This window comes from Thamnophis elegans, chromosome 13 (assembly GCF_009769535.1).
Source record: "Thamnophis elegans isolate rThaEle1 chromosome 13, rThaEle1.pri, whole genome shotgun sequence".
NCBI classification, from domain to species: domain Eukaryota; kingdom Metazoa; phylum Chordata; class Lepidosauria; order Squamata; family Colubridae; genus Thamnophis; species Thamnophis elegans.
The window spans coordinates 32,914,285-32,986,373 of NC_045553.1; positions in this window are offsets into that span (position 1 = coordinate 32,914,285).

Consider the following 72,089-nt stretch of genomic DNA (forward strand, 5'->3'; position numbering starts at 1 on the left):
CCTCTGAAAAGCATATTCCTGGAGACCTCCCAAAATTCTTACCAAATTGTAGATGTTAATGCGTCAGAAGAGACAAGGTAGTAAATACTTGATGGTACAATAGTCCAATTCATCATAATATTTAAAATTGTCAGTACTAAGGAAGAAATGTAGAATTATTTCTCAGCAGTTTTCTTTATGATTCCTCACCTAGAGACAGAATCGTGGCAGATGAAACAACTATTCATGTAGTTAAAGATATACTCTGAGAAGTTATAGGGTTGAGCTGTCTTGACCTACCAAAATATATAAATTTACTGCCTGTTGGCCTTCTGGAATGCAGACTCTCTCTCATTGCAGTTGTTAAGTTAGTGACATGGTTATTAAGTGGATCTGGCTTCCCTGTTGACTTTACTTGTCAGAAGGTCGCAAAAGGTGATCTTCAGTGGGACACTGAAGCCATTATAAACACATACCAGTTGCCAAATGTCCAAATTTTGATCATGTGACCCAGTGGTGGGTTTCAAAAATTTTTAGAACCTCTTCTGTTGGTGTGGTCTGCTTTGTGGGAGTGGCTTGCCAGCCATGTGACTGGGTGGGAGTGACTTGCTGACTATGTGACTGGGTGGGAGTGGCTTGCCAGCCATGTGACTGGGTGGGCGTTGACTTCAACTCCCAGAAATCCTCCTCCAGTCATGTTGGCTCAGGAACTCTGGCATTGAAATGTGCAAGTCTTAAAGCTGTCATGTTACAAGACCCTTGCACCCCCAATCCTTTAGAAAAAAACCCCAGAGGTGTTCAAACTTGACAGCTTTAAGACTTGTGTACTTCACTCCCAGAATTCCTCCTCTCGTTCTTCATCTTGATGATGTGCGGACGGGCAGGGGGAGGGAGCTGAAACTGGTTCTAAACGGCACTGTAGATTTGTGGAACCTCTTCTATAGAAGAGGTTAGAACTGGCAGGAACCCACCCCTGATGTGACCACAAGGATTGCTACAACAGTATAAGTGTGACAAATGGTCATAAGTCACTGTTGCACCAGTCATTAAATGAGTGATTTAAGTCACGGACTATCTGTAATTAGAACAAAAGTTACTCATCATTTCATATGAGTTGGTTTTCGCTCATCATCCTGAATTTTCAGTTACCCATTGAGACATTCATTGTTAATCGGGTAACAAATCTTCAAAATCCAGTATGGGTTGCATTGATCTGTTATTATATACTGTAGCAATGACCATGTAAGTGGCAAATAATTTGGTCTATATTTTCCGAAGCTTGTTGGAGACATCAAAAAGTCTCATCCTGATTAAAAATGTATCTGGCCCCAAAGGGATAAACTGGATATTTCAGATATATTTCAGGGCTGTCATATCCCTATGAAGTTATTACTGGTATGAGATCCCAGAAAATTCATCATTTGTATGGGAAGTGGTTTTTCTTTTTAGGTTGACTGGGGATGTATATAACATCTTTCTGAGTAGGTATTCTGGAGATTTTTCAGTAAGCACACCTTCATTTAAAAAACAGATTGACTAACATATTAATCAGTGATTAGAAGATTCATTAAATTGTAATCTTACCCCTCCCTATGGGCCTTGAACATATTGTTCAACTTTTATAGTTGTTCCATGTTCATTTATTAAATATGCTTTACTTTTTTTAATGAAGGAAATAAAATGAAGGAACCACAATAATATTAATACAATGCAGTTACAGTCCTCAACAAACTTGCATCCTACCACCATACAATGGAACTCATTTGTCCACATGCCCATTCATTAAGCAAGCAAGTTTTAAAGCTTTTTGGAATTTTGGGGTCAGAGCTATTCGAGTTATGGTGGGAATTGTGTCCCATTAGGCAGATGCCGCAACAGAGTATGCACCTTTCAAGTTCTCATAGTCTGACACTATTTCAAGTAGAGCTGTGGGGGTGCAGTGCTTATGGTTCAGTATCGAAGGCTAATTCTGCTGACTGCCAGCAGTTTGATCCTGGCTGGCTCAGCCTTGATTGACGCAGCCTTCCATCCTTTCCAGGTTGGTAAAATGAGAACTGAGATTGTTGGGCGGGGGGGGGGGGATATGCTGACTCTGTAAACCACTTAGAGAGGATTGTAATGCACTGTTGGCTAGTATATGCAGTAAGTCTAAGTGTTATTGCTATTATTATTTCAAGAAAGGGATCCAGAGTGTATCCCTCTCTCAGATTTGGTGGGACAAGCAGAAACAATTGGAGACAGACAATTGGGAGTCCCACAATAACTTGGACCTAGACCAAGTAAGGCTTTATAGATGACAGTCAATACAGTGATTGTATCCAGAAGACCATAAGGTGTCAGTGCAGCTTATGAAGCAGATGTATTGCATAGGGCTCCTAGAACTGCCTCTGCTATGGGGGTTTGCACCATCTGCACCTTCTGACCCCTCTTCAAGGGCAGCCCCATGTAGAGCAAATTGGAGTCGTCTAACTAGGAAGAAATTAAGCTGTCAAACTCAATGCCCATGGGGCTGGATCTGGCCCACAATGCAGTCAGATCCGGCCCGCGTGCCATTCTGGAAACTGCAAAGGGCTGGCCTGTGTCGCTTCAGCCTGGTCCATGCCATCCCAGCAGACATGCATATGCACACAGGATGAGTCAGGTGAAAGCCCACAGAGGCCCAGTTCACTGCCACCACATGCAGGGCAACAAAAGTAGGCTGTGGGACCATAGTAAAAAATAATAATAATAGTTGAGACCTTCCAACTTTGTGATATCTTTTGTTTTTCATGAGAAGTTGGAAGGTCTCAACTATTTTTTTTTTTTTACTATGGTCCCACAGACTACTTTTGTTTCCCTGCATGCAGCAGCAGTGAACAGAGGTGGCCCAATCTTCTTCGCCCACACTGGCATCTCCACCCAGTTGGTTCCCGTCAGGTGTAGAGGTGCAGAGACAAAAGATGACCTTGGGCTTCTAGAAAGGAATGACAACAACACATTCCCCAATTCTACTCCTTTCTAGTCCCCCCTCCCAACTACTACACTAATGAAACAGCATAGTGAAATAATAGAAAGTGTGGCAGGCCAAAGATCCTAAAAGGAACATAACTACAGGCCTGACACTAGTACTCATTTCTGTCTCCCTTAAGATATTTTTCCATTTCTCCTTTAGGAGAAATATTCTATACTGCCTTTTTAATACTCTCCAAAATATCTCATTCTTTTGGAGGGGGGCGCACTGGAATAAGATTAGATGACTTCAATTACAAGTTTGACTTGGCACCAAGTTTTTGTTGTTTTTAATATGTTTAGTTTTACAATTTTAATATGTTGTTTTAACTTTTGATTGGGAGCTATCCGGAATTGGTTAATAAGATGAGCAGCTGCATAAATGTTTTAAACGAAATGAAATGAAAATAAATAAATAAATAAATAAATAAATACATAAAAATGTTATTTTCCACAGTCAAACTTTAGTCCTGGTAATTTATCATGTTGGGTTATAACATCTAGTAGTTCTTGACATTGCATTTCTTGGGACTTTTTGAATTTTTCTTAAAATAGATTTTTCTGATTACAATTTAAACAGGTCAGCTAATGTTTCACAGGTCTTTTGGCTTCATCAGCACTAGGGCATCTGGCTTTAACACTTTATTCATTTTGACTTTGGAGACTTCGGCGATGATAGCTTTTTTTTCTATCATGCTTTGCTGTCAGATTTGCATCTGTTTCACATGCCTGCACCACATTTAATGCTATCTGCTAAATTGCTCTGTTACTATGTAGTGAACTAATGATGCAGCAATTAAAAACATTTTTGGGTTATTGCTAATAAGGCAGATCCATAAAGTAGATTAAAAACTTTCATTAAGTAAAATCACACAATTAAAGAAATGTGATAAACAAACAGGTGCAAAGAAGTATGGGGATCTCTAAATAAACAGATCCTTGCAGAGTAGAGGCAAAGTATTTAGTAGTATTGAAAGCTCTTTTCATTGTCTCTTATGAATAGCTGGACTCTGCAGGACTGATTCTATTAGTTGCAATTATGTATTGGAATGAGTTTAGGAACTGAAGACTTGTGTCCCTCTAGTTTCTGCTGAATGGTCATTCTCAGCATCCTCCAAAGGCATCCAAATTGGCTAGGGATACTGGGATTTGCAGTTTGGAATGTTTTGCAGGATCACTTCTTCCCTGTCCTTTAGAATAGGAGCTTGTTTCAAAGTGGAGTCCTTGTTGTTCTTACAGCTTGTTTGTTTGCTTGGAAATATAGCAATAGAACTGATGATATTACCTAGTTGGGTAATGTTATACCTGCAAACAAATACCCAAGCTCAGAAAGCACCAAGACTCTACAGTTCAACACTACTGCAATGCGCTCTACGTGGGGCAGCCCTTGAAGAGCATTCAGAGACTTCAGCTCGTCCAGAATGCAGCCGCGCGAGCGATTGTGGGTGCACCTTGGTTCACCAACGTTACACCTATCCTCCGCGAGCTGCACTGGTTACTGATTGGTCTCCAGATACGCTTCAAGGTGCTAGTCGTCACTTATAAAGCCCTTCATGGTATTGGACCTGGGTACTTGAGAGACCGCCTGCTGCCAATTACCTCCCAAAGACCCATTAGATTTCACAGAGTAGGCCTTTTCCGGGTTCCGTCTACCAGCCAATGTCATCTGGCCACTACCCGGGGGAGGGCCTTCTCTGTGGTGGCTCCGGCCCTTTGGAACGAACTCTCCGCAGAGATTCAGACCCTCACCTCTCTCCAGGCCTTCTGAAAAGCCGTTAAAACCTGGCTGTGTCTGCAGGCCTGGGGTCGATGAGTTCCCTTCCCCTCTCGAATCGTGTGGCTGTTGGTTGTTTTTAAATGCCCTGTACTTTTGTAGTTTTTGTGTCTTTCCCTTCCCCTCCTTGGGTTTGTGCGCCGCCCTGAGTCCTCCTAGGAAAATAGGGCGGCATATAAATAAAATGAAACTCAAACTCAAACCTAGTTATAGATATTTTTTTGTGTGGATCTGTTTCAAAGATTTTGTCAAAAAAGTGATCTAGAAAAGTATGGAATCTAATTTTACAGATGCATTTCTGGTAAGAAGATCCATTTCAGAGAAAAAGTCATTTCAGATAGCATAAGAGTTTCTCATAGCTAAGCTATTAATCTGCGTCTGTATCCATTTTTGTTATTTGATATTTCTGTTCCAAATCCAATAGCTAATAAATATAGCACACGATCAACAGAATTTGAAAGAATGAAAATAAACCACACAGCACTGCACAGGTTTCCTGGATTGAGTCCAAGAGCTCATCCTCTTAATGAAGATAAACCGAGTCAGATTTTAGATGAGGAAACTCTTGATTGTTAATATATTCACTATATTAATCCCCTTTGCCATACTTGGTGAAGATGTACGAGGTGTCGTTGAAGATATAAGAGTCGAAGTTCTGATCTCCTTAGATTTAAGGATTTCAGAGGTTCAGCACATAATGAGGTGATTTAGAGAAGAGAAACTGGATTCTTTCTTGGTAGATAATCCTTGGGCTTTGCCATTTGTCAGAAAGGAAAGACAGACTCTATGAATGTTGGCAACACAACACTTCTTGGCTGCTGCAACCAAACCTTCTTGAAAGGTTAATTTTGCTCTGGCACAAACATGAAATGCTTACTCATGGATAGGAAGCACATTTTCTTCCTCATGCAGATCATTGGGATTTTGCTAGATTTCGGAGAAAAACTTTTTGCCAGCAATATGTTTGCACTTGGGCATTTCCATCCCCAAGAGCAGCAGGACGATGGCAGAGAGGTGAAGGGGGGAAACTCCTATTATGTCAGAATAATGAGATCTGTGATTTCAGCACTAACTGGGTCAAAGGCACTCACAGTGTGTTATCTGTAATGATTTCCTTCTGACATTTGGGGAAATTGCATTTATGCAGAGAACACAAAGCAAAAAAGCACAATACTTCACTAGGGCACTATGAGATAGAGGAGTGTCTCTTCTGGCTAAGCCCAGTCCCCACCATGGTCACAATCCTTTATTTTATTTTTATTTTATTATTTATTTTATTTTATTATTTATTTTTTCATAGCTGTGATAACATAGAAGGAAGAACAAATATCCTGGGGACAAGATGGCAGTCCAAAATACAAAAAGTGAGTATTCTAGCTGCAATATTGGTTTGGATTCCTAAGAAATATTCCCTAAAGGAAGTTCATGAGTAGAACATTTCAATACATACATAACATAACATACACAATTAAGAAACCACATTTAAACATAAGTTAATAAAAATAAATTGATTATTAGGGGAAAATGTTATGATTCAGGATATAGTCAAATAAAGGATGGAATTTTCAAGTATATTGTCAACTGTAGGGAAAAAATTGTTATAAATACATATTATTAATAACAGTTATGAGATCATATAATTGTGAATGTATATATGAAATTGATAAAATAAAAAAATTAATTAAAAAAAATAAAGGATGGATAATGATGACAACCTATACACATATATATGAATATAATATAAGGAAAGTAGATGAAAATTGTCAACAGTGATTTGGAAAGGAGGATTAGAAAATTTTGTTATTAAATATTATGGATATTTAGCTAGAATAGGACATAAGGATTCAGTGTTATTGAAGGATTTTAGAAATATTAAATGAAATGCCAGTATGTGGTTATGTATTAAATCTTGGAATATTTTATGATGAAGGACGTTTAAATAATTACAGTCAAATAAAAATGGAGGTATAAGGGTAACATGTATAAATATTTGAATTAAAATACTTGAGTTAATATGAATTATGCTTGATGACTGTGGAAGAGATGCACAAAAACCTTTTGTAACCAACTGATACACTTTCTACAGTATGTAAAGAAGGAAGATTTTATGTGTTGTGTTTGTTTTGAAAATTAAAATAAATTCTATTTAAAAAAAATAATAAATAAATAAAACAAACTAAAACAGGAAGAAAGGGAAAAAAATAAAAAAATATTTACCAATCCATACTGGTTTGCTAATAAATGCTCTACTCTAAATGCACCTATAAATTTATAAATGAATTAAGAAACCAGGGAATCAGCAACTACAAGCGCATTTCATTAACCAGAATTGAATTTGGACAGACCCCTTTTGAGCTTGAAAATGCATTGTCATCTTGACTTCACACAAATGTGTCTACATCTGGTGACGAGTTCCATTTTGTACACCAGTTTCTTTCACACCGTGTGCTTCCTTCTCCACTTTTTTCCCAACAAAGGAAAAGAAATGGAATTTGTCACAAAGTAGATAATCATTTGGAACAGCTGAATGAAGCTTTGTTACAGCTATCCTTTCTTCTTCTCTGCTCCTCTGCTTCCCAGATATGCTTTGGCAGTGATGAAGTGACGGATTCTTCTACTTGCTCTATCTAACAAGGTTGGATACTTAATCCTGCCATGAAAGTGGCAATTCATGAGGGAATTCAGGCTTCAAGGAGGTAGAAATTCAGATTGACATGCTCCAATTTCCATCCTCCAAATTTCCACAGGCAGAGATGATACCCTGAGCAACACACAACAGCACAGATGAGAAATAGAGAAGCACCAAATAATATTACTTTGTCTTAGACCTAGCTGCATTGTTACCTTTGAATCACTGCTAATCCATAAAACATACTAGTATTTTTTTAATAACATCTGACCAATCACATTTAGCCAATGAAGTATTCTGCTCTGCTCTGCTCTGCTCCACTCCATTCTATTCCTACGACTATGTGCAGTAAAGAATTTCCAGACTCCTTGGGAACAGTTAACAAGTTTTCTTGGGAACAGTTAACAACAACTACAATGAGATGGATAAAACTTTACAAGCAAGTTGTAATACAACATGGCACATATATTATTTTGTTCACTGATGACAATCTCATTGCCTGCATTATCTGTGAACTTCAGATAAAGCTACAGGTGGTCTCTTGAAGTTGAATTTAAGTCTCAATATGTGTTGATAGTAGGAGCATTACAGAACGATCATTTGCATTCTTTATTCTTATTCTTTTTTAATTTAATTATTTCTTTTATTCTTTTATTCTATTTTTATATATGTAGTTACAAATGTTCTTTGTTTTAGATTCTATATCTTGATATAGTGGCTCATGGCTAATCAACAATAAATTATTGCTATTGCATTAAACAAATGTGGTAGACTTTCTTAGGAGGGCAATGAAAACATGGAATTTGCCTCTCATAACATTGTTAAACATTGCTAAAGGTAATGTTGTTTGAACACAAAGATTTAGATCTTATAAAACTACAATATGAATGAACAAATCTGTGAGCCGAGGTGGCGCAGTGGTTAGAGTGCAGTACTGCAGGCCACGTCAGCTGACTGCTATCTGCAGTTCGGCGGTTCAAATCTCACCAGCTCAAGGTTGACTCAGCCTTCCATCCTTCCGATGTGGGTAAAATGAGGACCCAGACTTTGGGGGCGATATGCTGACTCTGTAAACCGCTTAGAGAGGGCTGAAAGCCCTATGAAGCGGTATATAAGTCTAACTGCTATTGCTATTGCTATTCATATTTTTTTCTTTCTCCATTTATTGAGCCCAGGTCAGCCCTCCTGCTCCACCCACATCTCATTATATACAGTATATGTTAATCTTTTCAACTCTCTCCCTTGAAATTTCCCTATAGCGTATATAGGCACAACTCATAGCCCTGAGATGACTCGCAGCCTGCCAAGGTTCAAGTGTGGCCCTTCCCTTTCCCCCCAGGATCTGTGGCCCCTGGCAACAAACCTCCATAATCAGGGACATCGGCAGGGTAAGTAAATAATAATAATCAAGAGGATAACTGTAATCGTGTAATTGAAGCCCTGGACTGCCTTTAGTTATGTACGTATATTGAAATTTATGTGAATCTCTTGCACATGAATAAGGGCTGGGTTTCAGTTACAAAACTTATTTGCAAAGTTCAATGGCCTCCTGATTGGGTTTTTAACTCCTTCCTGTGAATCTCTCTATACTTTATCCTATTGTCTCTTTATCAATCTGAGCTTTAAACTAATCTAGTCTGCATCAATGCTCCAAGGGAGCCATCAGAAGCCTGTGGTCAACATCATGAAGAATTCAGGTGTATTTGATGATCTTGTTCTATAGCTTCAAGATGATCTTGTTTCTGGAGGCATACTATCAGAGGTGGGTTCCTACCAGTTCGTACCTATTCGGTAGAACCGGTTCGTCAAATCTACCGAACCGGTTAGAAGAGGTTCCACCAGTGGACCCGGACAGCAGGCCACACCTACAGAAGAGGTTCCAAAATTTTTTGAAACCCACCATTGGTCCTTGGATATGATTATTCTACACTATCATGCTCATATTTATAAAACTCAGTGCCTCTGTGAAAAGTAAGAATGACTACTGCGTTTGTGGTGCAATCAGAACATTGCGTGTGTTGAAGTTGTTTTAACGCAAACCAAAGATGCCTTTTAAAAAACAAGTTTACATCATATTCTTATGCATGCCAGTGCTGTGTGTGAGGTAATTTAAGGTGGTTCTGACAAGTGTCGTTGGCATCTTCATATCCCGTCACATGGGTGGCAAGCCACTCCCACAAAGGAGGCCACACCCATAGAGTAGGTTCGAATAATTTTTGAAACCCACCACTGCATACTATACATTGCAAAAGTTTATTTAAGCTCCAGAAAAAATGACCAAACTGAAGAATCACAAATCTATTTTAAAAAGACCAAATGTATGGTAAACAGTTATGAAAAACCATATAAAGAAACCTTAGGGAACATAATGTTAAGGAGGCAGTGACAAAACCATCAGGACTAACCAGGCTATGTAGATGGCTACCCTAGTGTCATCAGCTGCTCTTCGCCCTCTTGGTGGAAAATAGGAATTCTACCATCAAAGTACAGTTCCTTCTGATTCGTTTTGTAGAACTGCGATTGACTAACAATGATATACTGTGGACTTGCCTGTCTGGCTGCTGATCTTTTCAGCAATTATTTGGAAGTAATGAACATGAATGCATGACATTTAAAAACAGAAACTCTGCTGTCAGCAGGAAACTGGTGCAATTCCCTGGCCCCTGAGAGAATACACATAGCTTGAAATAATGTTCACTTTAGCACTGTTGTAAATTATGAGTGTGTTAAAGTCCAGAGGGGAATTATTACCATTTGCAAGGAGATTATAGGCCTTGAGTTCTTGCTGTTGCATCTGGTACATGCTACAAAGTGGCCGCACAGGCAAATTTGGGAAGTAGAAGGGAAACAAAATAGGCCGTTTATAGAGCTTCTCTTGTGGCTTATATTGCTGACATTCCACAGACACAGACAAATCACTTTCAGTGGGTTGAAAAATCTGCTTCCCCCAGTTGCTTTCAAGGTTTGATTCAATGTGGTTAATGAATGGTGACAAAGCCTTATAGGTGGGGGAAAACAGATTTCCCTGTTTAGCTCCTTTACCGCTCACTGAGTCTGTACTTGCCTATTTTTATGCTTCCCAAATTCCAATCAAAGGAGGAGAATTACCACCATTCATTCTGGAACCTGAGGAGGGGCCGCTGGCTGAAGCTTTTAGGTATTTTGATTCATTTGCACCCTGTGCTGCTAAAGTGCATCCCCACATTCATAAGACACAGGGGGGAAATAGATAATGATGAAACTGGAGATATGATTGGAAAAATTAAAACCTGTCTGTCTGTCTGTCTGTCTGTCTGTCTATCTATCTATCTATCTATCTATCTATCTATCTATCTATCTATCTATCTATCTAGTTTTCAATTTCTTCTGCTCTCTATCTAGAGACAGAGAGAATGCAAAATGTTCTAGATAAATCTTGTAGAATCTCCTCTAAATTCAGACAGTAAAACAAATGCAGGAGTATAGGGAGGGTTCAACTGGGTAAGAAAAATGTCTAAATCACAGTAGTTCTCCAAACTACTCAAAATTTCCACTACCGGTTCTCCAGAACCTGTCAGAAACTGCTGAATTTACCCCTGCACTGAAGGCTCTGCTCCCGAGACACCTCCCTCTACCTACCTATAGCCGTAGGCATTGAAAGCCTGGCTTTCTCACAGCAAGGCCCAATAGAGACACAGCGCTTGGATGCTGCCATCTTGTAAACACAGTGTTGGCCATCCCAACAAGCCCCCTGTGCCTTTGCTGCCTCGGTCAGAGCCTGACTCAGCAAGCAGCCAGGGGAAGCGTGGAGGTTGGGACTTGGTTGGCGAAGCTTGCGCTGCACAGGAGATGTAAGGCAAGGCAGTTAGCAGCTCTGCCTGCCCCTTCTCCAGATGACCCAGGCGGAGGGCAGTTGGCTTCTGCTTCTGGCCTAGGAGGAAAGAGGTGAATCTACAAAGAAGAAGAAGGAAGGTGCATGGCTCTATGATGTACAATGAGGAACCGGGGAGGAAAACATTTTCAGCTGGCAGTGGCAGTTTTGGCGTACAGAGAACAAAAAATCAATGTTCATTTTTGGCAATCCTCATCACCTGGAACAGCATTTTTCAGGCAGTTAGCCACTTTTTTGGCCTCCGCCAAAATTGGGGAGGAAAGTGTTTTTGGGTGGCAGCATTGTGATTCCCTCCCTGAATCAAAAAATGGGGTGTACAGCCGATGCTGCCACCTGAAAATGTTTTCCTCCCGTTTCCCATTTCCCATTGGAGAGCAACACATCCACTCTGATTTTTACCCTCTTTTTTGGGGGGAAAAGGTCCTTCTTATACTCCAAAAAATACAGTACTTCCTGGCCATCTTCTCTCTTTGTTGGACCTACTGTTTCCTTGACTTTTTTCTTGTTATTAATATGTTGAAAGAAACATTTTTTTTAAAAAAATATCTTTTGACTTTTGTAGCAAGTTTGTTCTGAGCCTTTGCTTTCCTGACTTCATCTTTGCATGTTCTGGCTATCTGCTGATATCCTACCTTAGTTATCTGTCCCTCTTTTCATTTTTTTTGTTCTTATATTTTTTGTCTTTCAGTTAGTCAGAAAGATCTTTATGTAGCCATACTGGTTTCCTCTTGAATTTCTTGTTTTCCTTTTTCAGTGGTATTGTGGTGGACTAGGCTTTTATGATCACAGTTTTCAGAGTTTCCAATGTTTCTTGAGTTGTTTCACCTTTAAAATTTTCATCCATGGAATCTTTCCTACGCTCTCGCTGAGTTTGTTAAAATCAGCTCTTTTAAAATTTAAAATACTTGATTATTTTCTATTGTTTGTGTTTGCATTATATTAAATTGCAGTATGACATGGTCATTCTCACCCAAGGTTCCAGCAACTTCAACTCCTTCTATCACTTCTTCTCTATTAGTGAGAATTAGGTCCAGTATAGTTTTTTTTTCTCTAGTTCCCTCCTCTACCTTTTCAGTGACAAAGGTGTCAGCTAAGCTGATTAGGAATCTGTTTGATCTCCCACTTGCTGCAGAGTTGGTCTCCCAGTTGATATCTGGATAGTTAAAGTCTCCCATTACTACTGTGGTATGCTCCCTACATACATTTGTTAACTGGTTGGCAAAGAGTTCATCTATTTCTTCTGCTTGGTTGGGTGGCTTGTAATATACACCTATGATGATATCACTCACCCCCTTTTATATTGAGCCATATACATTCTGGAGGGGTTTTATCTTTGATCATGTACATTTCTGTAGATATGTAATGATCTCTTACGTATAGTGCAACTCCACCTCCTCTTTTTTTTATCTGTTTCTTTTGAACAATTTGTATCCATCCATCAGTACATTTCACTCATGCATTTCATCTCACCAAATTTCTGTAATAGCAACTATGTTATACCTTACCTCATGTACTATTGCTTCTAGTTCACCCTGTTTGTTCCCCGAGCTTTGAGTATTTGTATATAAGTATTTAAGACTTTTATGTCTGTCAATGGGCATGGTTCCTGCATCTCCTAATTGTTGTTTGAGTTTTTCTTTTTTCCCATCACTCCCTACCTCATTGTTTGATTTGTTTTCTTGGGATTTTTGATTGGTTTTATGTTCTAGAGATTCTAAAGGTTGATCACCCTCCCCCTCTCAATTTTAGTTTAAGGCCTTCTGATGAGTTGGGCCAGTCTTTTTCTGAGTACATTCCCCTCTTTTTCATGAGGTGCAGCCCCTTGCCAAGAGTCCTTCTTTTAGGTAAAGATGTCTATGGTTGAGGCAACCAATGTTTTCTTGGCGACACCAATTCTTTAGCCAGTGGTTTATTTCTAGGATTCCTTTTTCCCTCAATGGATGTTGACATTTTGTTGGGAGTACTGATGAGAACACTACTAGCTCCTTAACTTTATTGCCTAGTTGCTTATAATCTCTCAATATTCTCAGGTTCTTTGTTGTGTCATTTGTCCCAATGTGAAGGAGGAGGAAAGGGTAGTAATCTGTGGGCCTAATTATTTTGGTGAGGTTCTGAGCCACATCCTTGATTTTATCTCCATGGCGACAACATACCTTCCTAGATTGTATGTCCAGTCTGAAGATGGCTGGTTCTGTCCCTTTGAGAATAGACTCTCCTATCACCAACACTCACCTTTCGTTTCTGGGTGTTTGTGTGTGCAGTCTGGAGTGTTTGTTAATGTGACTTTTTAAGGGATATTTGATGATATCTTTTTTCTAGATGTCTGCATGTTTTCTTTGAGGCAGAGGTTGTGGGCCTCCATATTTTCATTTAGGGGGAAAAATCAGTTGCTCATGGAACATATATTGCACGCCACAATAGTATCACTCACCTGTTCTATGAGTTTGTTTGTTTTGCTGGTTTTTTAAGGGAAATATTATATAAAAGTAAGATATTTTATTTCAATATATGTTTGAAGATTTTTTCCTATCTATCTTTAGTTCACAACATGTAAAACATAACCAGTGTTGTAAAACATACAACCTTACTTGGGCGTGTAAAATCATGCCTCTTGACAATGTTAGTGTTGATTTGTGAGTTCCACCATTCTTTCAAAAAAAAAATAATGCTGTGGTTTCCTTCTTATGATAAATGGGACAGGGTTGTTTTCCATCTGCTAGGATTTGTTTATTATAATCCAATCCCACCTTTTCTCCATATTGATGTTTGCAAAATTTATGCAGCTGCTAACAATTACAAAATAAAGCACTGCACAGAAATAAAAGAGATGGATCATACAAGGCTCCAACACAGGAAACAAAAAAACAGAATATGTCATTGAAATCTTGAGCAAAAGAAATATTTTTAATCTGGAGCTTTAAAAAAAGAAATAAAATGTAAGTATCTGCCAAAGTTAGATGGAGAAAATATTACCATGTAAATCACAGTTAAATGCAAACTTCGTTCCAGATTTGTTTTTAAAAATTGACAAATTATTGCAAAAATAATATTGGATGGAGTAAGTAAGTAAGTTTTATTGTTGTAACCATGGGCCAACAATGTAACATAATAAAGTATTGGATGGAATGGATTTAGGAATTTGTTTTAAAGATGCTAAAGAGTCATAGAAAGGAAATAGACTTATTGCCTATGGTGTGAAAATAACTTGAATTGTCAATCCCTTTTACCATCCCAGGAATAATTCCCCATCAAACATCTTGCAGTCAGAACCAATTCAAGGTCTCTTATCTAGGGTTCCTGTTTAGCCTCGGTTGTCCACCAAAGTTTGGCTAGTATAACAAGCATCACTACATTAGATGAGCCTGGTAGTCTTCACACAACTAGCCTGTATAAACAGGATGCAAAGTTGGCCCAAGAAACTTTGCAGCCAGTGACGGTGGAGAATCAAGTGGTCTGTCTCCTCCAAAACAAAATGCAAAGCGCATGTTAGGACAAGTTATTTTGGCACCAAAGTGGGGAAAATCTGATCTTCCTCTATTAGAGAAATAAAGCCGAGGTGCCGAGGTGGCACAGTGGTTAGGGTGCAGTACTGCAGGCCACTTCAGCTGACTGTTATCTGCAGTTCAGCAGTTCTAATCTCACCGGCTCAAGGTTGACTCAGCCTTCCATCCTTCTGAGGTGGGTAAAATGAGGACCCGGATTGTTGTTGGGGGCAATATGCTGACTCTGTAAACCGCTTAGAGAGGGCTGAAAGCCCTATGAAGCGGTATATAGGTCTAACTGCTATTGCTATTGCTAAAGCATTAGCTAACAATTTTCTCCTCTTTTCTGAGATTTAAAACCAGGAACCTAAAGTGGCGGCTGTAATCAATTCAGTGGTTGTGCTCATTCTGAAAGGAAGTTCAAGTGATGTAACTCAATTGCTATCATGTCTGCAATTTAAAACATCTCCATAGGAGATGATGTGGTTAGACTTGGGGAAATTGGTTTGATAGTCTGAAAGTACTTATTTCCCTCACCTTTAAAGTCCAGGAAAGGGAGAGAGTTACTCCTTAGATATTTGCCACACCCTCATTTCTTCTGAGCTTATATGACCATTTCCTAATCTATCGGGACTCCTCCTCCTCCTCCTCCTCCCGTCTCTTAAGGACATTCTCACAGGACATTATAGTACAATAATAGCTCAGTTTTAAACAGTATCCTCTTTCCCCCTTTCAAACAACTATACAAAGTAATTCATCCAAATTCCATACAGAGAATCATTTTCAGGGGCCATTCATACTCCCTAGTACAGATTCCTTAAGACGACTTCCACCATTTTCAGGTTTTCACTCTGCAAGCAGTTTGAGATACAATATGGATTTTCTTCATTTCTTGTAGTGCTTAAATCTGAATTATGTTCCATACCCCCAAAAAGGGTGGGGAGGGGGAAGAAATAAAGGAAAAAATTCCAGTAGGACCCAGTCTCCAAAGAATGGCTGAAGGGAAGAGAAAATTGATAAAACTCTTTGTCAATTTCAACCCTACACATTTTGTCTGGACTATAAAGGGGAGCCCTAAAAACCATCAAACTAGCTTATTCTGTACAGGTTCTAAAACTTTGAGGCCCTTCTAGGATAGAAACAGAAAAATTGCATCTCAAAATAATAAACAAACTCAGACCTAGGTTGCAGCCAGAACAGTTCTGTTGTCCTCAAGTACAGAGCAAAAAAGAAAACTCTCTTGTGAAAATGTCACAGTTCATATTTGCAGAAAACTTGCCTCTATCACAGTGTGTAATATTTTACTCTCCACTGGCTTAACCCCATTGCTTTTTGAGTTGAAATAGTCAGAATAAACATACTGTAGTTCTGCAATAGCTCACCAGTAGTTCAAAATAGAGCTCAGAGACTGCCAAGGATGAAATGGTAAGTTATACTACACAGAGCACCTTAGTATTCACAGAGATTGACGGACATGCCTGGGCACAGGCAGCATTTCGTCTCCATGGAGACATTTCAGACATCAGCATTCATTTCTAAAAACTACCCATCCTTTAGGAGACCACAGTCCAGTTTTTGAACACATGTAGAAGATCTCAGGTTCAATTCCTGGCCCACCTCCAGGAAAGAAGGACCAGGAAGAAGCCAATGAGAAAGACGTTTGGTTTTGATCCCAAAGAGCATTTGACAATTCTGAGATACATACATTTGATCTGGAATACTACATGTTCCTGAGTTATAACCCAAGCCATTCACAATAACAACATCTCCCAAAGAATATGCTAAGCACAAGACATAAGTTTTTGGAACGAAAGTCAAATAGGTAAAAGATTGGTCCAGCCTATAAATACTGGAAAATGTAAAGCTCTCCTCTAACTGTGTTAAAGTAATTTATGTCCATTCCTCAACATGAATTTGGACTAAGATGAGTCAAAAATTGGATGAACCCACCCCCCAATACATGAACACTGCCATTTGTAGAAGGTTTTTTCTAAGATTTTCAGAGGAAACCAATAAGAGGCACATATCCTATTTTGCTTTGTCATTGAGGCACTGCCAAGAAGGTTTCCTCTCTTCTTGTTCCCCAGCTATATCAAGGCCCCTCCCTGCATGTGAAGCCAAATTGAGTTGTAGATGTGAATTATTTAGAGGCATTGGTGGAATATTGTTGTATCACTAGCAGAGAGTCTCAACTTGCAGCCTTGGGGGCTGCCTCGGTTACACACTCCATCTCGATTCTCGCTCATGAATAATGTACAAGCCGAATTACTCGGCATGTAGAGAATTCATACCCTGAGAAAACAAGGTTGCTCCAAAATTAATTTTCTGTACTAAAAGAGCGACAGAAAATCAATTAATCGTGTATTATTCTATACTGAGACAGAGTAAGGGAAACAGTGGGAATAGCTGTAGCTATACATCAGCAAATGCTATATTGGCAGAGTGCTTTGCAGGGCTGTGAGTTAGAGCCAACTTCAAAGGAGGTAAATATTTCCAGCCAAACCTCAGACTGTGGAGTTTGCAGCCTAGCCAGCTGAGCATTTATTCTCTTTTTTGGCTGTTTGCCTACACATAACAATGGCTTGCTAATGCTTCTTATGCTTCTTACTCTCTTCTCTAGTAAGCTATCCGCTTTCCCCTGGAATTAAAGGCTACCAGGAACATTCTTAAATTTTTGTTGAAGGCCACAATCATCAATCAGTTGCTAAAGGAGCTCTCGGGAAAACAGGAGACCCCACATGTTCTGATCCACCAGACTCAGAAGAAACAAAAGCTAGAGATAGATAGAGCACCTGTTCTGCATATAGGGGCCCCCTAAATGCAATGCTCTCTGTCACTATGCAATAAACATATTTCACTGGACCAGTAAATTGAATTAGTTGACTATCTTATCATACCCTTCATGGTATTGGACCTGGGTACTTGAGAGACCGCATGCTGCCAATTACCTCCAATAGACCGATTAGATCCCACAGATTAGGCCTCCTCCGAATTCCATCCACTGGCCAATGCCGACTGGCGACCACCCGGAGGAGGGCCTTCTCTGTGGCTGCTCCGGCCCTCTGGAACGAGCTCCCCATGGAGATTCGGACCTTCACCACCCTCCAGGCTTTCCGCAAAGCCCTTAAAACCTGGCTGTTCTGACAGGCCTGGGGCTGATGATTAAAATTGTGGTATTGTTTGTCTATGTCTTTTTCCCCCCCTATTTGTATCCGCTATCCCCCCCCCTGACTTGGGTTGTGAGCCGCCCTGAGTCCCTTCTAGGAAAAGGGCGGCATAGAAATATAATAAATTCAATTCAATTCAATTCATATGCCAAAACTAGAACCAAGATAATGTTTATCAAAAAAAACCCCAGTGTTTTCTAAGAATATTTATAAAAAGTTGGAGGTATGTATATCTGTGTGTGTGTCTCTCTCTATATATATATACAGTATATGTGTGGATTTTACTCTGAATGTCAACACTGTTCTCCCATTATTCTACACTCAGCATGTTTGAATGACTTCTTTGGTTCTGAACTGAACTATGAGCTGAGGAAGATTTTTGGAGAAGTAAAATGTTTTCAAAGAAAAAAAAACCCAAGAAAGTCCAGTTGCCTTTTGGAAAAAGCACCTTTGAGACAAGCATGACCTGGATGATTGAGCATCTCTATTGACATCCAATCCAGAATATTATGGAGAATGCATCATAGTGGGCAAGTTCCTGACCATTTATGCTATTGCAAAATGGCAGAGAGAAGATAAATAAATTTAAAAACACAAAACAAAGCCAATATAGGATTTGAACGCATTTTGTTCTGCTGAAAATTATAAACAAATATAAGAATTTTTTTAAATCATTCCTTCACTCAGAGCATTTAAAATGACAGCCCATAGAATATGTTTACTGAGGAAGATATGGAATAATAGTCTTTAAACAAGATTCTTAGGTCAATGGGGATAGACACAGAAAAAAATAATCTTGTTGCAGGGAAGATCATATCTGTCTTGAATAAATAGAAGCCTCATAAAACTCAAGGGATTGTTTTAACAGTGGTACAGATTGGTTAGGATCCAATTTGAATAGTTGATTTGATCACAAATGTTGATTTAATCTGAGACATCAGTTTTGCCCAATGCAATGATACAAATTGACCTGAAATGTTGCATTGATTTGACACTTTGACTCAAAGAGTTAAACTGTCTGGAAAATAAAATTTTGTTTGATTTGACAATTGAATCTGAATTGTTAATCTTATTTGAAAAGTTGTTTCAGTTCAGAGGTCCAATGAGATTGCCTTTGAATTGAATCTCAGAATTTGCACAGCCCTATAATGTAATAATGCCCCAAATCAGGGAGGAACATAAATTTAAAAACAAACTTAACAAGAAAATCCATGTTTGTTGTTTTTTATAATATGAGGAATTTTATAAACATCTAACTTTATTTTATAATTTTTTTTTTACAACTATCCCACTCTTTTTTGTTAGAAACTCATTTTCACACATCATTCACAAATGTACCTTTTTCATAGGACTGTTGAGCAGAAAATTATGGATGTTCATAGACTTCATTCATTAATTGTCATCCATGCCCACAAACATGTCTCCTCTGGTTTGTTGCTCCAGATCCTTTCTATTAAACAGTGCCATCTGGCGGGACCAAGAAACCATGAGTTCTTTGTCACAGCACCTACCTACCCTGTGGAACAGTATCTCATTTGAGATTCAGGTGTCTTCAACCCTGATAGACTTTTGAAGGCCCCAAAGATCTACCTCTTCCCTTGGGCCTTCAGCCAGAATGTTGTGTGTTCAATGTGTGAAATGCATGTTGACCTTGGACCTGAAGATATATGCTGGCTTTTTACATTATGTCTTCTCTTGGATATTTTATTTCTTACTTTTGTCTTTCTTGCTGTTTTTAATGTTAGCGGCCCAGAGTAGATTGAAGAGATGATGGATCTGTTCTCCAAACAGAACATCTAAATATTGTAGCCATATAAACTGAAACAAACAAATATTGTAGCCATATAAACTGAAACAAACAAACAAACAAACAAATCACGTAGTGATTTCACTTCACTGAAATTCAGAGCAGTTCCTCACTTCCTAACAAATATGGATAGAAAGATACTATGGCTAAGTTGCAGAAAACTGGGCAGGGGTAACTGAATCATGTGGGAAACACGTGACTAACAAAATACTATCTGCAAGTCATAGGGTGGCATCCAAGGGGTTTATAGAGTTGCAGATGGCATCAGCATCACTCTTCAGCTAATTTTCTTGGCAATGATATGAAATAGCCTTCTTCCAACATTATTTTATATATCTATAAATAATCTTCGAAGTAGGCTGCTTTATATATTTACTTACCTTCCAGGTTAGTAATCCTAGCTCAGTATTTTATTTTATTTTATTTTATAATCTCTTTCCAAGTACTAATCAGGTCCCATCCTTTCAACTTTTTCAAGATCAACGAAGTTGGTCTAGGTGTCCAACTGGCAGCCTGCGAGCCAGCCATACATCATGTGACAGCAACGTGATGTTGGGAGTTTGACAACCTTGGGCTAGATGCTCTGCTCTAGTTGAGATACTCTATGGAGCCTCAGCTATTTTTCTCATCTCAGAATAGAACATCCAAGAATCATTCTTTGAAATTATATGGAGGAATGAAACACAACTAACAGTGACAACCAGCTTAGATTCTTTAACTTTTATGGACGTGTCTATCAGTGTCCTGAACTCTATATGATGTCCAGAATCAAAAGGAGAAACGAAATGCACAAGTACAGTATAGGAGGTACCTTGCTGAACAATAGTAATTGTGAAAGGGATCTTGGAGTCCTAATGGACAACCATTTAAATATGAGCCAACCATGTGCAGCAGCTGCCAAAAAAGCCAACACAGTTCTAGGCTACATAAACAGAGGGATAGAATCAAGATCACATGAAGTGTTAATACCACTTTATAATGCCTTGGTAAGGCCACACCTGGAATACGGCATTCAGTTTTGGTCGCCACGATGTAGAAAAGATGTGGAGACTCTAGAAAGAGTGCAGAGAAGAGCAACAAAGATGATTAGGGGACTGGAGACTAAAACATATGAAGAACAGTTGCAGAACTGGGTATGTCTAGTTTAATAGAAAGAAGGACTAGGGGAGACATGATAGCAGTGTTCCAATATCTCAGGGGTTGCCACAAAGAAAAGGGAGTCAAGCTATTCTCCAAAGCACCTGAGGGTAGGACAAGAAGCAATGTGTGGAAACTAATCAAGGAGAGAAGCAACTTAGAACTGAGGAGAAAATTTCCTGACAGTTAGAACAATTAATCAGTGGAACAGCTTGCCTCCAGGTTGTGGATGCCCCAACACTGGAAGTCTTTAAGAAGATGTTGGATAGCCATTTGTCTGGAATGGTATAGGATTTCCTGCCTAGGCAGGGGGTTGGACTAGAAAACCTCCAAGGTCCCTTCCAACTCTGCTATTGTATTGTATTGCATTGGGAATGTCTAAAATGCAATTGCTAGAAAGCTATAGTAGATGATGGTTGTGATGTCCCACTCGTGAATTTTCCAGATGCATATTGCTGGCCACTGTGGGATAACTGATTGCTAGATTAAATTATTTTTGGATAGATCCATCAGAAATTTTCATATTTTCCAGCGAGGTGCAAAATCTGAGAAGAATTTTAAGAGCTTCTATGCAAAATATTACTGAAGATTATTGAAGACTTGGTTTTGCCCACAGGCATGGGGAATCCAAATTAGGATGGAGCTCATCATTTGACTGTGTGTTGTCACTGTGTGTGTGTGTGTGAGTGTGTGTGTGTGTTTGTGTATATGTGTGTGTGGGCATTTTTTATTATTTTTAATATATATTTTATACTGTGTTTTTATGGCTTGTAAGCTTCCCACAATCACTGTGAGCAAACGTGCGACCATATAAATTTCTCAAATAAATAAATAAATTTTGTAACACTGCCATGAGTGTAAATCTCCTTAATGTTAATGAACAACAAAGGCTGGCTTTAGCAGAATGAAAACACTGCCATCGCAACCCAAGACAAGTAGGTCAAATACATGGACAAGTAATTGGTCAGGACCCTAACCCAACAAGTCATTTGATGCCCAATTCTTTGGCAAATATCTACCTGCTGCTACAACAATAGTATCGTCTGGCTGGAAACAGTGTGACGTTATTCCATCAGCAAGGAGAAGCAGATATTTGCAGACATATTATAAGAGTGGATTCAGCAAAACAGCCACCACAACTCAAGAGGTGCCTCTTTTATCTTTTGCAGCCTGCTGAGTGAATCATTTACCATCTGCAAGGAGAGGAAAGCTGAGCACAGTTCTTCGTAGCCAAGACAGAACTGCTCAAGTTGAGGCGCACACCATCCAGGCAAAGCTGGAAGTGTTTAAGAAGTGCCGGCTGAATCCCATAGCTCAGAGGACATGAAAGAAGAGATGTTGTGAATGATTTATGGCACACTGAGCAACTTGACAGTCAGACTGTTTGAAACTGGTGTCCTTTGGCTTCAGCCCTGACAAGGGGATTGCTCAGATTAATGGTTTTGAGGGAGGAGCAGATTTATAGCTGTGCAATGCCAAGTTCCTCTCACGGTTTATGCTTGCTGTTCTCTTCTCCTCCTTCCCTCCCCCTACTTCTCCAGCCTTGCCAAACCACCAGATGTAAAGCAAGAGGGACTTTGTTCTAGAAGGTGTTTCCCAGATGCCAAACCTCAAGGATAGAGGCATTTATCAATTCACAATTCCTTAACAAGTCATTAGAAAACTTCCAAAGTCAGGCCTACTTATGTCTCACCAACGATTACCATCTGGCTGACCTTAATGCCACACAGTGATGGTTCTCCTCTTTCTTTGATGGAGCTTTGGTTCAGGAAGTCTCATTGTAACCCTTAACCCTGAACATTGTAACATATGTGGATCTGTGTGCGCATGCAGTACGTGCATACCAGGTTTTCATAAAAACGAATCTATGAATTGAAATTGTAGGATTCTGTAGGAGAGGTTGGAATAGCTCTCAAGGAGGATAGGTAATATAAGGGCTTGGCTATCGGCTGCAATGACTGAAAATGCTATCATCATTTTTATTAAGAGATTTAAGATTTAAGATTTAGTTTATTTGTATGCCGCCCTTCTCCGGGAGGGACTCAGGGCGGCAAACAACTCAAAAGGGGAAAAGGGGATACAAACACAATACACGTAATTAAAATACACAAGAGTCATACAGCCATACAAGTCGAGAGGGGAGGGGAACTCATCAACCCCAGGCCTGCCAGCACAGCCAGGTTTTGACGGCCTTCCGGAAGGCCTGGAGAGAGGTGAGGGTCCGAATCTCCACGGGGAGTTCATTCCAAAGGGCCGGAGCTGCTACAGAGAAGGCCCTCCCCCGGGTGGTAGCCAAATGGCATTGGCTGGTAGACGGAACCCGGAGGAGGCCGACCCTGTGCGATCTAACGGGTCTATGGGAGGTAATTGGCAGCAGGCGGTCTCTCAAGAGATATATTGTGTTTTTTCCAAAGCAACACCTATGGAGGCAAGTAATGCAATAACAATTTCCCAAGCTTCTCAGGAACATTTCCCATTATGGAGGCTGAAAAGGTGCTAGCCTGGGAGGTAGCCTAGACAAGAAGCACAAGGAGGAGTACTAGCGCTATTGTTAGGTTCCATTAACAAAACCTTTCAACACTCTTGTTCTCCTTCTGTGGGCTGAGATAAGCCAGTCTCCCAGCCTGTAGCTCTTCTTCCTGTCTCTCAAGGTCATTCCTACCAAAGCCAGTCATATGATTCCAAGCCATTCTTTTAGCATCCTGGCTCTAAATCACTGATTATTGGAGTTATTTTTTTCCACATGGTTTTTTTAGTATGCTTTAAATAGCTGAAGCTAAACCGGGTTTCTCAGATCTCGGCTGCAAAGCTCTGGATATCCACTAGTTGTCCACAAAGTTTTTAATATCTTTTTTGCTTCCAAGTAATGGTAATCTATATTTTTCCAAGTCAGATCTTGTAGGGTTGGTTCAGAGAGGCTGGAAGATATGAAGGAGCTAGGCTCAAATTTGGATGTGTTTCAATTCTTGAATTGATGTGGTGCCCCAGCTTGGCTCACATCAGTCTGGAATGTTGATTTTTGTACAAGCTGACCTAGAACAATAACCTACACAACTCTCAATTACTGGCTCTCAAGTCTGCAAATGCTTTGTGAGCCATGCCATTGCAATGAATGCCAAGCGCATCATTTAAATGCAGTCAGGATGATTTCCTCTGACTCCCATAAGCAAAAGAAATTAGGGCTGACATAGACAAAGTAGAGGTTGATCTCTAAAGTTTTCTGTGCCTCACGTTTTGCCAGAGTGGATCTTTACCTCCCTTCCCTAGCAAAACTAAACCAAATAAAAAAGGACAGAGGGGAGAAGCGGGGAGGAGGTCATCTATAGAATTTGGCCAGAACTACAGATAGAGATGATTGAGACAGAGACAGAGACAGGCAGACAGAGAGAGATCTGCTGCCACCTCTGTACTTGCAGGGTTCATAAGTCAGCTTGCTAAGGTACTGGTGTTCTTCAGGCATTTCTAAAATGTAATTTCTATCAAACCATGCCAGAATGGCAAATTGTTAGGATGTTGAAATCAAAAACATTTGGAAAGCACAATTTTGGGAGGTATAGAAGAGGAGGCTATGTTTAAGCAATATAAACTAAATATTAAACTGCATAATCAAATATATACTTCTGGTTGCATGAATAAATCATCTCAGTTGGACAGTTAGCGTCTTTTAGATCATTTTTGCCTTCAGACTGGCCTGGATGGTAAATATGTTGGGCAGAAGGGAATCAGTTTAGCTTTTTTCTTGGCATACGTATTACTTCCTCTTACTATAGACTATCTAAGAAACTGCCTTAAATCAGGTAAGATTAGTCTAACATTTGGCACTGTCCACTTCATCCACAGGTAGCAGCTGTCTGAGGAAGGTTGCCTTACCAGTAATTTGATCATTTCAGTCAGTAAGAGGGGTGGTTTGAGCAATGTGAAGGATGTCCTCTCAATGCAACCTCATTTCTCTTGATGCTTCCACTTGCTTTGAAAGATCCACATGTCAAGCTGACTAATTCAATCTCTGCTTGAGCTCTGTGGAAGCAGAAGGTCAACCTGAAAAATGGTATTACAGAAGGAGAAAAAGTGCTAAAAGACAACCAGAATTACCAATAAACCAAAGCAACCCCCACTGCTATGAAAATTTGAGGGCCTGTGGCTTTTAAGCTTGGATTGAAGGTAAAAAAGGGAAGATAATATAGAAATCATGTACAATATATAAAATGTAAATTATTTTTTATGCCTCTTTTACAGTGTTAGAACTTGGGGTCACTAACTGAAATTAACTGCAGGGAGATTCAGGAACAATAAAACCAGCAACTTCTTTTGTCAGTGCATTGAGAGGACAATACTGTGGAATTGGGCACTACCAGTTGGTGAACCAAAGGTGCTTTTTTCAAGAGGCCATTGGACTTTCTGGTTTATCTTTGAAGATGTTTTGCTTTATATCCAAGAAGATTCTTCAGCTCTTCAGGTCAACCATGACCTGGCTGATTGAGAATCTCCATAGACATTTACCAGTTGATGAATTTAGATGACTTGGGAAAAAAAACCATGAAAAAATTGGAGGATCAGCTATGAAATTGAATAATAGTATAGCAATAGCAGTTAGAGTTATATACCGCTTCATAGGGCTTTCAGCCCTCTCTAAGCGGTTTACAGAGTCAGCATATTGCCCCCAACAATCCGGGTCCTCATTTTACCCACCTGGGAAGGATGGAAGGCTGAGTCAACCTTGAGCCGGTGAGATTTGAACAGCCGAACTGCAGAACTGCAATCAGCTGAAGTAGCCTGCATTCTAACCACTGAGCCACCTCAGCTCTTCACAAGCTGGATGCTTTAAACCAGGTGTCTTCAACCTTGGCAACTTTATGACTTGTGGACTTCAACCCCCAGAATTCCTCATTACAGCTGACCAAGATTGGAGACCCATGCAACAACAGCTGTTTAGAAATAATAAAGAAGGTGATTACTCTCCTGTCCATGCCAGCACAAATAAGTATGTTGGCCACTCAGAATGTTGCATTAATTGGATTCCTGCTCTATTGTTTTCTGAGTTTTCATGACACCAGGAACCATAAATTAACCACATAAGGTATCTTTACACAGCAAAAATTAGGGCTGGCTAGTTTGTGTATGACCCATCATCCTTATTTTCTCACATTCTATTTGAGAAAACCCGACGCTATCCAGTCCTTTATATTGGTAATTCTTGAATGTTTTTAAGGTATTTCACATTATTGTACTGAATGAAAAATGGGCTTGAATTCATGCTGATAATGGTTTCCTGGTTTCCTGGAGCACCGACGCCTCCTCATATTTATAGCACTGTCTAAATTACAGAGTTTTCTATTCCACAAAGTCTTTTATTTGGCAATTTTTTTTTAACCCTATGGAAAGTCTGTAAATCAGCAACAAGTGGGGGATATACTATGTCTGACACACACAGAGAAACTTGAGGAATGTTTTGATTCAGGCATCCTAAGTTCTATCTCCAAATATTCAGAAAAGACCATATATACCATACATGACTGTGTTGATATACTGTGTATTTTTTTGGATGTGTATAAATAAACCATGCTGTGTTTAGAAGAGAAGTATCTCAAAGCAAGAGGAACACTAGTGGGTTTGGCAAAGCAGACAGTGCTGGAATCAGAAATGTAAACTGTTTAGACAATGAAAATGGTTCTGTCAAAAGCAAGGAAAAGGTGGCTTTAGAGAATAAACATCCTCCAAGAGAACTAATCATTTTTGTAGCTCACAAATTATGGGCTGGTTGCACACACACACATACAGACACACACAGAGAGACAAAGAGAAAGAGAGAACACATAGACTTCTCTCCCTCCATGAAAGTAGTAACCTCAACCATCTCTCAGCTTGCAGTCCAGGAAATCATGGAACAATGCACTGATGACTGTGAGCCGAAGAGAATGCAGGGGGGATCTTAGAAGTGTGGTGAGAATTGCTAGACTTTTTAATCTTCTTATATACAGGGACCATTTCCATATATCTTCTACCTGCCCCAGGTAATTCGTGCCCTTTACTTTTTTTTTCTTTTCTTTTACTTTCAGGAAACCTGTATCACTTAATGGTTGAAAATTCATCCCCTTTCCCATATGGAGGCATTTCTACTTTGAAATCAGAGCTGCTTTGCTGCTATGCTGCATCCTATGACAATGTGCTCTCTTTGTGAAGATCAGCAGCCCCTTCATTACTGGTTGCACCAAGGAAAGACTACAGTCAGATTTGCAAAGTTTTTCTTGGAGGTAAATGTGGGATGGGAACTCCCTCTGATGAGCTGTCCAACCCTTCTTCAATCAATTGATGCCTTGCTATCAATTCCCCATTCCAAGGATTGGCTGTGCTGTTCTTCTTGCACCAAGATGAGTTCTGATTTTAAAACATGCTTGTCCTCCTTATAAGGTAAATGTAAAGGTTTCCCTCGCACATACGTGCTAGTCACTCCTGATTCTAAGGGGCGGTGCTCATCTCCATTTCAAAGCTGAAGTGAAGAGCCAGTGCTGTCCGAAGATGTCTCCATGATTATGTGGCCGGCATGACTAAATGTCATAGGTGCGCGGAATGCTGTTACCTTCCCACCAAAGGTGGTCCTTATTTTTCTACTTGCATTGTTTACATGCTTTCAAACTGCTAGGTTGGCAGAAGCTGGGATAAGTAATGGGAGCTCACCCCATTATGCGGTGCTAGGAATTCAAATCGCCGAACTGCTGACCTTTCAATCATCAAGCTCAGCATCTTAGCCACTGAGCCACCGCGTCCCTTGCCCTCCTTATTGTGTCAAGCAAATATGACAAGGGAAGAAGGAGGGTTGGATGAGGGACTGTTGCCTGACTGCACTATATAAAGATAGAGTAAAAGCATATTTTTCTCAAAGTACCATTCAAATAAATAAGTCCCATGACATTTCGGCATTTCTACTATCTGCTATCTACTAATCTCTACTATCACCCTTCATTCTAAACCTCATAGTTCTCATAGTTCTGCCATGTGTTCTATCATCTTAATATCTGTTTTTACTATTTTTCCCTTTTATTTCTACCTTTATTGTAGTCCTTCCCCCCTCCTTCCCCTATCATTCTAATATTCAAGGCTATGGTCCTTCCTTTCTTCCTTATTCAAAATTTCAATATGTAATTCTAACATCAATCATGATCTTTCAAGCATTTAATGTATATTCATTGTTAATCACATTTTTACATATTTAATATTTTCCCAACCCTTCAATCCTTATGGTTCTTCTATTAATACTCTTATTTTCATTAAAATCTGTTCTTTCTTGGTTTAATCTCAAACTACTTAATCCTAGCTTTTCACCGTTAATCACATTTTTATACATATTTAATAATACCATTATTCAAATTCTGTTTATCTAATTTACAAACTATTTTTAAAACCTACATAATTCTAATAATAATGTACATTACATTACTACCTTACTAATATATATTCAAAAGTGATTTTTATCTCTTACAACACATATCAAGCAGCTGTCCAATTTATATAGTTCTAATATTCATACACATTGTTAAAATACTTTCGTAGCATGTTTTGCTTTACATTCCTTTTCTTTTCCTTTATCCCACATCTTTTACCCTCATCCTAATTTTTAATCTTCTTTTTTTTTGTCTTCCATACACTTCTATTAATTCTTTTATTTTTGAATCTGTGTTATAACTATGCCCACTAGTTTTCTCTCCCTTCGGCCTTTGCCCCCACTGTCTAGTTCTATGGCTACCTGTTCTAACCTCTTTTTCCTCTCTCCCACTGTCTTCCTGTTTCTCCCATTTCCTTTTCACATCTTTTAGAAATTTTTTTTCCTGCCCTCAGGCTCTGCCTCTTCTTCTCCTACTTCAGGGGAATCATCATCCCAACAACCTAATCCTATACTCCTACTTCTCAATGTATTTATTTGTTTGCATCACCCGCTAACTATAAATTACCAACCCCATCCATGCAATAATGTATAATATACTATCCAGCCTCTAAACCATGGATGTCAAACTTGCCTTGTCATGTTGCCGTCATGTGATGTTTCATGACATTTTCCCCATTTGTGGTGGTGTGGACATGGCCTGCATGTGATGCATCCAGCCCGTGGGCCGCCAGTTTGGCACCCCTGGTCTGAACAAAGGTGCACCTGATGATCTCATACCATAGGTTAAGTCAACCATAATTCAATTAATCATGGGTAAATAATATTGTGTAATATATATATATATATATAAAGCAAGTTTTTTTCTTCTTAGCCCAGTACTTTATTTCCATGACATGTGCTTCAACACTGAGTTAGGGTCTTCTCAAAGCTTGTCCTTTTGCTGTGATAAGACTTGCTCTCCAGAGTATTTCTGTGGAGATTATGACTTTTGCACACAAGTATTTCCCATTCATTCTCCTGGATCCATTGGGAGAGGAAGCTATTCTCTGTAATTCTTATCTACATTTTCATTCGTGTAGTACTTCAAATGCTACTGCTATTGTGGCAAATGTGGATGTTGCCATTTTGGTCATATAAGGATCTACGTTTAGAGAATGAATTTACTATTAGCACATAGTCTAACATCAGCAGCAATACAATGAAATCCACTGATTATAGCCCTTGACACATTTTCAAAGATAATTTCCAAGTATGGCTCTGTATAATTTCACTAGTATCTTGCCTTGTGACATGCAATTCTCACGGGAAATTACACCACTGAGTCAGCCAGTGAAAAGAATTCTTCCTCCCCAGATTTATATCATTCACACTAAAGCAGTAATTCCCAAATTACTAAATCCACAGGAAATGAATGTTGCATTCTTTTGTGAACCAAAATTAAAGGTTCAAAGAGAAGTTGACCAGATTGCAGATAGGGAGTGAAAAAACAAACAAACGCCCATGTAAACTTATCAAATTGTTGGAATCAGAACTCTAGTTTTGCAAAGAACATCTCCTGCGCCCCACCATATGATGTGACCTGTCAGATATTACCAGGTGGGCAAAAAATTAATTGGAAGTAAATGGTCACATAAATAACCTGGTCTTGTGCCATGAAGGGCTTTATAAGTGAAAACCAGCACATCCCAAAGGTGCTTTTTCCAAAAGGCAAATGGCTTTATCTTCGAAAAGTTTTTGCTTCTCATCCAAGAAACTTCTTCAGTTCTAACAGAACAGTTCTAACTAAGTTAGAGCTGAAGAAACTTCAACTTGGATGAGAAGCAAAATGTTTTCAAAAATAAAACCAAGAATTCCAGATGTCTTTTTGAAAAAGCACCTTTGGGATAATCCTGAATGATTGAAAATCTCCATAGATATGAAAAACAGCAGCTTCATTTGTACCCAGAAGCTTGCAAACTAGAGCTATTGCCTAAATATAGTGTATAGTGTATAGTGTATTCATTCTGGACCCACTGCAGCTTGAAAATGGTCAACAAGACTAGTTAATATGGCAATAATTCAATTATAAGGCAGCCAGATATGACTGGTGAACAGCCTCCAGATCTGAAAGTGGCACACAAGGTGGAACGATGAAAAGGTCTTCTGAGCCATGGCTCACACTTTTTCTTGGGGAAGTCCCATGGGTCTAGGATATCCTCCAAGTTAGAAACCAAGTCTGTTTCTTGATTCTAGAATCAAATATCTCCAGATACAAAAGGGTTCCAAATTCCACTGTCACTTAGTCATATTAGGATTGAGCCTGAGCCAGGTTCCACTCACCAAGAGAGAATCTTGATGGCATCACTTGAAAGGCCCAAAATTTATATCTATAGCTTACTGACAGTGTCTACCCCAAGCAAATCTATATTCTCATCAGAATTTCTGTTAGTTATTAAACAGATCAGGGAGAAAGGCCTGCAAAGGAAAGGCTTAGATAAAACTTCTCCCCCATGAACATTCACTAGAATTGGCCCTGGAAGGAGGAGGACAAGTACTGAAATAACATGTTTTCCATTCTTAACCCCGTTAGCAGTTGCAGTATGATGAATGTCAATGAAAGTCACTGAGAGAGCAAAGAGGGCCAAGGATAGATGCATCTTCTCTATCCTGTTCCTGCCTCAATCATCCACATGCTCAATCAGTGCTATTTCTGCACTGTGGCCCAGTAGGGAAGGGAAATAGCAATACTGCCACCTGAAGAACAGTTCCCAACCTTTGCAACAGAATGCATCCTGAGAGCAATCTTACACCCGGGTTACCAACCCACTGGAAAACCATCTATCAAGGAAGTTAGAATTGCTGCTTTATTGCATGATCATCTAAATTCCTAATGCCAGCATAGAAGATTTTTTGCAAAACTCTCCCCTTGAAAGGAACGATCTACAAATGTTGCTCCACTCCAAGGTAGAATTACCCCAAACCTAGTGGAATCAGGAATCCATCATAGCTATTTTACACAATTAATGCAGCAAATCCTTTTGTATTACTATTTTTTCCCCATTTTAGTAATTAATGACTATGGGCCTCACAGTTTAAGGATTGATATTATTGATATATTCTAGTTAGGTCATGCTGTGTTTTGCTCATGTATAACTGACAGATTGGATGCCAAACTGTGATTTTAATATAGATTTTTTCTGTTATTTGTTATTTTATTTTAGAATTTTTAGCTGGATATTCCTTGAGCGTTCCTAACTTGTTCTGGTGTTTAGCCTTTGACTGTAATAAACTTACCTGATTCCCAAACTTAGTGGTTTTTTTTTTGGGGGGGGGAAGTAATTCTTATTCATAACAATACTATATATTGAATATATGAGAATCAGTAGTCCCATCTCTGAAAGAAATATCTATTTTATATCAGTACATTGAGAAATGCTACATGTAAATTATTTGCTTGAATACACTGATGAAAGGAATGTCCTTCTGGGTTCGGCTCCAAGTGGGGAAAAAGACACTGGAGACATGGAGGCTGCTTGGAAAGATGGTTTTAATAGTGGACAGGACCACATGGCTTGAGTCCTGAACAGAAAAGGTGATCACATGCTTCAACGTTGGTGGAGAAGAAGAGAAGGGTTGAGGGAGGGGCTTGCTAGGCTTTTTATAATCTGTTCAGTCCCACCTCTCTGTTTCCTGTTCCTGTGTAAGAATTGTATTCTGATTGGTTGTCAGATTCCCATGGGGCCATGCAGGGGCAACTCTCTAGGCTGTGTTTTAAATCCAGGTTTGGTTGAGTTCTCAGATGCCATGTGGTGAGTTGGGGCCAATATTGTCATGCTTTAATCCTATCCCCTTGGAGCTGAAGTGGAGAAGTCTTTATTATGTAAAGTGGACTCGCATGGGCTTCTTAATGGCCCATTGACAAAGTGGGGATGGGCAGGAAGCTACAGGGAGTTATTCTCTCTTTAATAACACATGTTTCTTTCTTTTCACATCCAGAGAAATATTCTGCCTTTTCAATATTTCCTAGGATATTTCTTTTTTTTTTTTTTTAGGAGAGGGCTGGGTGATAACTTCCTACAACACAATCTGAGTTAGTTAATAATCCAGCAGCTTTATCATAGAGCAGCTCTGCCAGAGCTTTTGTTCTGGTTAAATTCCTACTGCTTATTAAGCTCATCTTGTGCAAAATAAATGTGCCTTTCTGATCAATAGATTATAGTCAATGGATCTTTTCTTTTCTTTTTGCTGGGAGATCTACGGCTTCATTCTGACCAGCCTCCTGCCACTTTGGCATCTTGTTGCTTTGATTTGCACACTCCTCAGTGAATTTCCCTTGAAGCATGTTGACTTATCAGTCATTCCAATATTTTCCCCATTTTCTCTTCTCCTGACAGGTCCCCCCTAATGTACTTATTCATTCAATTTAAATAAATTGAACACTGGTATATGATGGCCGATAAGTGACTCACACAAGAACAAACAGAGGAGGCAGCTTTGCAAATAGTCAAATGCCAAGCTAGAATGGGAAATAAGCCTCCTAGCATCAGCAAACTTTAGATGTCTAATATTTATGGCCAATTGATGTCATTAGAAAGCAAATAAGGCCTCTTACGCTGCATTACAAAAGATTAACGGCAAGCAAAGAGGCTTAAATAGCAGAGATAAGTACAGATGGAAATAAACCTGTTTTAGGCTGGAAATATTTGCTGGACCTCCTCACAGCTTTTAAGATAATGGATCTCCGTATATCTATATTGAATCTAGTCATAAAAGCTTTAAGGCATCTTTTTTGTAGAAGCAACCTCAAGAGGTGACCCTTTGTTATACACACACACACGGCAATAAATTTTAAAAATGGAAGGAGAAAGGGAGATATTTCATAGTGCTTCTGAAATTCTCAAAGTATCATGAAATAATTGGGTGGAAAGATGCAAGTTGAAGCTGTTATCTTCGCTTCTTGTACTTATTTTCCCTGCTGTAAAATGCATATGTTTTTCAAGAGCAAAATGCTTCTTGAAACTGGGCTGGGTTCATTGGTCTGCTCTTACCAAATTTTAACTGATACTCCCACAGATTAGGCCTCCTTTGAATACCATCAGCTAGCCAATGTCGACTGTCGACCCCTTGGAGGAGGGCCTTCTCTATGGCTGCTCCAGCCCTCTAGAACAATCTCCCCATGGAGATTCGGACCCTCACCACCCTTCAGGCTTTGCGCAAAGCCGTCAAGACCTGGCTGTTCCGGCAGGCCTAGGGCTGATGAGTTCCCAGCCCCACTTGAATTGCTGTGATTGTTGTGTAGCTTTTAAGCTGTTTTTGTATCTTGTTTTTGTCTTGTTTGTTTTTTGTATCTCCCCCTTCCCCACGTGTTTGTTAGCCGTCCTGAGTCCCTCGGCATACAAGTATAATAAACATACAACATACTGGGGGTATCTGCCAATGGTTTGTGCCCCAGTGAATTTCAGCCTCGACTTAAAAACTATTTTCATCAGAATCAGCATCAGAATATTGAAAAAGTCAATAAAACTCTTTGTGTATACCTTTCTGGATTGACTGCCTGGGCTACAGATGGCTGGGTCTGAATGATTTGGGGAATCAGTTAGGGAATTACTCTGAATGATTCGGGGAACTGAATCACATTTGTTTTTCAAAATTCAGCATAATCATGTGTGAATTCAGCCACTGGGGCTTATTCAAGAAGCTATGGTTAAAACAAATAACGAGCTATCACAAGACCTGGCCTATCATAGCTGAGCGGCGTCTTCTAACAGCAGCTACAGAGCAAAATGATACAAGGTTGATATCATCACCCAGTTGCAGTATATATAAGCTTAATGCAAAAAAGAAGGAGGAGTGTTAACCTGAAGGTGGATGTGAATGATTCCAGTTTTCTTGGCCCTGTCTTGATGATTCCATTCTATTTTTTGCCTTTCAAGGACAGCAGTAAAATTATCACTCCCTCTTCCTTCTAGGATTCCACATGGAATCCTTTGCAAGCTCTCTCTAGATGATTAATGGGTGCACTGCTGTGCATTTAGGCTCCATCAAAGCAGGTGCATGTGTCCCTTCATTGCCACTGTCAAAGCAGTTAATGCAAGCGTCTGTTTTACAGCCCAATTGACAGTCTGCATTGTTCTGGCAGGGTTACAGCTCTGACACCTGGAATCAATCTTTTTAACCTGTCAATTAATCAGTGGACAGCTGTCAGCTCAGCCAAAAGGCCTGAAGGACAGTGCCCTTTCAATGGATTATCCTGGATGCTCAGCGCAGTGAAATTGAACACTTCAGCATCAAAGCACTTGTGCTGCATTCGGAATGGTGCTCAGCAAGTCTAGAAGTGGAGGGAACAAGTACCAGACTGTAAACCCAGAAGCTGCCTTCAAAGGATGGAGAAGCGAGGTGCTGATTTTATGTTTCCAATGATAAATTGGCCACCTTAAGTTTAAGAATGTGGATAGATGATTCAATGCATGAGTCACTATATGATTTAAGTAACCTCTCTTTGAACCTCAGGGATCAAGAAAATGATGAAAGATAAAAAACATGGTAGTCTACCATTATTAAAATGTTAGGAAAAAAAAAACAGCATCAGAATATTGAAAAAGTCAATAACAGTCAAGAAACCAGAACAACAAACAGTATATGTATCAAAAGAAAAGAGATAAATCTTTACCCCTACAAGATGAGAAATGATAAAAATCTTTACAACTTTTCACCAAACCTTAGAAGTAAGAAACACAAAAATTAGACATTTGCCTGGAAAATACCTTAAAATAGAATAATCAATGTATTTCAATTATCTTTATAAAAATGAATAGTATATACTCTATCATCACTATCTCACCAATTCATAAAGATGGAAAGATTGCCAAAATTATCTACAACAGGAGCACATTTGCAATCTTCCTAGTAATGGATTTTTTAAACATTATTTAAAATTATTTACAGAAGGGGAAATATATTACTACTCCTGCTTTAAATAAGAAGTAGGGATTAGTACAATATATATATATGTTCCTCTGGTGTGTGTGTGTGTGTCTGTATGTATGTGTGTGTGTGTGTATATATATACACACACACGCACACACATACACACACATACACACACACCAGAGGAATGCCGTCGATATAATTTACTTGAACTTCAGCAAGGCATTTGATAAGGTAGACCATAACCTACTACTAGATAAAGTAGAAGAGTGTGGGTTGGACAGCATCACCACCAGATGGATTCATAACTGGCTGACTAACCGCACTCAACATGTAGTCCTCAATGGAACTGCATCCACTGGAGGGAAGTATGCAGTGGAGTATCCCAAGGCTCTGTTTTAGGCCCAGTACTCTTCAACATCATCATCAATGATTTGGATGAGGGAATAAATGGGGAACTCATCAAATTTGCAGATGACACCAAGCTGACAGGAATAGCCAATACTCCAGAAGATAGGCTCAAGATACAGAAGGATCTTGACAGACTTAAACATTGGGCCCTATCTAATAAAATGAAATTCAATGGTGAAAAGAGTAAGGTTCTACATTTAGGCAAGAAAAACAAAATACACAGGTACAGTATAGGTGGTACCTTGATCAATAGTAGTAACTGTGAGAGGGATCTTGGAGTCCTAGTGGACAACCATTTAAATATAAGCCAGCAGTGTGCAGCAGCTGCCAAAAAAGCCAACACAGTTCTAGGCTACATAAACAGAGGAATAGAATCAAGATCATGTGAAGTGTTAATACCACTTTATAAAGCCTTGTAAGGCCACACTTGGAATACTACATTCAGTTTTGGTTGCCACGATGTAGAAAAGATGTGAAGACTCTAGAAAGAGTGCAGAAAAGAGCAACAAAGATGATTAGGGGACTGGAGACTAAAACATATGAAGAACGGTTGCAGAACTGGGTATGTCTAGTTTAATGAAAAGAAGGACTAGGGGAGACATGATAGCAGTGTTCCAATATCTCAGGAGTTGCCACAAAGATGATGGAGTCAAACTATTCTCCAAGGCACCTGAGTGTAGAACAAGAAGCAATGTGTGGAAACTAATCAAGGAGAGAAGCAACTTAGAACTGAGGAGAAATTTCCTGACAGTTAGAACAATTAATCAGTGGAACAACTTGCCCCCCGGAAGTTGTGAATGCCCCAACACTGGAAGTCTTTAAGATGTTGGATAGCCATTTGTCTGAAACAGTATAGTTTCCTGCCTAGGCAGGGGGTTGGACTAGAAGACCTCCAAGGTCCCTTCCAACTCTGCTATTGTATTGTATTGTATATATTATTTTATTTTATATATTAAATTCATAGACCTCCCATCTCAGTCACAGAGTGACTCTGGATGGTGAATTATCAGAAGGTTCTTTTTCATACACATAGCTGCACAACAGATACATAAATAATGTAACAATCTCTGTTATGACAAGCCTAGTCATAAATAATGTGGAATATTCCATTTTTTCCCCTTCAAGTATAGCAGCAGGCAATTGGTTACGTTTAAGAATGGCAAACACTTTTCACAGCATAAAATTAGTCCTGGTGAAAAATACCCACCACTCAAGTTTGGTATTTAAACAGGTTATACAAAAGATCCAATTTAGCATTAGCTTAAAATAGTAAATCACTCATGTGCATTTCTGCAGCTGATAACAGTTAAAAGCTTTTTTCTATCAGGTGAATCAAAAAAGTCTAAAAGAATAAGCAATCAATGTCAAAACAATGGGCTGGAGTCAAATATAAGCTAGATTTACTCATTAGAGTAAGCTACAATTTATTTAGCTAAGTTTTGCTTATCGAACAATATTTGGCTGAATTCACAGATCACACTAGGACATAAAACATAGTTTGTAAACATTGTGAATAGGTTCACACAATACTGTAAGCCAATTTATATTGCTGCTACATCATCATTATTTCTACTGCTATTTAGAAGAACCGTAGTGGGGCAGTGGTTAGAATGCAGCAGTGGTGGGTTCCTACCGGTTCAGACCAGTTCAGCTGAACTGGAAGTGGTTTAGCGGCCTGGGTCGCTGGAACCAGCAGCGACCCAGGCCTGCCACACCCATGAACCAGTTCTCTTGTGTTTTGCTTCTGCACATGCGCAGAAATTTTTTTATTGCACTGCGCATGCGACCATGCCGGAACCCACCCCTGGAATGCAGTATTGCCCACAGACCTCTGCCAGCAACTAGGAGTTCAATCTTGATTGACTCAACCTTCCATCTTTCCAAGGTCAATAAAATGAGGACCCAGATTGTTGGGGGTAATATGCTCACTCTGTAAACTGCTTAGAGAGGACTGTCAAGCACTGTGAAGCAGTACATACTGTAAATCTAAGTGCTATTTCTATTTTAATAATTTAAGCATCCAGCTAAAGATTCAGAAAGCTACACACACACACACACACACCCCATTTATTCATACCATGGTTTTCTTAAACCAAATCAAAAGAAAGCTCCTTACCCAAAGTTATACAATGCAGGGAATGAACTCTCCTCTCCCAGAGACAGAGCTGGTATTAACTGTTATTAACCAGTTATTTCCATTTAAAAGAGAATATCATAGGAACATCTGAAAGTCTGCTTGAGTATAACTATGCATCAAATATATCATTGGTAAATAATAAGGACTCCAAGTAGTTCCAGAGTTGTTTCACTCATAAGATTCAAAGTAGTTTAAAGTTTTTCATTGATTTGGATGAAAAAAACTACTGCTATGAATGGAGAATCTCTTGTCATCGTCCCCCACACTTTTTTTCTGTTTCACTTCTCATCCAAGAAGCTTCTTCAGAAGCAAAATACTTTCAAAGAAAACAAAACAAGGAAGTCCAAATTGCCTTTTGGAAAAGCATCTTTGGAGTCTCCATAGACATGGTCTGGAACCTATTTAATTATAGGTGACTAAAAGAAATACCATCTTTTGGGACTTTCTTTGTTTAAAAATGACAATAACCCTAAACTCCTATCCAAAGGGATGCGGTAGCTTAGTGGCTAAGACACTGAGCTTGTTGATCGAAAGGTCAGCAGTTCAGCGATTCGAATCCCTAGTGCCACGTAACAGGGTGAGCTCCCATTACTTGTCCCCGCTTCTGCCAACCTAGCAGTTTGAAAGCATGTTAAAAATGCAAGTCTAAAAATAGGGACCACCTTTGGTGGGAAGATAACAGCGTTCCATGTGCCTTCGGCATTTAGTCATTCCAGCCACATAACCATGGAGATTTCTTCAGACAGCACTGGCTGTTTAGCTTTGAAACAGAGATGAGCATCACCCCCTAGAGTCAGGAACAACTAGCACATATGTGCAAAGGAAACCTTTACTTTTACCTTACCTACCCAAAGGGAGAAATATAAAAAACTTTATATGTGCTATGTAATAAAGTAGCTATCGTAGTTATTCCTATAGAATAGGATCAAGCATCTCTAATCAATGTGAATGTATGCAGTGAATGACACTTTTTTAATCCATGTTTTCTATTTCATTGTACAATCCTCTCTTCATTGATGCTCCAGCTTCTTATTAGGGGAACTTTTCCCACTGATTTTTTTATGCTGGGAAATGTGGGTAGATAAAGAGGTATGAGAGAGAGAGAGAGAAAATTATCAATTGACACCTTCTCCTCCACCAATAATGTTAGTTCATAAACATTACCATAAAAGCTTTCTCAAAACCATCAAGGAAGAGATTTCTTTCACAGAAGAATGAACTTTCTGAATAATTGCAAGTCATATTTCATCACACCATTAAAAAAGTGTCTATGTGAAATTATGTGTGAAGTCTTCAGGTGGGTCAGTTCATCTGTTTCTTTTATCTGTCATGCAGTAAATCTAGACTCTGTCATCAAAACAAACAAAATATTAGGGGTTAAAATTATTACTTATTAGTTTTATAGATTACTTGTTGGCAGCAGACTATAATTTCCATTTCACAAGTGTGGAATATCTTATGTTTTCCTTATAGCCTTCAAGAATACCTTATTTTTTCATTGTGTACCCCAAATTTTCAGCTGTTTTAGAAGGAATGCTTGTATAGGTATACTTTCAATTCTTTAAATTAACTTGGATGGGATAAGTCTTCAAACTGGGGAGGCCTTCAACAGAGGTTCCTTTCCTCACCCTGGAGTACATGGCTACTAAAAATGGTTACTGGTTGCAAAATCTCAAGAAATAAAAAAAGTCAAAAGCCATACATCATTCTTCAATGCAAATTGGACATCATGTTACACAGTACACGATGACAGTGTTATCAAGGATGAATACACCATATGTGTTATCCTCAGTTCAAATCGGAACCAAAATGCTTGATTGTGTGACTTCTTGGTCAGAATCTGTTATTTGATCTGCCAAGTACATATCCATTTTCCACACATCTAAGCTTTTGTGGAGCTGTTGGAAAAATGTTTCCACATGAGCAAAATGGCTCAAGATGTTTCAGGAGCTTTATTGATAGCAGGTGGCAGTAATTTGATACCTTATTCAGAAAGAAAGAAAGAAAAAAAGAAAGGCAAGGCCTGATACACCTGAGGCGAAGATGGTTAAGAAGGTTCTCAAAACCAAGTTGGCTTTTCAGTGAAAGACAGAACACCAAAATATATCCCCTTAGCTATTGCTTAACAAACATGAATGCAAGAGTCCCAATCTGTATGGAAATTTAATTTATCTATTTTGTACCACGCTCCATTCCAAGCAAGTATTTCACAAGATCCAATATGGATGGGTCATTTGTACTAACCTTTTGGACTCTTACTGGAGCCCATCCTCCAGCAGGTAGTATCTCTTCTAGAAAGATAAATGAGAATAGTGCCCCACTTCTTGTTGTCATTCTTTGCATTATTCCCATCATATCGCAGGATCCTTAGTTTTGCATTTCACCTGCCACTTTGGTCTGCAGCATCAGTGGGCACATACCTATGTCTCTCGTGTCTTCATGCAGCCAGTCCATCCATTGCTTTTTCAGTCATCCTTGGAGCTGCCAGCCATTTGGGCTAACTGCAAGTGCATAATGGATTCCACATTGATTCTGACTACATCCAAACTCCTGCAGCCTCGCTTCTCTCCCTTTCTTCTGTCAACTCTAAATCTTGCCATAATTGTAAATAGTACGTGGAAATGTCCTTGGGCAACAGGAGGAAGACACAAGCTAAGGCAATGGTCTGATAAGAGGTAGCTGAGTCTGTTGTTGGGAGAAGAACATAGAACATAGAATAATTGTCAGAATATTCATGACTGGCAGAGACATGGTAACAAGGTCAGCCAATGAATAGGGCTTAGTAACAAAGTCAGCCAATGGGAGCTGAAACAGCGTGGAGTCTGGGCGTAGTTGAGCCTGGCACCTCTGAATGCTGTGCTGAGAATTGAAACTGAAACTAGTTCTTGTCTGTATTAAGCTCTGAACTCTGAGCTGAAACCAATCTCTCCTCTACCTGTGTTCTGCCTGTAACTACTACTACCACATTGGAGAATCCACTATCGGTATTGTCCATTTATTCATATGTTATTATGTATATAAAGAAGTTAATGAATCTGGCTGAATCAGTGATCTGTGTGTGCTTTCTGGATGTGATTTCTGCAAGAAACTCTGACAATAATAGAGTTGGAAGGGATTTTGGAAGTCTTCTAGTCCAAACCTGTGCTCAAGCAGGTGAACTTATACCATTTCAGAAAAAAATTTGTGCAGTCTCTTTTTGAAAGCTTCCAGTGTTAGAACACTTACAATTTCTGAAGGCAAACTATTCTATTGGTTGATTGCACTAACTATTAGGAATTTTCTCCTAGGTTGCTTCTCTCCTTGGTTAGTTTCCATTCATTGAAAGGGATCCTCCCTAGTTTTCAGGGACTAAAAATAGAGGAGGGGAGAACTACTACTAATATATATATATATATATATATATATATATATATATATATATGTATATGTATATGTATATGTATATGTATATGTATATGTATATGTATATGTATATGTATATGTATATGTATATGTATATGTATATGTATATGTATATGTATATGTATATGTATATGTATATGTATATGTATATGTATATGTATACGTATACGTATACGTATACGTATACGTATACGTATACGTATACGTATACGTATGTATATGTATGTATGTATATATATATGTATGTACATACATACATATATATACACACACACACAGATATATATATATATATATATGTGTGTGTGTGTGTGTGTGTTTTATTTGTGCTGATAAATAAATAAAGGGAGACTAGTATAGATCTATTTCAAGCTATTTAGCTCTCATCAGCTAGCCATACCCTTACTGGGATTTGAACCTGGGCTATATTTCATACTAGGCAGAAATCCTATATATATATAGTCACAACCCCTGGTATGCCCAAATATGGGAGGAAGTTCACTGCTTCCATTCTCTGTCCATCGGCTCATCACAAGAGACCATCCAGACAGAAACCCAATATTTTTACTGTTGCCTTTGTTACATTTGTGTTGTATTTGTGCTGATAAATAAATAAAGGGAGACTAGTATAGATCTATTTCAAGCTATTTAGCTCTCATCAGCTAGCCATACCCTTACTGGGAATCGAACCTGGGCTGTATTGCATCTTAGAGCTAAATAGCTTGAAATAGATCTATACTAGTCTCCCTTTATTTATTTATCAGCACAAATACAACACACACACACACACACACACACACCACACACACCACACACACACACACACACACACACACACACACACACACACACACACACACATATATATATATATATATATATATATATATATATAGTTAATGATTATATGAATGTAATCATACACTAAAGCAGGATTCATTCATCTAGGTATGTTCTTTGGTCTATCTTGCAAAAACTGATAATTTTGCATATCTTTGCCTTTTTTGTGCCCTCTTCGGATAGTTGGACTTGGAAGAAAACTTTTTCCTTAATTTTCTAATAGAAAGCTTTTAGGCAGCTATCTCCACACACTGGGAGGTTAACCTGCAACCTCAGGTTATCGTTATCTCTGTGTCCACTCAATGAATGAAAATTAACAGAGTTGCCCACAGAACAGTTTTCTGGGTGATCCAGTCTCTCAGCATCATCAGATTCTCAGCTGGAAATCAGGCACAGGCCTGGGTGTCAATATATTGCTTTGATGAATTGTAAGTGATTGATCTAGGTAAAGTGTCTTCTCTCTTTGCCCCACCTGCTGGCTGTAGAGACATAGATAGATTAAGCAATTATGGATTAATTCAGCATCAGATGGCCTTGGACAATTAGTCAGGAGCTAAGGAGTGACCAGGTGCTTTTGATAAAAAGAAAGTCATTACAGCAAAGCAAAACCTGGTGATCCAAGCTTGTGAATCAAGCAGCGACAGTTCAACATTTTGACAGGGGAGGAAATGAAGATTAGCATAAAACAGCACCAATTACTAACAGCAGGGCTCTTTACCACAGGCTGAAGGCAAAGAGGGAAATGCATCAACACGTTGGAGAAGGGGCTTCAAAGGGTATGACTGAGATGAAACTTAAAACCCGCAGAGAAATGCACAGATCAGAGCCACTGTGCCAATTTTCCACTGGAAAATCAGACAACTATACCCATGCTCCTGCTTTAAGGTGATCTGCAAGGGAAAAGTGGATCTAAGCTACTCCTTTTTTATTTTGAGAAAAAAAAAACCTGCTTATAGTTTTCTGATATAGTCAAAGTACCTACCAAACAACCTTTTTTAAGAATTTGAAAAAATACTTGTGTTTAAGAAATGAGTTTAGGTTAAGCTCCAAAAACCAAGGAAGACACACTGGGTTAGCTCTAAGCAGTTTCCTTCGCCTATAGATAGAATTTGCCAGACTAAAGCAACTACTTGCATCATCAAAAGATAGGGAGGAGCTAGTTTGACCTTCTTCCTTCCAAACGATCTAAACTTTGCCATCACTTGTTCTTCTGGAATGCAACCCTCCCTCTTGGGAATCCAGACTACATTCCACTATAGTTTAACACATTAACTGGTACCAGAGGTGAGAATCACAATGCTGCTACAAGTTATCATCCTACAGAAACTCTTCGTAAACATTGCATATACTCCTGCTCATATTCTTTCTTCTGATCATCACTGCCTCTGCATATATGAAGTGATAAAAATAAGAATTTGAAGCAGCATTGCATATCAAACTTGTCTTCTCTGGGGGGGGGTTCTGCTGATTGACAAGCATATGGGTTAGTGGCAAAGAACTGGGGGGCAGCCACTGAGAATCATATCCTACTTAAAACAGATGCTGTTCATTTGCAGAGTTAGAACTGGGGAAAACAAGTTCAAATTGCAAGAAAAAGGTTTCACATGCAATATTTTAAATACTGCAGGTATGCAAATAATCCGGACAGGGGATATTTTCTATCTCCTAGCAGTGTTTTTGTATTCCCAGAATGCACAATATATGGGTGGTGTGTTTTTGGTTCTTTTTGCAGAATGGGGAAAGAGTTTAATCCTTAAAATTCTCATTTCCACCTATCTCCATATAATACCCGCTCACTTTTTTTAATGCAGCTCTTGAAATGCCACACAAAGCTTTGTGTGGACCTTGAGATAATGGGTGTTGTGCAGCCAAAGTGAAAATCTGAACACTCTAAATCAAAGCCTCTTTACCCCAAAAGCAGAACACATGGGCATCATAAAACAAATGCAGAAAAAAAAATAAGATACAGTTGGAATTCAACTTATAAACAGAAATGGGGCCAGAATTTCCGTGGTTAAGCAAGGTGATTGTTAAGTGAGTCACACCTGATTTTATGACCTTTTTGCAATGGTTGTTAAATGAATCATTGCAGTTGTTAAATGAATCATGCAGTTTAAGCATATCCTGATTTCCCCATTGACTTTGCTTGTCAGAAGCTGCTGGGAAGATTGCAGATGGCAGTCACATACCCCAAGATGCTGCAAACATCAGGGACGTGCAGTCAGGGGAGGCAGGCGAGGCAGAGCCTCACCACTGTCATCATGAAAAGAAAAAAAAATGTAAAAAGAAAAAGGCTGAGCTAGTTGCTGCCAGAGTCACCATGGATGAGTCTGCTTAGTGCTTAACTGTTTAAAAAAGCCTCTAAAATGTGCCCTCTACAGGAGGAGGTGGGAGAATGATGTGCCTCATCTAGTCTGGCGTTTTATGATCACTCGAGCAGAGTTAAGCAAGGGTTAAAAGCCAAAAAATTCCTGATGTAGATGAGGCACGTCGTTCTCCCGCCTCCTCCTGTAGAGGGCACTTTTTAAGAGGCTTTTTTAAACAGTTAAGCACTCATCCACAGTGACTCTGGCAGCAACTACCTCAGTCTGACCTCATCTCTTGCCTTTTTCCTTTTACATTTTTTTTTCTTTTCATGATGGCAGGCAAGAGCAGAGTTGAAATCCTCTCTGAAACAGCTGGAAAAGGTATGTGTGTGGGTCGGAGGGAGGGGGAGGAATTCAAACTTCATCCTCAAGTGTAGATCCCTCCCCAGCTACGTTGCCTTTACACACACACACACACACACAAACACACACAAACACACCCGCACACACACAAACCTGGATAAAAGTATATAAGCCCAGCTTCACTGATTACAAGTTTGAAAAGGCAACGTGGCTCCACCTGAAATCAAAGGGTCGGATCGGAAGGCAGCAGGGGAATGGGGGGGGGGGTATGGCAGAGAAGCTGCTTTCAAGCCATTGGAAAATATATCCAATCCAACTTCTGTGTGTGTTTGTTTGAGAGTGAGTGTGTGAGAGAGGGATCCAACTTCTCTGTGTGCGTGTGTCTGTATGAGAGAGGGGAGAGGAGGGAGAGAGGGAGGAAGGAGTGGGAGAAGAAAAAGAATGAAGGAAAACTTTTTCACAAAGGAGAAAAACAAATGCTGTTGCTTTAAGTCGGAACTGAGCATGCCTGGCTGTGGAATTCTGGGAGTTGAAGTCCACAAGTCTAAAAAAAATTGAAACCCCTGTGTCAGTGCCTCACCAGCCATAAACCTCACCGCATGTCACTGGCAAACATCATACATATATGCTGGTTGCCAAGTTCCTGAATTTTGATCATGTAACTATAAGGGATGTTGTGACGGTTGTAAATATGAAAACTGGTTGTAAGTATTTTTTTATCAGTGCTGCTGTGACTTTGAAGGGTTGCTAAACAAATGATCATGCAACAAGGAATACCTTTAAAAACATGCTAAGCTTAACCTGTTAAGATAACAAGCTTTCCAGCCTGAGATTTCTGGTTGAATATTCTTGGCAGATACCTTATTCCCAACTACAGGTTTTATGACTGTCTTCTCATAAGCCCTTCCAGTCTTTCATACTTCTGGTTAAAAGAAATTGCTTCCCATTAAAACCATGGAATTTTAGGGGCAATCGAAATCTTGATGCCCTTTTCTTCCCTTTTCTGAAAAGTTTACAGAAACATCTCAACGTGAGAAAATAAAACAGACCATGTGCTGTTTCAATTAAGCAAAGCATATTTACAATAGCAAAAAAAAATACCACTAAATAGAGAATCTGTTGCATCAAATTAGCCCTCAGTGGCATTAATGGCAAACAGAAGTGTGTGTGTGAGAGAGAAAGGGATATGGTCCCACGCATAAACACAAAGAAAGCATTTTCGGGACATAGTTGCGTCAAACCCACCAAAAATAACAGGGCTGGTGCATATAGCATTGATCATTGTCAGCTGTGACCAGGGGGGCCTTTGCCCAGGTTCACCTGGTGCATCAATTGCGGCCCTACTTGGATCGGGGTGCACTTCAAACAGACACTCATGCCCTTGTCACCTCAAGGCTGGATTATTGCAATACACTCTACATGGGGCTACCCCTGAAAAGCGTTTGGAGACTACAGCTAGTCCAGAATGCAGCCATGCGAGCGATATTGGGTGTACCGAGATACACCCATGTTACACCTATCCTCCACGAGCTGCACTGGCTGCCAATTGGTCTCCGAACTCAATTCAAGTGTTGTTCATTACCTTTAAAGCCCTACATGGCTCAGGATCAGTGTATTTGCGAGACCGCCTACTGCCACATACCTCCCAATGGCCGATAAGATCCCACAGGGTGGGCCTTCTTAGGACGCCATCAGCCAGACAATGTCGGCTGGCGGGGCCTCAGAAGAGAGCTTTCTCTGTGGCTGCTCCGACCCGGTGGAATCAGCTACCCCCAGAGGTCTGGACCTCACCCACCCTCATGGACTTCAGAAAAGCTGTTAAAACCTGGCTGTTCCGGCAGGCCTGGGGTTGTTGACCTTATTATGTAGGGTCCAGCCCCGATCAGAATGTATGTGTGTTGGGAATTTTTAAACTATTATTTTGCTTTTCTTTTCTGTTCTTTATAAGCCGCCCGGAGTCCTCCGAGATTGGGCGGCCTATAAATCTAATAAATTGAATTGAATTGAATTGAATCATGGTGAATACATAAGTTTATTCTACGGCAGGTCAGAAACAAGTTCCACATGGCCAACGTATCTTTCATTGTCAGCATTAATGCACTCGTTCATTATAGCTATTGAGTTACACATGTTTAATTGGTCCTCTCTTTAGCCTAATCTGGAGCCCTTAAGAAGGATCTGCGGGTGTGTAACCTTCCCTGCTTCCCTCCCCCCCCAGCACTTTACCCCATAGCAATAACAACTCAATTTGTCATTCCTTGGGTTTCTTTCTAAAGATCATCTAGGAAATCCCTCAATCACCAGCCAGCAAATGGGCAGTAAATCTGCTGAGGAGACACAAGTCTCATTCCCGTCAGTTGACTTGGTTTCTCTTGCTAAATATCTCGTGGGCGCTTGATTCACAGCTTCTTGGCTTGACACTGCCATGAAAATAATAATATTTTATTTAAGGGAGCCCTGGGTCTGGTGAGAACAAGACAGAGTGTCAGTTTGCCATTGTCAGCATTGTCTTTGTGAGGGCTTCGTTGCGTGCTGTGAGCCAGTTCCATTGACGTTCCCCCCTCCCCAAGTTTAATTCAGCAATATCATCAATGTCAGTGGGAATTCAGCGGCTGCCAGCTATTGGTCATCTGGACCTGACATAAACTCAATAAATACTCTATAACCCTTGACAGCCGCCAGCCGATTAGCCTCAAATGAGTGATTGCACAACCAGCACCTGCTGAACCAAATCAGGCTGTTGACAGATGGGCCTGTTCAGAGCTCTGACCACAAGTGAGATCAGTAGAAGAATTATTTTCTGCTCTGAGGAAAGAATTAGGAAGGGTGGCTACAGCAATTGGAAAACTTTCCACATGCCCTTACTCTGCCTTCTTCCCCTTTCACCTCATGGCCAGAATATTCACCGAATGAATTGTGTTTATGGGCATAATGTGGACTTTTCAAACTAAACAACGTATCTTTTCTATACTTTAATATATTCTTCAGAGGAATCAAAGGAAGCACAGAAGATAGCTTTTGAATTACTAAATGAATTGTGCATTTAGTAAGAAAATGTAAGGAAGTTGCAGGCATGGCTGGGTTCCATTGGATGGTATAGAAGAAAACCTGCTATGAAGATCTGATCTCTTCTTATGTGATGCATTTTGTCTTCTATAGCTTTACTACAGTGATCGATAATCTTTGGCCTCAGACATTAATGAACTACAGTATTATTCATTCCTGATCATTGTCCTAAATATCAAGGCATCAGAAGCATTGTAAACCAGTAACACTGAGAATTCAAGCTTGGAAACAATAAATCAAAAAGGAACATGAAAATTAACAAAATTACCATATTCAATGATAATGAGATTTTCCAACTCTGCATCCACTTTTATTCTTCGCTTTTTACATTCTTCTTTGCTTTCTTGACAACTCTGGATCTAGATATTAACCAGATAATTTTCTTAAATTAATTCCAAAATTAGAGCCCATAACAATTTGGGATAGCTTTCCATTCCTTCACTGTTTTTTGTATCCCGTTGCTACTTTATCTGACTTGGAAAGTGTAGTGAATGTGGCATGTAATCCCAGATGGGACTCAGAGGTTCCTTTTTTAATGTCATTCTGAAGAGATAAGGTTCTTGGCTAGATTCATGATGGATGCATCTTGTAAAATGTCTAGGATGCTTTCACTTGATGAACTGAAACTAAGAGAAACTTAGTCTAAGGGCAAAGGTCAACACACACACAAAAACCCAAACCCTGATATAATTTATATGTCATTCAGGAATTGCTCCCTTTGGTTTTATACAAATAGCCTGCCTTCATCATAAACTCTAGGCAGCTACTTCTTTTATCTCTGGATTGGGATGAACAAAAGTTCACCAATCCTCATAATCAAGGCTGTTTTTTCCTTAATATTAAAGATGAAGATAAACAATCAAAATAGACCTTGCGCCCCCCACACTTCGGCTTAAATTACATTTCTGGTTTGAAATTATGTCTAGAAGTCGGCATTTGCCAATATATCTGAGAGTAACTTGATCTATACACTCACTCCCAACTCCAGTCAAAAGTAAGCTTGACTTCAGACACTGGTGCCTTCTCCTATAAACTTTTGTTTCACATTGAGATCACAGACTTGTATGTATACAGAGACAAAAGATATACCTTTGACTTAATAGTACTAACAGATTGTTTCTTCTAAGATAGACAAAGTTACCTTTAGCCAGCTCCAGAAGAAGGGCTATGCTGAATTTAAAGGTAGTATATTTGACATATTTGGGAAGTATTTGGATTGCTGTTTTGGCTGCAAAAGGGATATTTTTTTCCAAAGCCGACTCGTGATCCTTTCAATGGCTCTTTAAAGGCAGGCAAACCAACATAATTTTTCACAGGTCTGTTATTGGTATTTTGGTGAGTAGGGCGCCATCTGGGGATATCATGGTGAAGTGGAAGTGAAGCGGAGAGGCGGCTGGAGAGAAAGATTAAAAAAAAAACCTTGTTTTTGACAGTTATTGAAACACAAACTGTATTTAAAGAAATTAAAAATGGGGTTTTCTTATAGTCTGACATGTGGCATGTTTAAGTTGTAGAGCAGATGCTCCCTCACTATGATTGATTTTAAACAGCCTTTATATCCAAAAGAGCATTGCCGGGATGATCTTTTCAAAAATTGAAACTATCAGAAATAGAAAGCACCCTTTTGAAACAATGCATAAGATTCTATTAAAACAGGACTGACCGTACATAAAAGTTACTCCAGATTTACTCTCAGGGGGATGGGACTAGTAGCTTCAAATGTATTGGATAACTAATTGAAATCTGTGGGTTACAGTTGCCCAACTCACAATACAATAGTCTTAGAGTAGGACTAATCACTTAGCAACTGCTTGAAGTTATGGTGGACCCCTAGTCCACATTTGCAGATGTTTTTAGCATCCCACAGTCATGTGACCCTGACTTATAATTTTCTTTATCAAAAACTTCTGGTTTCTGGTAAAAAATCATGTGCAAAAACTCAATGGGTTAAGCAACAATGAGTTTGGTTAATGACCATGTTAATTTGCTTAATGTCCACTGCAAAAGTCATATAAGAGCCGAGGTGGCGCAGTGGGTAGGTGCAGTACTGCAGGCCACTTCAGCTGGCTGTGATCTGCAGTTCAGCGGTTCAAATCTCACCGGCTCAAGGTCAACTCAGCCTTCCATCCTTCCGAGGTGGGTGAAATGAGGACCCAGACTGTGGGGGCAAGTTCCTGACTCAATTTGCTAAAAAATCTGTAAACTGCTTAGAGAGGGCTGAAAGCCCTATGAAGCGGTATATAAGCCTAACAAATAAATAAATAAATAAATAAATAAATAAATAAATAAATAAATAAGTAAGTAAGTAAGTAAGTAAGTAAGTAAGTAAGTAAGTAAGTAAATAAATAAATAAATAAATAAATAAATAAATAAATAAGTAAGTAAGTAAGTAAGTAAGTAAGTAAGTAAGTAAGTAAGTAAGTAAATAAATAAATAAATAAATATAATTGGGTCAGACAAGCAATGACCACATAATGACCAGCATGATTCTTGGTTTGATTATGGTTATAAGCCAACTACCTACATTTCAGGCCTAGAGATCCACAGAGCACTTGCAATGATGATCATAATGCAACAACGAAAGGGCAGTTTGCCATCACAAGGCACATTTCATAATTTTGGCAAAAGCATGATGAGGAATGGGTCCCTTGTGATTTCAAGATTATTTTCCTGATACATTCATCTTTCCGTCAGACCAATCTTCTCCCCTGGGTACAGTGTATAGGTTGGAGTTGTATAAACCAGAGTTCAGCATAAGTAAGGATACTTTGCACAAATGCTAATTAAGCCTTCTTGACTCCCCACTTCTGAATAGTGGAGAAATACAGTTGCTCAGCTCTCAGTTTCTTTGTTATCTATGCATGACCAAAAGAGAGAAATTGCATAATCTCCTGAAAACAGAGGAAGGGTTATATAATTTGGCTTAAAAATGTATGTTGCAAATGCAAATACCTCTGTTTAAAAGTAATTCCCCCCCCCCCCAAAAAACAATATATTTATTTCCACTGGAAAAAAATGGGAACCGGCCATTGCCCTATCCAGGTTTAAGTTATCTGCTGAGCAAATCCCAGTCCGCTATTTTCCTTCTTAATGGTTTCTTAACTTGCAAACAAAATAGTGTTGATAGCTTTTCACACAAAAGTCTCTCCTCTGTGAAATTGGACATGGATCCATTCTAATAGTGACATTTACACCCAGAAATGAGTCTAAATTTGCCAATTTAAAGAGTCATGATTACTCAGGTGGTCCTCGACGTACAATCACAATTGAGCCCAAAATTTTGCTTGTTAAGTCAGACTTTTGTTAAGTGAGTTTTGCCCCATTTTATGACCTGTCTTGCTGCAACTGCTAGTGGAATCACTGCAGTTGGTAAGTTAGTAACCTGGTTGTTAAGTGAGTCTGGCTTTCCCATTGGCTTTGCTTGTCAAAAGTTGGTCAAATGACCTTGGGACACAGCAACGGTCATAAGTAAGAACCCGTTGTCAAGCATCTGAATTTTGATCACATGAATCATGGAGTTGCTGCAAAAGTGGTAACTGAAAAACAGTCATAAGTCACTTTTTTCAGTGCTGTTGAAACTTTGAACAGTCACTAAATGAACTATTGTAAGTAAAAGACTACCTGTAGTTCTCTTACCTCTCCGACTAGGTACTGCCAGAGGTGGTATTCTGCCAGTTTGCCCCCATTTGGATGAACTGGTAGTGGAAGTGGGAGGTTCCACTCACCTGTCCAGACATCATCACAAACACTCTGGGCACGCGCAGAAGCTTCTGCGCATGTGCAGAAGCGCTGTGAGCAAGCGAAGCAAGCGCCCGGCACGCATGCTCCTGGTTCCAAAGGTAAGAGGATTTCATGCCTGGGTACTGCCAACAAATATCATTTGGAAGGAAAGTTCTCCAAACTTGTAAATAGAACCTGCCTGCCTTCCTGCTGAATTTGCTCTTAGCAACTATGTACAGCCTCTTGCCAATTAACCAATTAGCAGTTGATTTAATTTGTTTGACCTGAGTTATGGCAGAGAGTTCCTTTGCCCACTGAGTGCCATGACAGATATACAAAGCAAACATTAACAATCCCCTCTGCTGGATCAAAACTTGGGGCCACTCCAGAACAAAGGAAATTGTGACCAGAACATACTGCATAAAAAGACTTACTCATTCTGCAAATTAAATTCACTTGGATAAGAGACAGATTTTATATGCACATTTATTCACTCAGAGTTAAATGAATGTGATGCACAGGTTTTATTTTAATGCTACCTGGGACTACGCATTGATTTAAAGCTGCAGACTGGATCCTATCACAATATAATCCCGGGGAAATGTATCTGTGTATCTGTGTTGAGAAGCGATGCCTGGAGTTACTACGTAGCAATCCAACATGTTCAATTACAGTTAAAGGGGGGGGGGGGCAAAATACTTCTTTATATACTAGACAGTTGATAATTAGCCAAACTTGCGTCCATGTTTCTATTTCCTGTCATATCATCTTCCTTGTCAAACAGTTAAAGCAGAACTGGCAGCGTTTAAAAAGTCTCACTGTCACTTTACAAAGTGTTTAGCAAAGCCTGCAAATAGATGTTTCTGGCCTGTATCTCAAAAGAGGCTCCCCACCCCACAACCCTCCCAACCCCACACTATAATTGCAATTGATGTTTTCCTTTGGCCTTATAAAATATCTTAGTGGTTTGGAAATGATTTAGTGGAGAAATACTTTAAGTACGCAAGATCAGAACAAGTTTCTGTCAAACTCCGATTCTTGCCTTCCTTCGTCAATGAACCCAAAGCACCTTTCAGAGAGTGTATAGCTGGGGGTGGAGCGGCAAATAATTTTGTCTGGCTCTTATGACATCTTGTAAATATTCTGTCTAATATTGACCTATCTTAAATAGGCTAAGTGACTTGTGTGTTTTGCTATTGATTGAAGACTGAAAGCTATTGTTCCATCAGAAACAGGTATAAGGAAGTAGTTGAGTCTCTTGGAATACAGTGTTAAACAGTTTACTCAGAATAAACAATTCTTTTAATGCTTCTCTCCCCTCACTTTACAAGAATACACACATTCTTACAAATTAATTGCAAAGAACTTCACTGCTTAGTCTGGCATAATCTTATCTGGGAGTTGCTGGTATGGTAGAGTTGCAATTGTTGCGTCCGAAGCAACTTCGATTTGAATCATTTGGGCTTAACTGTGCAGCACCCTATTCCTTCAAACAGCCATCATAGCATCCAATGGCATATGTGAAAAACTTAAATCACTCTTGTCATATATTTGCATTTCTTGAGCTGTTAGGGATTTGATTTGAATTCTTTCCCTACCAGAACACATGGGCCAAGCAGATAATACCTGCAGCAGATGGTTTCTAAGGTCTTTTGGAACGCAGCCATACAGTATTTTACTGATAGGTGATCATAGCATTTTGAACTGGGTTAAAAATTAACCCATTTCAAGGTGCTAGTCGTAACTTATAAAGCCCTTCATGGTATTGGATCTGGGTACTTGAGAGACCCCCTGCTGCCAATTACCTCCCACAGACCCATTAGATCTCACAGGGTTGGCCTCCTCCGGGTGCCATCTACCAGCCAATGCCATCTGGCTATTACCCGGGGGAGGGCCTTCTCTGTGGCAGCTCCGGCCCTCTGGAATGAACTCCCCGCAGGGATTCAGACCCTCACCTCTCTCCAGGCCTTCCGAAAAGCAGTCAAAACCTGGCTTTGCCGACAGGCCTGGGGTTGATGAGTTCCCTCCCCTCTCGACATGTATGGTTGTGCGACTGTTGTTTACTTTTATTATTTGTATTTTGTTTTTTATGTTCCCCCCCCCTTTTTTCCCCCTTGAATTGTTTGCCGCCCTGAGTCCTCCCGGAGAAGGGCGGCATACAAATAATAAAATTCTATTCTATTCTATTCTAACTGATAACCAACACTGTGATTGGAGAATTGATGTTACATGACATGAACAACTTTCCCCCATGAAAATGCTGACTACCACGTTTTGCACTAACTGCAATTTTTTAAGTCATCTTCAAAAAAAGCCCCATGGACAGTACACTGAGAGCCATAGTGATTGCACTAGATACAGCTGTTCTCTATCTGAAGGTGCAAACCCACAATTTGAGGTTCTTCTGGATTTATATAACTTGGATCTGAATACAGCTAGTACGAACTCTGGCTGAGCTTGTAGGCTAGCTTTTGCTGGACTTGGACTGTGAAGCCCTGGCAACAATGACACATTCCTCCTTACCATATCTTGACTTCTGGAATTTAACCTGAGGTTAGTATAGTTAGTAGTAACAAAGGCACTGTTTCTTCAAGGAGGGCTAGTAACCTATAAGTATCTTAAACTTACAGAGGAATGAGGGGGGGAAAGTACCATTAATTGTAATATCCATCAAAGGATAAGAGCCAGTCTCCACTTCTGCTTCTTATGGGTTAAGGAAAGGGTATAAAGTAGGCAATGTGAGTTCAAACTGCAGTTCATCCTTCATTTTAATATTTTCCAATTTCTGTTACTAGGTGACGATAAGTAAAGGTTGACATGATGAGCTAACTCAAAGCATGGTGTGCAGGAACTTCATCCTGTAGAAACACTCCAAGATAATATAAATGCATATCAGTGGTGGGTTTCAAAATTTTTTAGAACCTCTTCTGTAGGTGTGGCCTGCTTTGTGGGAGTGGCTTGCTGGCCAAGTGACTGGGTGGGCATGGCCAACTTGTAAAATGTGGTGAAACTCACTTAACAACGCTCTTGCTTAGCAACCAAAATGTTGGCTCAGAAACTCTGGCATTTGAAGCATGCAAGTCTTAAAGATGTCAAGTTACAAAACACTTGCACCTCTAACCCTTTAGAAACAAACCCCAGGGGTGTTCAAACTTGACAGCTTTAAGACTTGTGGACTTCAACTCCCATAATTCCTCCTCTCACTCTTCATCTTGATGATGTGTGGACAGGCGGGGGGAGGGAGCTGGAACTGGTTCTAAACGGCACTGTAGATTTGTGGAACCTCTTCTATAGAAGAGGTTAGAACTGGCAGGAACCCACCCCTGATGCATATGTTATGTAATCTATCAATCTATCATCTATCTATCTTGTCTGTCCATCCATCTTCAGTTGCCGTAATAGTTGCTGCTATTTTTGATTTCACAAGCAGTAAATTAGGTTGAGAAATAATGACTGGCCCAAGTGACTTTCATGATCATGTAGAAATTGGAAATGAGATTCTTTTTCCTTATTCCCGTTTGCATTAATAGAGTCAAATTCTGGTCTAATGGCTTTTTTAAAAAAAAAGTCAACAGAAAATCTAGTCATTTTTTCCTTTTTGTTCAACACATGCATCTTCTCTTTACTTATGCAGTTGTTGACAGAAATGTTTTTTTTCCATCATTCTTTGTCACGTACATTTTTGCACTGCTTTAATATACATTTCACTGCTGTAAACACTTCTAAAAATATAAGTTCCATTCTTCGTATGCAACTTTGCCTCACACTTTTTCATTTCTTTTAAATGTTTCTTTGGGGAAAGTTGTGGACCAGCAGAGTTTGCATCAGCATTTTATCATAATGCACCGAGGGTTCTTTTCAATGGAATACAGGAAAGTAAGTTCTTAACTACACAGATGTTCACTTGGAAGCTAATAGCAATTGAGGCTCACTCCTTTCTACATCTCAGTATAAACTCCATGCCATATCCGCTATATTTGCCAAGTCCACTGTTTTCTTTGTTTTTTTGTATCCAGCCTCCCTATATGTCCTCTGTTTGTGTAAATGACTCCCAAGGAGCACCAGCAGCCCCATGTCACAGCACTGGTATTATTATAATTTCTTAAAAGTTTCTCCTGTAGACTGCTGTGCTGGTGACATTTTCCTCAAATTGCAATAACTAACCTGTCACAGGCTACAAGCGCCAACAATGCAAAGCCATGCGGGGTTGACTTAATAAACCTCATTTACATTCATTTTGATTCACTCAGGCATCGAAAAACATTTCAACGGGGGAAGAGAAGGGGGAAAAATAACTAGGAACCTCTTCAAGCTGACATGATGTTTGCTGATACGATATGAGCGGGCTTAATAGCTGTGTGGATGCAAACATGTATTCTATACAATATTTGCAAATACTTTTTTATTTAGCTGCAAATTGTTTCTTGCACTGGCTGTGCAGTTGAAGTCTTGTCAATAGGCATTCTCCTCCTGCCCTCTTGCCACCAGCTGCTTTATTATCTGAGCTGGGCTTGAGAAAGCGGCTATAGTTATGGGCCACAAGGTCAAACTGCCATTTTATATTAGAAGTAATTGCACCTAGGAATTGATTGCTATCATTTTCAACCCGACTATTCCTTAAACTTATTGGGATTCAGGTGAAACTCGATCAATCTTTCACTTATCTTTTGAGGTCCTCCACATGCAATTGGTGGGACCAAATTCTCCACGGGGGTGATAGCTCCGAACCTGTGGAACGACCTCCCTGTCGAGATCCGCCCCGTCGAGATCCGCATCCTCACCACCATCCAGACCTTCCGCATAGCCCTTAAGACCTGGCTATCCCATCAGGCCTGGGGATAGGTTCCCAATTTACCCGCCCGAGTGTTGACTGTTGAATGCAAGTTGTGTCTTATCATTTTATTTTGTTCACATATTGTTTGTTTTTGTATTGCACCCCCTTCCCTACGATTGTAAGCCGCCCTGAGTCCCCTCAGGGAAAAGGGCGGCCTATAAATCCCAATAAAATGTCAACAAAAAAAAATGAATTATTGTCTTATATGCACCTATTGAAATTATTCAGATGCATCTGTTCTTTTAAAGATGCACCAAGTTACAGTTCAATGATTTTCACCAACTAGCTTATGGGTTCTTTGTGGAATCTCAAAAACACACACTGACACACAACTTGATTCCCTAGTAGGCTTGGGGATTGGCTTGTTTCATTGCTGACCTTCCTTTCCTAACCTTTCATCCTGTTCTTGACCAGAACCAACTGCCAACTGTTGCTGTTGTGATTTCCCAGTCCTCTTGAATTTGTATCCCCAGGACTAATTACCTAAAACATTCCATACAGTTCCTGCTTGCCACAGGCAGCAGATTGAGTCTTCACATGCAGCTGAACTGTGTCTATCTCAGAGATGTTTAGAGACTCAACTGTCTGAATTCTAGGTTCTCCCCCCTCCTTCCTCTCATCTAGCCAAAGGGGAAATTGACAAAGCAAGAGGTTGAAAATTGAGTCATTTTATTCCTCCTCAGGGAGTCTCACTTTGCTGCCTATATTTCAAAGTGTTCATTTCCGACATCACTCATGGAGAGTTCTCATTGACTGGTGACCCCTGAATGCCTATGCCACTCAATAGGGTCAGCATTTTATTGACAAGTCTATTGACAGCTTTCATTTGGCATGGGAATCAGTGGCAAGTCAGCCACCTGCAATCTGTTAAGATTCCTTGGGAGAACAAGGAAGATGCTGACCATCCATTGACTCACTAAATGGAGACAATTTTGTATAGCACTCTAGGAAAAGTCATCAGACAAGATTACACAAGACCAGCTTTTTCAAGAAAATTTAAGTGAGAGCATTGATTTTTTTAAAGCAAGCAAGCAAGCAAACAAACAAACAAATAACACTAAATGGCATTTCAAAAAGCTAAGCATTTTAATAAGTGAGAATGCACAATCACTTGCTTGAAATTCATTTTTGCTCTGATATGTAGATTTTAGCTGAAAAAAATAGAGTACGATGATGGTTAGATTATTAGGTATGTGCTGCTAGACTACAGTTTACCCTGGGAAAAATCTAGACTAAAAATACAAGAAATAGCCATAAGGCATAGCATGACCATGGATCTATCATTTCCACCACAAAATTTTATATCTGCAAAATCTTATTGGGTGTATCAAGAAAGCAGGGAGTATTTGTATCTCATAAGTGAAATATAGGCAGTAATATTGTGAGAATTCAAAAGACTATTGCTTCAAAAAATGTCTCTTATCTGGGTTCCTTCCTGATTATTGAGCCCCAACTTTATTTTTGAGACTCAGATTATTTACACAATAGAAACTGCCATTGTTCTTTTGGGGTGAGTTTTTCAGACTGTTTTGGGGTTGGGACGTGTCCAAACTCTTATCATTTCCAAGGTCTTCATGGGTACTTTACCAAGTGCTGGTCTGTGACATATTTCTTGACTGCTTTTATTTTTCCTGTTGATGGTTGATCCTAAAAGGCAAAAGCTATCCACCACTTTGAATAACAGAATAACAGAGTTGGAAGGGACCTTGGAGGACTTCTGGTCCAACCCCCTAATCAGGCAAAAAACCCTATACTATTTCAGACAAATGGCTGTCCAATCTCTTCTTAAAAACCCCCAGTGTTGGAGAACACACAGATTCTGGAAGCAAGTCTTTCCACTGATTAATTGTTCTGCCAGGAAATTTCTCTTAGTTCTAGGTTGCCTCTCTTCTTGATTAGCTACTTTGGTATCTTCATTGCCAGTTTTAGGTTAGTTATCCTACATATATTCATTTATCTTCTTGATATTTAGTTTTAGCTCTGAACTGTTCATGCACAAGACCCAAAGTTACTTCTTCTACTAGTTATTATTTTGCATAAAATCTCATAATGATAATAACGTGTATGTATGTATGTATGTATGTATGTATGTATGTATGTATGTATGTATGTGTACAATATAAGGAAATGAGATGTAAATTGTAAACAGTGAACTGGAAAGAAGGATAGAAAACTTTGTTATTAAATATTATGGATGTTTAGCTAGAATAGGATATATGGATTTAGTGTCATTGGAGGAGTTTAGAAATAGTAAATGAAATGCCAGTATGTGGTTATGTATTAAATCTTGGTATATTGTATGATGAAGGATGTTTAAACAACTAAAGTCAAATGAAAATGGAGGTATGATGATGGTAATATGTATAAATATCTGAGTTAAAATACTTGAGTTAATATGAATTATGCTTGATGACTGTGGAAGAGCTGCATGAAAGTCTTTTGTAACCAACTGACACACTTTCCACAGTATGTAAAAAAGGAAGATTTTATGTGTTGTGTTTGTTTTGAAAATAAAAAATAAAAAAACTTTAATAAAAAAAAAATCATGCAAGAGCTAGATGGATCTGAATTTTATAATAGGCTACTTAGGGTCCAAGGAATTATTTGCTATACATATTCATGTTCTGCCTGTGGGTGTGTGATGGCTCAGCAGTTAAAGGCAATTAGTTGTCAGCTGGAAAGCTGATAGCCTGGGTTTGAGGCCTGAATGCCACGCAATGGGGTAAGCTTCCCTTATCTACCTCAGTGCCCCAGCTCCAGTTCACCTAGCAGTTTGAAAGCGTGGTACCATTTCCCTTTGAAATGGTACCATGCTTTCAAAGGTACCATTTCAAAGGGAAAGTAACAGGGTTCAGTACACCTTGATGCTTAATCATCTTGGCCACATGACCACAGAAATGTCTTCGAATAATGCTGGCTCCTTCAGTCAAGAAACAGAGATGAGCACTGCCCTCTAGAATCAGACTGGATAAGGGAAACCTTTACTTTTTATTGTTCTGAAACACAGATTAATGCCTTGTAAGAGAATGGAATGGGAAGATGCCACTCCCAATCATCTCCCAATCATGTCACTCTGTCTAATGACAGAACGGATCCTGTATTATACCTGGGAACCAAATGCTAGAATACTTAAGTCTTGATGGTCTCTAATCTAACCCACTAGAATTTGTTTACATTCTTTTACTTAATCTATTTTATTTAGGGAGGAATTATTTTCTTCTTTTGAGAAGCCCACAATATGAATAACAAAAACACACACAAATTGCATTTGGCTACTTTTGCATTGTAATTGCCATGCAATCACCTCTTCCATTCAACAGCATTTATTGCTGCAGCAATCTTCAATTGCTTAATAAGTTATGTCTGAATTAAAATTTTACACATGCAAAAACCCTTCAGTATAATTACTACACTTCTTAATCTAGACATCATGTACATAAAGAAATATACCTATTGCTCTTTTACTAGTTCTTTGATTAATTTTTATTTTTGATTTGTGGGCTATATATTATGTTGGCAATTTTTTTTAACTTTCTTTTAACTTTTTGTTAAAAAAAAGTAAAATTAAAAGCTCCCTCCCTCCCTCCCTCCCTCCCTCCCTCCCTCCCTCCCTCCCTGGAAACCCTCAGCTGCACAAACACAGCAGTTTCTGTTTGTTTTGGAGGTCTTGCAAACTATTTATGGAAAGCCATTCAGGCAGAAAGGCTGAAGCAGAGATCGTTGTTTTGCGTCAAATTAAGGAGTGCTCAATGCCACCTAATCTCCTGGTAATTACTGTTGTGGCAATGTATGACATTCTTGCTTTGTGCAAATGCCGATACATGTCTAGTATATTGCAGACCTTGTGTTGCAGAAGGTCTTGTAGCAACTGGAAAAAAAAATGATTGAAGGTAGAATTTGTGGGAGTGAAAAACAAACAGAGAATTTGCACTAATTACTTAAGCACAAGAAGAAGTTCTATAGTGAATCATAAGAGAGTGACGTGGAGGGGAAAACCCCTTTGGAGAATCATTCTCTCACAATGGAATGGATAGATGATCCTGCTTCTGGAAACAAGAGATGGAAAATAATCAAAGAGAGAAATAACTTGGAATTGAGGAGAAACTTCCTAACAGTGAGGACAATTAACCAGTGGAACAGCTTGCCTCCAGAAGCTGTAGGTGCTTCACCACTGGAGGTTCTAAAGAAGAGACAGGACTTGTCTGGAGTGGCATAGGGTCTCCTGCTTGAGCAGGGTTTAGATTTGAAGATCTCCAAGGTCTCTTCCAGATCTTCTGAATTTGAAAGAGAAATCAACAGGCGGGGGGGGGGAGCATTGCTATAGATCTCAAGGATAATTTGTAATTAAGTAGGTACAAAAAGCTCCTTGTATCCATAACCATTTCTCCAAAAACGATTTAGAGCCAGTATGGAGAACCTATGGCATGTGTGCTAGAGGTGGCATGGAGCTCCCTCTCTGTGGGCTCACAACCCATCAGCTCCGCCATGCATGCATGCGTGCGTCCCACTGGCCAGCTGGTCTTTGGGTCTCTGCCACACATGTGCAGAGGGTGGGGCACATGTGGGGGACCACATGTATGTGTGTGGAAGCTGGGCACATGTGTGGGGTCCACATGTGCATTGCATTTTGAGGGTTTGGGCGCATGTGCATGCTTTGGGCTCTCAGTCCAGAAAAGGGTTCTCCATCATTGATGTAGAGCAAATTCTCTTCCAATAAACTGAATTGAAAGAACATATGCATGATCCTCCCCCTCTCTTGGTTAGTATTTATACTCAAAGATGCACATTATGGGAAACATTCATTGTTACAGGGTTAGAGTTACTTTTGCTTTTGAAACAGGTTTTCCAATATTCTCCTGCACCTTGCTTCCTTCAGCAATCTGTTCCAGAAAGTTCACCAGCCGCATAAAGAACATTAGGAGAGGGTGGTCTTGGAGGAGAGGAAATTACCCATTCTCCTTTTTACTATATGATGGATATCTGCCAAATAAGAACACAGCTTACATTCCACTCATTTTACTCTCAAATCATGTATTTTTAAGCAAGATTTATGTTCAGGAAGCAGAAAACTGATGGGTGGTTCAATTCCATTCCAGGAGATCTCATCAGCTGGTAATTTGCAAACTGTAATTTGCAAAGAACACATTTCTCATGTATCTCATCTGCAGAAGTGATGCAATCTGCACTTCTCTTGCCTTGCAAAGGATTCATTTCCTTGGTCAGCCGGAGAGACAGAGGAGGGGGTGATGGTGAAGAGAAGGGACAGTGAAAGGAAGAAGGATGAACTGGTCTGTTCCAGTTATAGAGCTCGGTAAGCAAGAGATTCATCATTAACTGTCAAATAGTGGCTTTAATCAGCCCTGCTCTTCTGCAGAAGATAGATTTAATATCAAGGCCCATTTTTAGAGCTATTAGTTTAATTATGACAGGTGACTGCAAATTCAATGTCTTTCCACTCCTGCTTTGAAGGACAGTCTTTAGTTTTCCAGAGCCATGGGGCTTCCTTGCAAAAATGACATTTCTTTAAAATCCTGTCACACATCTATCTACAGTATCTATCTATCTATCTATCTATCTATCTATCTATCTATCTATCTATCTATCTATCTATCTATCTTCTATCTATCTATTTATCTATCATCTATCTATCTATCTATCTATCTATCTATCTATCTATCTATCTATCTATCTATCCATCTATCCATCTATCCATCTATCCATCTATCCATCTATCCATCTATCCATCTATCCATCTATCCATCTATCCATCTATCCATCATCTATCTATCTATCTATCTATCTATCTATCTATCTATCTATCTATCATCTCCCATACATTAGCTCAGATTAAGAGATTAGGTACTGATTAGAAAACAGGATTTACAGTAGAAAGGGGAAAAGTGATTTTTAGAGTATAGTACAATGTATTTCCATTTGTATTATACACTACTTTCTCTTTAGCACAGGGGTCCCCAACCTGTGTGCTATGGCCCACTGATGGGCCATCAGGGATTTGCACTATTTTTTTCCATATGTCTAGGCAGAATACTTCCAGCATTGATGAGGTAAAGCAATCTCCAGAAGCTAAAACAGAGCTAATTAAAGCAACTAGTTGGAGAACTTTTGGTTTTGTTGTCATCTAATTGTGATTTTGCAATGCATCTATTTCTATTATAATGCATCAAACATCATGACAACAGATGCAGAAATCAGCAAGGAGGAAATTGAAGTAGTTTGAGAATTTATCTTCCTTGAATCAAAAACTGTTCAAGATGGCAATTCTCTACCTGAAATCAAGCACAGGGTAATGTTGCAATTGTTAACATGAATAAGTTCTGGAAAAACAGAGATATTGATATAAATACAAAAAGCAGGCTAGCTAGAGCAAAGTCTCCCCTATAATGATGTATGGGTGAGAGAGTTGGACACTAAGAATGGCTGATTGAAGAAAAATTGAACGCCTTTGAACTTAGTGGTGTTGACATAAATTATTATGTGTACTATGGACAGCCAGAACAATCAATAGAGAGGTGTTGAATCATATAAAACCAGAAACATCACTAGAAGCCAAAATCACAAGACTACATCTGATTCACTTTGGCCATGTCATGTGTGCAAATTCATTGGAGAAGTCAATGATGCTAGGAATGGTTAGTGGATCAAGAAGAAGGGGCAAGCCAAATGGCTTGAAACCATCAAAGCAGATACAAAGATGAACATCCAACAACTGAAAGAAGCTATGCTTGACAGGATGGCATAGAGAGCAGTTGCCTATAAAGTCACCAAGACTTGGATATGACTGAACAGTTAAAACTAATTATTTATATTGCTTTTCCTGACTTGTTTTTTAAACTATTAGTTTTCTCGAGGTAGGTCATAATGTCATTTTTATATTGTTTTGTATCACTGTTTGTACTCTTTTTGTGAAACATTTTAACTGATTGCATACCATCCAGAGAACTGCTATGGGGTTTTATATAAGGTTGATAAAATAAAGATATACATGGATAAAAATATACATGGTCCTATTTTCATTTGTGAAAACTGGTGATTATGGAAGAACCTGCAGCCTATATAATGACAAAATTCACTGAGGCTTAACAGTTAGTGAAAGATGGAGGCCTTGAGGCCCATAACTGCTGTATCATGCTTTGGTGAAATAGTGTTTCAGAATAGTCTTTTTAGGTTGACAGGAATTTGTTTTCTGTATTATTGTAGATCTCTCATTTAGTTAAAGTACAGTTATAGTGTCACATATATCTGCTTTGATCACAAACACTTCAAGCTTTACTAACTGCCAATAACATTTATCAACCACTGCCAAATAGATTCCCACAATCTGCCACCCTTCACCAATGACTTTCAGGCTATGGAAGGAGGGTAATTCATTCTTGTAACTAAGGACTCATAAGAGGAAGAATTCATCAGATCACAAGGTATGTGTGGACTTTTGTTGGCCTTTAAGTGGAAAGCAAGAAAACAATATGTAATGGTATATGAGGATGACCTTGGGGGAGAGGGAAAGAGATCTGCCTAGGGAACAGTCAGTCACTTAACAGTCAGAGGAAGAAATTTAGGAAGGATCAGCTATAACTGATGAGACCGTTAAAAGTGGAGGTTGAAAGTATTTTAACCTTTAGATTTGCAAGAGTCTCATAATGTACCCTTAAAATAAAGTAAATTTGGCTCATCTAATCATTACCCATTAGTTAACCAGGAGAGCTGGCACAGTCTGTGTACCTTAGTGATGGTGGAATTCCAGAACATCAAAAATTGCTTTCAGCAAACATTTAAAGCACATTGATTCATGCATATGCAAGTATGCAGATCAGAAGGTAATTGTTCGGATTGCAAACTTCTTCAAATTTTGTGACACACATTTCTTAGCTTCAAACTGTCTTCAAAAATGCAGATATGTAAACCCGACATAGAAATGCCTGAAAGATGTGTACATAACATTTAAATAAAATTGTTCATGAAGTTTTAAACATTTATATTGGTACAAAACCAGGCTGGAATAAAGAATGAAAATCTAACAGCACTGGAAATATAGGATTTATCCATTCCTTGATTAAGAAATCTAACAAATGTTAGTAGTTTCTTATTGCCTTCCTTGCCACAAATGACAAAGACAGCTTAGCAAGTTAAATGGCATAGATGAATGAATGTCTTTTGGAAGAGACTGATGGCTGGGTTGCAATGCCCTTTTCTAAGAAACAGAATAATTTATTTGGGATTTTTTAAAAGCAATTTAAGTATATAAGAAACATGATGCTCAAAATGTGATGGATACTCTTAAGGCACCATTAAAACAGTTTTTTTTAGAAAAAACAACTCTAAAGAAAAAAGAAGGGAAGGAGGAATAAACGGAACAGGTTCCATAAGCTTTTATAAATTCATAATGTTTTATATTAGTTTGCTTTGTTGAAGCTGGAATGATAAAGCATGGAGCAGCTTCCATTCAAAATATCTCTCTCAGGCAAACTACTTGTCAATTACTTGTTAAGAATTTCTAGACTATTTGAAATATTATCCAACAATTACATTAAAACTTTGTATTATTTGCAGCTGAGATGATGATGATGGTGATGGTGATGGTGATGATGATGATGATGATGATGATGATGATGATGATGATATTCATTCAGTCGTGTCTGACTCTTGGCAATTGTATGGGCCAGGTCTCTCCATGTCTTCTGATCTTACACTACTTCTTCGAGTTGTTCTATATTCTGGCTGGTGTCAGCTTTGATGATGTACATCTACCATGTTTTTGGGCAGCTTGGTTTCTTTTACCACTAACACAGCTGAAGGAACAATATTTTTTATAAGCCACTCAGAATCACTGAAAGGGAGTAGGTGACCACATCAAATAAAAAAAAAAATAAGGACACTAACCAAGTTCTGCCTCTCCCAGCCAACTCAATATTAGGGTTCTGTTCCGATCCCCTCCTCCATCCAGTAATGAATGCAGAGACAAGCTTAACTGGAATGTACTTTAATAGCAAGAAACCAAAACCTTGGTGGCTGAAAGTCAAGTATAACAAACAGATAAAGACCTTGGCAGCAACTCAGACAAACTCCGGCAGCAATAAACACAGATAAAGCTTGGCAGTAATCCAGCCTGCCAAGCTCACAGTAACGTCCTCCTACATTCAATCCTGCGTTGACCTCTGCAAAGAGGGGCGTGTGCACAAGTAGCTTTTTATAGTCTGGAGAGGAGCCTAATGACCACCAGCTGAGTGCAATCACCACCTGTAATTGTGTAATTGTTCCTGACGCCTAGTAGCTCTTTGATGGCGTGCATCCAGGAACAACTCACTACTGGCCTCCGGCTCACTCTCCCTTGTCTCCTCCCCACTGGTCCAAGGCTCAGGTGCCTCTCTGCAGCCTGCTCGGAGTTGGAACCTTGTCCAGGGTCCTCCACATCCTCCAGAGTCAACTCAGAGGTCCCCTCGCTGTCAGAGTCTGGTGACAGCTCCAACGGCACCTGCTGGGCCACAAGAGGTTCCTTATCTTTTATAAGAAGGAGTGATAAAGGCCATAATATCCTAAGGAAACCATGCATTGGGCAGACTACCCGATAGTCTATTAAACCACTGCCACTCTTGTGCCTCTTAATAAGCCACTATTTTGGAGGGAAAAAGCTTGTCGCACCACATAAAAAATATTTTTTTAAAAAAATAATCAGGCAGATTTTCAGCATAGAACTCTTTGGCTCTGTCATCTTTGTATTTCTGTGGGCAATGAAAGATCTATAATTTTCACATTTAAAGTAATTCTAAGACATCGAGAGTGATTTACCGTCAGTTTGTTCAATACTTTCAGCTTTATTTAATGTAACAGTTATGGCACATAAAAAAGTTTATTGAAAATCCTTTGGGAATGTGATTGAGTAAGAAAGAGTCATTGCTAATACCATTATAAAAGCTGAGAAGGCTTTTGGCATGTGCTTGCAATGGCCTCTATTACTGTTTGGTTCAAGGGTCATAGGTGAATGTATATCATGATCTCCATGCTTTCCACAATGTGCCAATGCTATTTTGCATTGGTGAGGAGCATTTTCCTAGAGAGCCACAACTCACAACCCATCTTACAATAAGGAAAGAATGTTCCTGGAGTCCTCTTTGGAACATTAAAACGGTTAAACATTGGACAGGCTACTAGCTTTTAATTTGGCATTCTAAATAATTTGGTTTCATTTCTGAAATTGGAATGGATGCATCATAGCATTGCAATGCTGGAAAAAGCTCTAGGTCACTTAGTTCTAAGTGACCTCGATTCTGCTCTGCTCAATACAGACATTCACATTAAAACATTCCCAAAACATGGTTGTCAGTTTCTATCCCAATATGGCAAAAACAGGAAAGCTCATAGATTCTGATGATTGGTTCTATGATACAATTTCTCTGACTGATTTTTCTAACATTTAACCAGAATCAACTGTAATTTAAGATCAGTTTCTCTGAAATGATAGAAAATAAATGTTGTAATACATGTTAGGATGTATTTTGTATTTGTATTTAGCCAACAGATGGCAGTGTTTTAGTGTGCATCTATGGCTATAATCTATGGTTTCTTTATGTTCTGAGGAGGGTTTTCTGTTTCCTGTTACAGTAAAGTAGTTGAGCGGTAAAGCACATGGTGACTGTACTCTTCGTTTGCTCTGTGGTGCTTTATGTAAAAAATTAGAAAGTGAGGGAAAAGAATTTCTGATAAATTCTAAACTTCTTCAGTCTTTTCTTCTCTTGGCTAAGCATATCCAGTTTCTTTATGTTCTTCATAAATTTTAGTTCTTAATCTCTTAATAATATTTCTGCTCCTCTTCCTCTGTAACATTCTATTTTCTCTGAAACTTTCTTCAAATGTGACGATTTTTCTTCTGCTGCTGCTTATTTGTAACAAATAAGCAGAAGACCCTTTTTTGTTATTGCTTCTGTGGAAATTGCTTATGAGGACTATCATTTCTCCTTATGTGGATAAATAGGGGGGATTAATCATTATGGACTTGGTGACTATTGAGAACTGCTTCATTTGATTTCTGATCTGCATACACAGGAGATAGTTTAGCCAGCACAGATTTCTTTCTGTTCCTGAAAACAGAGTCGCCCAATTAACATATGTAGCTTTCTTCTTAATCCTTTTGAAGGGATTAGCCCTCCAGTTTCTGTTGTCCCATTTCCTTCCCTTGAAACTGAGGACCTGTTCCTTCTGCAAGGACTCAAAAACAATTTCTACACTAAAATGGTACACAAAGTCTGCTATATTTTATGCTTCTTGTCACTTTTGTCCACTGAAGTGCTCTTTTTTATTCATATCCTTGTAGAAAGTTGATTCTTTTCTCAGCTTGTTTTAGTTACTCCTTTGTTTGGTTCAATGTATATTCACCCTGTTTTACAAACTGAAATACAGCTTCTCACTTCTCTAATCCTTTTTTTTTTCTCTTCAAACTTAGTGATACGTTTGCCCTTGTTTGCCCTTGCCCTGCAAACACGTGACAGGGATTTTTTTCCAGGTCAGAACACAAACATATCACAGTCCTTACAAGTTACAGTTATGTCACTTAATCTGTTCGTTAAAGCACCAGCAAGAAAAAAGCATGTATTCTCATTCTGTTCCCAGAGTAGCAAAATGCGCAGTAAAAAGAGAAGCCTTCACTGCCATCTTCATGCATGTGCATCCCTTGGACTTGCAAGTCCAAGGCATGCACATGCGCAATGATAGCGGCAGCTTTTGGCCCTCACCTGGTGCTGCCACGCTCCTGAGGGTTGTCTGCTTACCTAGGGAGTGCGTGGACCTGGGGCTGACAAGCGAACTAGGCAGTGTGCTACTTGCACACCATGAGATGGCTGCAGGAGGCCCAGTGGAGGGGAGGAAAGAAACGGCCATTCAGGTGGTCCCTCCCGGCATCCCCGCCAACTGTAGACCGACCCGGGAGCTCTTTGGAGGCAATGGACTCAATGGAGGCAAACGCTCCTCTGGGTGGCAGTGGTGGGTTTCAAATTTTTTAGAACCTCTTCTGTAGGTGTGGCCTGCTTTGTGGGAGTGGCTTGCCAGCCATGTGACCAGGTGGGAGTGGCTTGCCAGCCATTTGACTGGGTGGGCATGGCCAACTTGTAAAATGTAGTGAAACTCACTTAACAACGCTCTTGCTTAGCAACCAAAATGTTGGCTCAGAAACTCTGCATTTGAAGCACGCAAGTCTTAAAGCTGTCAAGTTACAAGACCCCTACACCCCTAACCCTTTAGAAAAAAAACCCCCAGGGGTGTTCAAACTTGACAGCTTTAAGACTTGTGGACTTCAACTCCCAGAATTCCTCCTCTCGCTCCTTCATCTTGATGGTGTGCAGATGGGCAGGGGGAGGGAGCTGGAACCCGTTCTAAACGGTACTGTAGATTTGTGGAGCCTCTTCTATAGAAGAGGTTAGAACTGGCAGGAACCCACCCCTGCTTGGTGGGGTGGCCTTGCTTGCTCACTCCTGGCTCGAAGCCTTACAACCCCCTTGCCTGGCCAAGCATGGCTCACCTGTGCCATAAGGCCCCTGGTGGCACCAGCAGCTCTTCCTGGCAATAGGCGATGAGATGCGGCATCGCCTCTTCCAGCTTGGGCACAGCCAGAGATAGCTGAATGCCCTCCACACATGGGCTGCTCTGGGATTTGGTTGGATTTTGTATTTGGTTACTATAATAGTTATTATTGTCTCTTATGTCCTAAACTAACAACAACAAATATTTCTTTTATTAAAACACTTTCCATCTCAGTATGACTTATTTATCCATTAACTTGTTTAATCAAATGGCTACATCTATAAACAAAAAAAAAAATCTACATTCATTCCATAGTAGATGTTCCTTATTGGATATCATTTGTATGCCTCTTGTATGGATCCTCCTTAACATGTGAATATAAGTAGGCAACTTGCTGAAATGCATGCCGCTTTGCTGAGAACTTTTTTACAAATTTTAATGCAAGGTTTAAGCCAAGAAATATTTTGAGGTAGATACTAGCAGACTCTGAGTAATATTCCAATTCACGCCATGATTGATTCTATTTTGGCAGATGATATTATTTCACTTGAAAATAAATCAGTGACAGATTTGTCCAACTATCCTGCATCAAGAATACTTCTGTGACATTTTACCGGTTGTCATTCTTTATTCCAGTGCTTCTAATAATTATTTCTTCTAACCCCAAAATCCCTCAAGACCTCTAACACCATCAATAATTAAACACGTAGAATATTTGAAAAGAATAATAGTACAGAAATATTTTAATTAGATAAAGATGCATTTCTCATTTCCTTGCTTAGCTGTCAAGTATATGAATAATAGAAGGAATTCATTTCAAATAAGAAGAACAGAGTGTGGACTACATATGCAACCATACATGCATATGAAAAACTGGAATACTGTTGGAAGGATGACCTAAAGATACAGAACAAGAAGAAATAACTCTAAGAAGTGAGTCAGAGGTGGAGACAGAGGTGAAGGAACAAGTATTCGAAAAACTGGGATAGCCGGTGTTGGACATTATGCAAGTCTTCAACAGCCACTTGGCTTAGAGGTTACCATAAACTGTGCCAAGGTAGCCCTTAATTTGGGATGATGGGAAGAATAAACCTCAAACTAAAATCCTGAGGATAAATCCAAATCCCCGACATCTTTTCACTCCAGTGGGCAACTCCTAATTCCATATGGCTTCCTTTTTGTCTGCAATAAACATCCTAGTTAGTCAATCCATGTCATGAAGCTTCTTGAATCAAGGATCATGAATTCTTGATTAATGAAGCTTCTTGATTCATGGTGTGGATTCTAGTCAATCCACACCATTAATCAAGCTAAGAAATTGAGCTAAGTTATGCAACATCAAGAGATTGGTGATATAGTGCGGAATCCTAATTGGAGAAACTGACAAACTGAGTAGGAACAATCTAGTTGAAATAAAGATTTGCAATTTATATGACTTTTGTCTTGTATTCTTGTATCATTGCTGAACCATTGGAAACAAAATTAGTTAGTCAAGAGGAGTCATAATGTTATATATGTCTATATAAAGGTGGATGGGAGTGACATAACTTTTCAGTTACAGAATTATCTAACAAGCCAGTTATTGTTAGAAGGAAATCCCTTTGAATATCTGCTGGCAGAGCCAATGTTACATTTTAGAACTAGTTCTTGGCAAGATGTATCAGTGTGTGAGTGTGTCTCAGTGTGGGTATGTGCATGTGTCTGCCTGCCAAGAGATGGCTGTATAGCTTATGGATTAACATACTCTTATTACATTACTCTTTAAGCTGCAAAGGTCTGCCAGGAAACCTAAGCTTACCATCTATTGAATGACATTTTAAGAACAAATAATACATTCATATATTAAATTTGAGAATAAACACATACATTATAGAAAGGGATTTTGTCTGTGCCTGACCTTTCCATTGTATTCCCACTGGGCAAGGCTGGAAAAGAACCTCATCCAAGAACCTTTCAAAGGGGTTATGGGGGGAAAGGCTTTTAGTGCGCTCCAACTGCAGCTGAAAACCCTGCTTGGAAAGAAAGAGTTTAGCAGCGATTATCCCACAGGCATTAATCTACAGCAACACTAAATCTTATTGCACAAATTAATCAATTAAGCTTCAAACCACAGAATAGGAGCAAGTGAGGCCTTGTTCTTCTCTTGGCAGAATCTTCCTTCCTTCTGTTATTTTTCTCCATCTGTCTCCACATTCTTTCTCTTCCCGTCAGTGAGAACATTTTTTAGTAAGGGTTTCTTCTCCAGCTTGGTCAGAAATTTGAAAGACAAATGATAAAAATAAATCACAGGTTCAAATAGCTTGGAAAGCAGTGGTTTGTGCCACTAACTTCATTCTGATAACGAAATGTTTACAAGTTATGAAATCAAAGTCAGGAATCACTATTTGAAGCACTTGGGAATGCAATGTTCTTCAGGGCTACATAAACTACGGTGAGACCCAATTTGGTGTAGTAGTTAAGGTGCCAGGCTGGAAACTGGGGACTGAGAGTTCTAGACCTGTCTTAGGCTAGGTACTATATAACCAAGCCATTAATCATAATATAGAAACAATAATAGGTAGTCCCAAAGGGAGGGAACATGATGATGATGTTTGAACTCCATCACTAAAATAAGGTGACCATATTATCCTTTCTAACCATAATTTATGTTGTTCTTTTTCTTGGCAGGTAGAAATAGAAAAGCATTATTTTATGAATCTTATTTTATTTTGGGACCTTTTGAATACCTCTAAATATTTGGATGTTGTATTTTCCACAGAGTCCGAGAAATAGCCTTCATGCAGATGTAATTTCTTGAACTACTTAACTTGATACTAATCCGTCAATCACGTTGAATTATATATTAGCCATTGCATTTATTTGTCATGACATCTACAAGAGCCGAGGTGGCACAGTGGTTAAATGCAGCACTGCAGGCTGCTTCAGCTGACTGCAGTTCTGCAGTTCGGCTGTTCAAATCTCACCGGCTCAGGGTTGACTCAGCCTTCCATCCTTCCGATGTGGGTAAAATGAGGACCCGGATTGTTGTTGGGGGCAATATGCTGACTCTGTAAACTGCTTAGAGAGGGCTAAAAGCCCTATGAAGCGGTATATAAGTCTAACTGCTATTGCTGCGATTGCTATGTTGTGCCTATGATCAGAGGCAGCTGTTTTCTGAGTGAATGTCGTTTTCTAGGGAATAAATGTATACATAGTGGTAAGGAGAAGCACTATTGTCTTCATGCCCTGTTTCTCAGAAGCTTCTGGTTGATCACCGGGGAAATCTGGACTAAATTGACTTTCTCGATTTTTAATTCAGTGTAACAAGACTCCTGTTTTGTTGTTTCAGTGACAAAACTACCAGTCCCCAGTGTAAGCTGGC